This window comes from Aedes albopictus, chromosome 2, assembly GCF_035046485.1.
Source record: "Aedes albopictus strain Foshan chromosome 2, AalbF5, whole genome shotgun sequence".
Classification (NCBI taxonomy): domain Eukaryota; kingdom Metazoa; phylum Arthropoda; class Insecta; order Diptera; family Culicidae; genus Aedes; species Aedes albopictus.
Window position 1 is genome coordinate 74,809,075 of NC_085137.1, and position 65,391 is coordinate 74,874,465.

Below are 65,391 nucleotides of genomic sequence, written 5' to 3' on the forward strand. Positions count from 1 at the left end.
GATTATTTTTTCTTTTTTAAAGATTACTAGCTGATCGCTGAATAGCGCTGAAATTTCTAAACTAGGCCTTGGATAGGATCCATTCCTTCTGAAGCAGTTTAGCAGACGTTCACGGATGATTTAGCATCCAAGAAGATACTGTTGCAAACTGATCCGGAAGGTTACGGTAGAAAGTGGGAAAATTATTTTTTGTAGTACATAATGTCCATGTTATTTGTTAGTAAGTTTAAGTCGTCAGTTATTGATTGTAGATTTCCAAATTTAGAGCAACTATTTTTGTATTATGTTGTTTTGTTCTGTCATATCAGTTTGATTAATTGTAAAGTGTAGTGTATGATTCATGAAATAGTTATGTCCATTATGTTAATATTTTCTGTTTAGTGTATTTATGCGTAAATTATTGCACTAGTCTTTGTGAAAAGTAGTAATTTTCTTCCAAAATGTCGAGACTCATTGGCGTCTACGATGTGTCTTTTTAGTGATCACGCGTTAGCTTCGAAATTTAACTATAAACTTCCCACCAAGAATGTTTTGTATCACCTTGCAAGAGTCTGACTCTTCCGCCCATAACTCATTTCGGAGGCCAAATCCCAAGATGTGACACACGACGAAAAACAGAGTCAGTCTGTCATACTACATCATCAAACTGTACAGTGCAATGTAATATTCTTAAGAATTGCCAAACGATACTCGCAGGTTGGAATAATATGTTCTTTGGCAAAGTTGTAATACAAACAAATACAGGGTGTTAGGTTCCTGAGTGCAAACTTTTTAAAGGGTGATAGAGGACCATAAATGGTGAAAAAAATTGTTCTACGCATATGGTCAAATCTCAACCGTTACGTAGTTATTGAACTTTCCATGTTTTTGACTCTTATTGCCTTAACTGACTATAACTTAAAAATGGTCAAACTTATCGTAGTTTTTTGACCCTTATCAAAAAGATTATTGAATATTCTATCAAATGGCAACTTTGTATTGATTGGTTTAGTTAACTAACTAAGTTTTCTAGAGCAAATAGCTCAAAAGTAGTGTGTTTTATTTAGTTTTTGACAATTATCTTTGAAAAATACGTAATAATTTAAAAAAATTTCTTAGGCATAGTTGTGGCCCTTGTTTCACTCTATAATTCGTTCTTTGACATTAAACTGCTATCTCTTATCGTTTTCTTGCAAGTTTGGTTTAAACATCGCATTTCTTTTTTTTTTTTTTGCTAGGTTTCTAGCTGCACTCTGAATAGAGTTGAAACCTCTACACTAGACCCGAAGATAGAAAAGAGTACGTAATCTTTCAGAAGCAGTTTGCCAGTCGTACGCGGAAAATGATATCCATTAAGACACTGTTGCCTACTGACTCAGAAAGTTACGGTAGAAGTTTGGAAAGTTTTCAATTGGTCAGTCAGTCAGGATTTGCCTATGTAGTGTTATGGTCACACTGTTTGTGTTTGTCGTCTTGTTCGATTTTGTGGTATGGTTCAATATGTTTTTCTTCTCGTTAAGTCAGTGGTCGTATGTTTGTTTTTTCATCGAATCAATCAAACCCTGTATGTTAAAATATAGTCGATCCTGTGTCAAATTGTTTTCTTGATTTCGCTAATCGTTTTCTACTTCTCTGTGTTCATCTCTTGTGTCCTTAAATTGTCATCGGTCCAAAACCCACAGAAACATGCAACTGAACTTCTGATATTTTTCTGTTGGTTCAAAATACCATCTAAGAGATAAACAAAAATACGCCAAGTTGGTCAGTTGATTGCAATAAAATTTTAAAATAATGAAGATTGCTTGTCAACTATTATGTATTCGTCCCCCTACAAATACTATGAAAAATGTTCAAATTCGTTCAATTGTCCTATCGGTCCTACCTAGATAAACCATGTCATTTTCTCAAGCGTAGCCTAGAAATGTCAACCTAGTCATACACAAGTAACGTTGTTCAGTTAATAAAAAGCAGTCAATTTTTGTCCAAAATGTCACGTCGAACGCATTGACGTCAACAATGCGTTTAAGTGTTCGCACGTTAGCTTCGAATCTATCAGCACAATTAAGTGCTGCAAATCTCCTTCCCACAATTAATTCTTCGGTCGATTTTAATTGCTTTATTAAAAAAAAAATATGACCAACTAACATTCTAAAAATTCGAAAATGCGACTATGACATTAATAAATTACTTATCAAAATCAACCGAGAAACGTGGGAAATAGAGCCCAAACAACATTTTGAAGTCAGCTGGCTGTAAAAGGTTCCAAAACCTGTCACAAATCCTACAATATATTTATTAGGATTTGTAACGATCATCAAAACCTTCTTAAATCCAACCGACTTGGAACTATTGCTTGGGAATAGACTCTAATGAGCCCTAGCGGATCCTCCATGTTTATCGAGCATGTCTGATGCATATGATCAGCCATACTCCATCTGCAGCAGCCGGTTCGTGATGAACCGTTGGAGGCGCATTAAAGTGTTAAAAAGGTGATATGTTTCACTAAAGAACACTACATTACAATAATCAAAATGAAACTCCTTCACTTTAATACCGTCAACCCCTGCGAACTTGGCCAGGGCGTTTAAACATCGCATTTCATATCATAAATTTGCAACTGTCAAAAAACGAATTGTAGAGTAAAACAGGGGCCACAACTTTGCCTAAGAAAGAATTTTAGTTTATTACGCATGTTTCAAAGATGATTGACAAAAACCAATTAAAACACACTATTTTGAGCTATTTTTCTTTTGAAAACTTAGTTATTTAACTAAACCAATCGATTCAATGATGCCATTTGAAAGAAAACTCAAAAATCTTTAGAATAAGGGTAAAAAACTGCGATAAGTTAGACCATTTTCAAGTTATAGTCAGTTAAGGCAATAATAATCAAAAACATGGAAAGTTCAATAACTACGTAACGGTTGAGATTTGACCATATGCGTAGAACAATTTTTTTCACCATTTATGGTCCTCTATCACCCTTTAAAAAGTTTGCACTCACGAACCTAACACCCTGTATATCAGCCTGAAACTAAGCCTTCGAAACGATCCATAGGTAAACGAGCCAAAGTCTTGTACAGCGATCCAAAACATTCTTGCATTACTGTTTAGTTATCGCTTATTAGAAACAATTGTTTGCATAATTGAAATGTTTTCAAAATTCGCCGCAGAAGTTATATTATTCAATATTATGACGTATTTTTAGCAAATAGATGTATTTGATATGAATATAAAAAGCTAAGATTGGTCAATAATAAACCGATCAACATGGAAAGCAGAGGAAAAAGTTAAAATCTACTAAGCCCTGGCGGTACCTCATGTTCATAAAGTATATTTGATACTTTGTCCGAAAGCAGCCGATGGATCGTTAGAGGCGTACTAAAACGCTGTAAAGGGGATGTAATCACTGAAGAAAAATTATATTGCTTATTATCATCATTACATATTTGCACTTTAGTTTCGACAATCCCCGTGATAAGGCTAGGGGTATATTCAATGAAGAATAATACATTGGAAATATGGAATGATGCATTTGCATTTTAGATTCAACAATCCACACAACAGGGTAATATTTGTGATCAGTAAAATTCGTATTTTATTCATAAATAAACGTCCCAGACTTGCTAGTACACTTACCTCATGTTTCGTCCAGCGAGTTTTGTTCGATTTGTCCCCTTGCGAGTGCTCGGAGAGATCATCGTCCGAGGTATCCATTTTTTTTTGTTTTATTTAGGAAACTCCCTTCCCCTTCTCACTCTCCACTGTTTTAAAGTTTATTAAACCTTCAGCTGGCGCAGGATCTTCCACAAACTTCTTCGTCCTTTCCACACGGACACCTCCCCGCCTCACTTCCCAGCACTCCGACTGGTTTTCTTCTTGCTTCGTTTTGAATCCTTCTTCGTCACTTCCTAATCATATATTCAACTACGCACTTTATTCCGGTATCCTCACGCAGTCTGAAGCTGCTCTACTCGCCGGCCCGGACCACTCTTCTTCCCGTATGTGTGCTATACACGCACCACCATTCACTCTTCTTCTCTCGTGTATAGGATAGTACTAGCGGCGACTGCTGCTGTTGCTGCTGCTGCTGCGCTACTCTGGGGTTCGCCACCACTTCAGTGCGGCAATCATCATCATCATTCATGACACGGTGCTTCTTCGATTTAACTCATCCCCGCGTGCGCTTCCTGCCCCTCTGTTTGAAGGAAGAAAAAAAAGTAACACATGTACCTTTCCGCTTTAGGGATGATCGATTTTTTTTTTTTTGTAAATACAGTGGTGGTTTGATTTTGTCAGTCCCCGATATCGTATTCAAGCCTAAGACTTCAACAAAAAATACGTTAAAAGTTGTTCGAGACAGTCGTTTTTTTATCCAGAAGTTCAAAATGACTTTCTCCCAAAATTTTTCTGAAGAGTTTTACTAGGAAATTCTTAACAAATAACAAGAGTTTTCAAAAGATTGAAAATAAATATCCAATAAAGTAAATTAATTTACTTAATCAGACACTCGAACCTCCTTCTTCTTGATATAACGACCCCACTGAGACAAAGCTAGCTTTTCAGCTTAGTGTCCAATGAGCACTTCCACAGTTATTAACTGAGTGCTTCATCTGTTCCATTTTGCATGTGTGTATCGTATAGCCGGTACGAAGATACTCAATGATCAAGGAAGTCAAGACAATATTTATTACAAAAAGAAGGAAATCGAACCAGTCACCATCAGCCTGGGTATGCTGTATACCCACGCCTTTACAGCTGTGGCTATATGAGCTTTAGAAACTCGTTAATCAAATCTTCCAAAACTAAATTTAGAGATAATTCAATACGGTCACGCCGCGCATCCCTAGCCCTCAGAGCATCCTGTGTTCGCACCACATACGCACATATGGGACGGTGAATTCAAAATGTTTAATTATTGCCCTTCCACGGCAGGCAGGCAGCCAGCCAGCACCGACCGACGAACACGACGGACGGCAGATGTTTTGTTTTCGTTCTCCTGTGCACCGCTGCCGCGTGTGCGGAGTTTGTCCTCGATCTCCCATAGGTACAACGCCACTTCTACCGCGGGGCGCTTTCAAGCTGATCCTTGCTCTCTTCCACTCACACTCACTCATACGAGCTCGGTGACTGCACTGTCTTTCTCTCACACGGCTGGAGGAAGTACCGCTGCCTCCTCCCGGCCGACCCACATATATAATATTATTACACGACCAGAGCTCTTTCCATATGCGCGAGGGTCACAGGCAACGATCCGTCCCCCTGTTTTTTCGGTGCCTGCACATAACAATAGGTAAATACTAAACTTTTAACACAGTGCTGCTGTGCGACCACCAGGCACAAAAATAGGAATGCGAAAAAAGGGTGTCACTGTTATTTACTTCCTCCAGCGGCCTATCGTGCGCGCTCTGCTGGTGGACTATTTCAGCCCTACAAGTGGATTCTGGATATTCGTCGGATTATTACCAAACTTTCCCAAAGCACTTCAATGTAAACAAAGATGCACGCACTTTTATCACGTTCGTGAAGCTAGCGAAGTTTCCGTTCAGAACACCAACACATCTAAAAATCCACCCGGCAGCACCGCGCACGCAATATTTTCTTCCCACACTAGCAAAAGAACGAAAACGCCTTCCGATTCGTACCTTTCGAAAAATGCCCCGATTTTCCTCCGATTATTCACTTCGTACGTACAGAACCGATATCGAACAGCATCGCACAACGACACTACCGATCACTACGGACAATTTAGGTACGGATTTCGCCGGATAATGTCCAAAATTACTGGAATTTCCGTAGCAGCAAGCAAACAAAACGACTGCTCCCTGCGGTGGTAAACGACGTTGTTCGTTTGTCGACAGCTTGCTTTTCAATTTTGACGTTTCGAGGGGCAAAAGGCCTTTTTTCTCGATGATTGATGATGATGATAATAAAGGCGCGAAGCCCCGGTGTAAATAGTACCGGTAGGTTGGAAAGCACACTCTAATTTCGATTTATATATATTGTCGTCGCGGTTGAAACCCGAAGTTTCCCCACACCCGACAATCAATTTTTTTCAAAATCCATACGTGAAACCTAACGTCGGACGTAATGCGCTGGACAACGGACCTGGCCCTCGGGTTTCCAACAAGTTTATTAGTGACAAGTAATCAATGATTACTTTCGATTTCTCTGAGTAATCATGGTAATCATGGTAATCATGGTAATCATGGTAATCATGGTAATCACAAGTAATCATGGTAATCAGAAGTAATCATGGTAATCAGAAGTAATTATTAGTAATCCGAGGTAATCAATGGTAATCAGATGTAATCAATGATAATCCATGGTAATCAAAAGTAATCAAAATAATCACAAGTAATCATGGTAATCAGAAGTAATCATTAGTAATCCGAGGTAATCAATGGTAATCAGATGTAATCAATGATAATCCATGGTAATCAAAAGTAATCAAGGTAATCACAAGTAATCATGGTAATCAGAAGTAATCATGATAATCAGAAGTAATCATTAGTAATCCGAGATAATCAATGGTAATCAGATGTAATCAATGATAATCCATGGTAATTAAAAGTAATCAAGGTAATCACAAGTAATCATGGTAATCAGATTAATTACAAGTAATCACGAGTAATCACGAGTAATTAATTGTAATCTTACGACAACCGCAGGTAATCATGAGTAATCAAGAGTAATCTTGATAATCAAAAAATAATCATGGTAATCAGAGTAATCACAAGTAATCATGAGCAATCACGAGTAATCACGGGTAATCAATTGCAATCATATGGTAATCACAGGTAATCATGAGTAATCACCAGTAATTTTGGTAATCAAAAAATAATCATGGTAATCAGAGTAATCACAAGTAATCACGAGTAATCACGGGTAATCAATTGTAATCATATGGTAATCACAGGTAATCATGAGTAATCAACAGTAATCTAGGTAATCAAAAAATAATCATGGTAATCAGAGTAATCACAAGTAATCACGAGTAATCATGAGTAATCACGGGTAATCAATTGTAATCATATGGTAATCACAGGTAATCATGAGTAATCAACAGTAATCTAGGTAATCAAAAAATAATCATAGTAATCATGGTAATCAGTGAGTAATCAGAGTAATTTTTTCGGTAGTGACAAGTAATCAATTTTGTTGGAAACCCCTTGTGGCCCTCTATCCAGCGCTAGGGGCAAGACACTGTGCAAACGAGAGCAACTCTGAGAATTTCTGAGTAACTCTTTCTGTCGATGATCGACGAAATTTGTTGAAAGACATCCCCAAAACTGCAATTTTCATTCAGCACACGCAACACTTTGCAGTTTGACATTGGTGCCAGATCACACTTTGGCATAAATGGGAGAAATTCTGAGGAACTGTGAGGAATTCTGAGCAACACCTCGAACACAGATTTGCTCTCGTTAGATCTGTCCTGCCCCTAGATCCAGCGCACTGTGCCCGACGTACGTCCGACACACGGTTGAGGAGAAAAAATGATTTTCGCGTGTCAAAAATTCCGATTTTCAACTGCACAAACAGTACAGTGATAAAAAAAACCACTCACGAGTGAATAGGACGCAATCAGTGAAGTACTAGATTGAAAGTAGTGAGCTGGATTTTTGTATGGTGAGATGATCAGTTCTTCATTTCTGCAATGAAATGGTGCAAACAGAGTGGGTTATATGGTTTCTTGCCTAATTTGATGCTGTTTGAGCAAAACTTTGGGTAACTGTGTTGTTGAAATTGCAAGAAATAAATACAGTGGTTTTTCGATTTTGTCACGGTTCTATTTAATCACGCTCCATTATATCACACTCGATTTTAGCACGCCATTTTTTTCGATTATATCACGCTTTGGTAATCGATATAAATATCGCTAAGCATATATTCCAAACTATATAGGATACATGAATCGTCATAAGTAAGATATTTTGCACATAAGATTATGGTGCCATTGGTGACAGACCGGACACAGGATTCGATTAACTAGAGTCTCATTCCCATGCTTTGCTCTGCATCGAGTCCAGTCTATATGCGTCAATTCCACGCGTTACATTTTCCATCAGGGGTCTCCAGTTAGCCTTTGTGAGTAAGGTTTTGGATCACCAATTCAGAGACGGCGGGTTCGATTACCATTCCGGTCGGGAACTTTTCTAGACTTTCCTATGCATAGTGTATAATTGTACTTACCCCACAATCTAGGGGCAAGACACTGTGCAAACGAGAGCAACTCTGAGAATTTCTGAGTAACTCTTTCTGTCGATGATCGACGAAATTTGTTGAAAGACATCCCCAAAACTGCAATTTTCATTCAGCACACGCAACACTTTGCAGTTTGACATTGGTGCCAGATCACACTTTGGCATAAATGGGAGAAATTCTGAGGAACTGTGAGGAATTCTGAGCAACACCTCGAACACAGATTTGCTCTCGTTAGATCTGTCCTGCCCCTAGCCCACAATGTACATATTAATTTTTTTTGTTTATATTTATGTGTATTTTAACTTATAGCTAATTCTACACTTAAAAGTACATATTCATGCAATGACAGACAAAGAAAGCCCTTCAATTAATAACTGTGGTAGTACTCAAAGAACACTAAGTTGCAGAGAGGCAGCCCTAGTTCCATTGGGAACGTAGTCACAAAGAAAAAGTAGAATAAGAAAAGGCTTTTTCCGTTAGAATCTTACTTTGATTTCATTTTTTTTTTTTGTATTTTAATTATTATTAACGAGCTTTACAACCCCGGGCTCGTTCATGTCGGGACCTACGATTTCACTTCACTTCTGAAGGGATAACTAACATTTTGTAAATTTCTCGGCTTTTAAAAGTTGATATGTTGTTCAATTAATGCCAACCAGCATATCGAACGATCAGAAATTATAGACAGAACCTTTGAACTTCGAGACAATTGTACAACAAAGCGTAACGCGGCACCATCGCAAAAATGTCAAATTTTGATTTTTCAACAAGAAATTTCCAACCTTCTGTAAACACTTTTGAAAATGTTAAGTTCCCAACGATAGATTTAAGCAATTGTCTTTATTTTGCTGTGTAAAGATTGAAAGTCTACAACATATGGAAACATCGTTCCATCAAGTTCAAAACTATGGTGTAGAAGTGCAAATAATACCTCCATTATATGACCTTATTTACGGAGACATTAAAAAATAATTACATACAAGAATATTAGACTTCCATTACCGGGTTTGATATTTTGTTCGTTTTTGTCTGATTTTTTTGTGTGCAAGTGTATTTTGATTAATAAACGCCTTCGAAAAAAAAAATGTTTCAATTATATCACGCTCCAATATATCACGCGAAAATTTTTTTCATTCGTGATATAATCGAAAAACTACTGTAATACAACATCACAGTTACCCAAACTTTTGCTCAAATAGCATCAAATTAGTCAAGAACTCATATAGCCCACGCTGTTTGGACCATTTCATTACAGAAATGAAGAACTGATCATCTCACCATACAAAAATCCAGCTCACTACTTTCAATCTAGTACTTCACTGATTGCGTCCTATTGGGTTGTTCAGTGAATAAAATATTGCTATTTTCTATAGCCTAATCGATAGAGCTCATTTTCTTGCTCATTTTACTAAGTATACGTGATTTTGTTGGATTCTGTAGTGTTCTCACGGTTTTCTTTTAAATGCCCACAAAGATTCAGTTTTTTTTGTTACGTTAACAAACAAGCCACGTTCACAAAAGCATTGATACAATCACTACAAATTGAAAATCTTAATGAACTTACCCTTTCGGCCAGTTTATTTCCCATTCACGCAGCTGCACAAAATCCCACAACTTTCCCTTTTCCCGACACTTGATTTCCTTTACTTTTCCAACAATAAAAACACCACATATTCACAATATTCTTACATCCAAAACAAGTTTATTCGCCGGTGCAAATTGTTCTCACTCTGCTAACAACACACTCTGCCCGTTTCTTCTATCACCGTCCATCCGCTCCAAAATTCGTTCATAAACTCACGTCCGCTATGCCAGTCACTGCTCTTCGCGTCTTCATCGTCATTCGTCTTCTTTTCCGTTCATCGTCATGCATCGAGATCGAGCAGAAAATCCCATCGGCGTCGACGATGGGATTTTCTGAGACATAAAATCCGTGATCACGTCTTCCTTCGGATAGGAAGTAAAGCCGTAGGTCCCGGCCCATGTGTTGATGGGTTCGATATGTAGGGTCCTCAGGTGTGGTGGCTGTCTCCCTGGGGCGTCGGAATTTAAGGCTTAGCTCCTAGACCCAGCCGACGTAAAACACAACTGGCGCCGAACGGTGCTAGTTGGCCAGAAAAAAGAAGAAGAAGAGATCGAGCAGTCATCGCAGCGCGGATGAGCTTTCCGAGTACGCCTAGCTAGTGTGCGTGCACTCCGAGATCCAAAGCTCGTGTTTGGTAGATTGTTAGAGCTGTGCTGCAGGTACGGTACACTCAGACAAATGAGCGTGTGTTGACTACGTATTTTTGAATCAATTATTTTTAACCCGCATTCATACACTACAGATTCCAATAGCTTTGTTTTGATGGTTAAAATCACGAAACAGTTTCAATTTTCGTGAATTTAGAATGACACTCAGCCAAATAACCTTAAGATTTCCATAAGGCCCAACTTATGAAACGGCCTTTAAATAATTCATATTAAATATTAAATTTTAATGATTTAGATGAATTTCATAAGGTCAGTCTATGACGTAAAATCGTCTCACAGCTTGGATTTTATTCATGTTTAGCAACATGGTATTCTCAAGCGTCGGTAGCCGTGTGGATAAAACACGGGCTCGGCGATCCCGACGTTCATGGATCGAATCCAGTCTGCATCATTTTGAGATTTTTTTGTTCTTTTCATAAGTCTATCTTATGAAATTTGTCATTGCAAGCACGATCAATTTTCATAAGGTTTTCTTATGTCATCCATAAGAATTAGTTATAGCAAATTTTCATAAGGTAAATATTTCGATGAATTTCGCTAGTTTTTTTCGCTGAGTGGACAGTTCAATCGATAAAATGACAGTTCGACCCGAACAAAAAAATTTCCCATACAAATCAAAAATACATTTTTAAAATAGTTCCTGCACTCCAAAAATTATGAAATTTTGGATTTCGACTATTTTTTGTGTGGAGAATCCGATTATAAAATATTCCGGATACCCCTAAAGAACCCAACTGGCTTCTTTAGGGAAGATTCAAAAATTACGTCCATCGTTTTTCGGGATTTCTAGACCCCCCCTCCCCCCTCTGTCACGCAGTTTCCCTATACCCAATACACGTACTGTCACACTTTTCTAGACCCCCCCCCCTCCCCCAAATGATGGACGTAATTTTTGAACGTTCCCTTAGTGGTGTTGAGATATTATGTTTCCAGTTCAAAACCGAATTAGCGACATTTTTTCTTTGACTTCCGCTGCTTTTGCCTTGCGTTAAACACAATGTCGGAAGTGGGGCGCTGTATTGTACACCTGGTGCTCTATACAGCGCCCCATTTCCGACATTATGTTTAACGCAAGGCAAAAGCAGCGGAAGTCAAAGAAAAAATGTCGCTAATTCGGTTTTGAACTGGAAACATAATAATTCCATATTCGGAATCTGCATGCCAAATTGAGCCGAAATCCAAGGTGTAAAAGCAAAAACGGACGATTGTTGGGACTGTTCCAGGCACGAACGTTCTGAACCGTCGTGTTTGATTAGGCAACACCCGCTAGCTGTCGAAACGTTTCGGATCAGCTGATCGTTCATTTCATGAATGAAAATTTGAGATTGAAGATTTGAGCTCGGTGTATATAGCTTTCCACAGACAACCAGACGTAACACCAATATTTTTTCATGAAAATCCATCGCCTAGTTCACACTACCCAGCCAAGACACTCATCTGGTAGAAATGTTTCACTAAATTGACGAAACTTGGGGGATCGATGAAGAGAAATCGATCATGTTACTTTCCCCCAAGCTTTCGCCCTTAAGCGCAGTTTCGAGTTCAAAAGGAATCGCTCAAGAAACTTCTTGAGCGATTCCTGGCAGAAACTTTCTACGGTGACGGCCATTTGAATTGTCATTTCTTCGCAACTGCGTACCGCGATGGAAGAAAAACGGTTTCTTGGGCGATTCAGGCAAGGAATTTTCCATGCATCAAGATAGGCCGAGAAATTCCTTCTGAACTGCAAACAGCGCTTTATTTAAGGTGAAACATCAAGAAATGCCATTGCAATTTTGAATACAAACTTTGAAGGCACAAATCTTACAAACGAAAGCATCGAACCAAGCCGCACTTGATTTTCCTGGCTTTGCTCACTTGCAAAAAAGAGGCAGCTTTTCCAAATCAAGCGCATTTGTTTATGAATTTTTAAGGTTGCTCCTCTTGAAAACGTGAGTAGCTAGGGATCCAAGTCGGCCATTGTGGCTGTGCTGGCACCACTGGCGAGGGACCACGAACCGGTAATTAACAAGCGAAACTGGTTGACAATTCACTTTGACGTTTCGATGAGGTACATCTGTCAGGAGGATGAGATAGCGAAAATTGATAGAGATTGTCGCAAATACGAGTTTTTCCAAAATCTTTATTACATATTTCTCTTAATAATAGCATAAAATTAAAGCTTATAGATTGTTTACCAGTGTTGAATTGGAATTGATTTGATTCTCGTAAGTAAATTAATGATAGTGACATGCAGAAAGGATAAAGTTGTTAATAAAAAATCTTATATCATTATCTAGTGTCGCTGGGAAATATAGGCTTAAATCTACTTAAAATTATATAATTCATACTTACCCGGCATAGTGGTTGAATCTAAAACGAATCTTAAAGCTATTGTGAGTATAGTTAACATTGAAACATACATAACATGAAATTAAAACTTGACAAATGAAACTTAGGCTACGAGGTAAACGAGACTACGCACCTATTCCATCATCCGCTGCATGAGGCGATAGAACTAAACTACTTCTTGTAAGTACATTGTAAGTCATTTGCAACATAATTCTAATAAAATGAATATTAGTTTTAGCTTCTACAAAAGCTGCTGGAAAAAATCTAGTGTTTCTGCCACCGGTCCGAACAATTTCTAAAAAAGAAGTAACTGGACCTAACCCCAACGCGATGACGGATGGAAACGTAGATCTCACACTGACTGCTTGCAGTTCCTGTGGGCAAACATCGGATACCAACGAGCAGATGGTTGGCTGTGATTCCTGCAAAGGTTGGTTCCATTGTCGGTGCGTCAATGCCACGGAAGCTGACTTGGCTGAACCGAAGTGGTTTTGCTCCGCGGATGAGTGTCAACGCCAGAAAAAAGGAACCACAAAAAGGAGCAGCAAGACATCCAAAAAGGCTTCTGGACATACGTCGGACTCCGATAAGACGAGTGTTAAATCGGACCGCCAAGTTGGACCGCATCTTTCCCGAATCATGCAAACGTTGCAGAATGAGCAGAAGTCGAAAGATGAAGAGCTGCAAATGGAACGGATCATGAGAGAGAAGCGCATCGAGATGGATCTAGAGTTCAAGAAAAAACGTATGGCAATGGAGAAACAGATGAGGGACAGAGAGATGGAATTGGAGAGGGAGTTGCTTGAACAATCACTCGCACAGGAAAAGGAGCATTTAGACCGGATGAAACTGATGAGACTACAGTATCGATCTCAAATGGATCAAGTCCAGCAGGAGATAAAACAGTTGAACACAACGTCCGAAGCTGATGAAACTCCGAAGGCAGTTGATCGGAATCCAGCCTTTCTGGGAGAGAGTTCTCGAGCGACTTTCGTCAACGCGGATGCTACAAATGTCTCTGTTCGATCGAACTTGTCAAAGTTTAAGCCACTCGCCCCAAGTAAACAAGGTCATGAAACCGACAGCGACGATAGCGATGAGACGTCTGACAGCGAGTCTTCAGAGGAGGAGTCTGCAGAGGATGAATCGGATTCCGAAGCGGAGAAACCAAGGACGGGGCCGTCCAAGGCTCAGCTGGCGGCCAGAAACGGAATTACGAAAAGGTTACCTATTTTCACCGGAAAGCCCGAAGAATGGCCGTTATTCATCGGGGCATTTGAAGCATCGACGGAAGCATGTGGTTTTAGCGAAGTCGAAAATCTTGTCCGCTTGCAAGAGAGCTTAAAAGGGCCGGCACTAGAAAGCGTTCGTTGCCAACTTCTGTTGCCAAAATCCGTTCCTCGCGTCATAAAGAAGTTGCGTCAGTTGTATGGAAGGCCGGAGCAGCTGCTCCAATGCCACCTGGAGCGAATTCGGAAGTTGGACTCACCGAAGGCGGATAAGCTCGCAAGCTACGTTCCGTTTGGCAACACCGTAGAGCAGCTCTGCGATCACCTCAAGATGGCCGGACTAAAGGAACATCTAGTGAACCCTCTTCTTCTACAAGATTTGGTAGACAAGCTACCGTCTGGTGACAAACGCGAATGGGTTCGATATAAGAAGAAGAAGAAGTCTGTGACACTGTGTACGCTTTCGAAATTCCTATCGAAAATCGTAGCTGAGGCGTGCGAAGCCAACGTTTCGTTAGAGATCAAACCAGATCCAAGGGTTTCTGTGTCGACGAAGGCCACCAAAGGGATATCGAAGGGAGCCGTGTTCAACCACAGTTCGTTGGAACCTTCCAATAAAAGCGACGATGCAAGACGGTCACAAAAGCCGTGTATAGTGTGCCAACGCAATGATCATCGTCTGAGATATTGCGAAGACTTTAAAAAACTGCCTGCGGCCGATCGCATCAAGCTAGCGCAGCAAAAAAAGCTTTGCAAGGTGTGCCTCAACGACCACGGGAATGCTGAGTGTAAATTCAAGCTACGTTGTAATGTTGGCGACTGCCAACAACGCCACAATCCGCTTCTGCATCCCCCGCAAACGACGTTAGCGATTAATGCACATGTACGAGTGAACGGTTCAATTCTTTTCCGTATGCTACCCGTTATGCTGCACTGCGGACAAAAGTCTGTGAGCACTCTGGCATTCCTCGATGAAGGTGCGTCGGTAACACTGATTGAGCAGCATTTGGCGGATAAAATTGGCGCAAGCGGCGTGAATCTCCCGTTAACAATCAACTGGACTTCAGATATTTCCAGAACTGAAAGCGACTCGATCTGCACAAATTTATGGATTTCATCCCCTGGAAGCAACGAGAAGAATCTGCTGAAGACGGTGCAGACGGTTCGTGAGTTGCTTCTTCCTGCACAATCGCTTGAATCCCCGGAAATGGCGAAGCGATATGCTTTTCTGCGTGACGTGCCTTTCCTTTCCTATCAAAGTGAGCGCCCAGGACTATTGATCGGGCTAAACAATATCCACGTCATTGCACCTATCGAAACCAAACTAGGTGGACCGGGAGAACCAATCGCGGTGAAATCAAAACTAGGCTGGACCGTGTATGGTCCACAAATGGGAGAAACTATAAGCGAAGCCTTTGTGGGTCATCACGCAGTGAGCAACCGAGCAATTCATGATCTCATAAAAGTGCATTATGCCCTCGAAGAATCGGCGACAGCTGTACTTCAAGAATCGAAGGAAGATCGAAGAGCCCGTGACATCCTGGAACGGACGACGAAACGCATAGGAGACCGTTTTGAGACGGGACTTCTATGGAGAGCTGACGATATAGTGTTCCCGAATAGCTTCCCGATGGCCCTTCGGCGTTTGGAACATCTGGAACGACGTTTAGAAAAAACACCTGAATTGTACGAGATTGTAAGACAACAAGTGATCGAATACCAGAACAAGGGGTACGCGCATAGAGCAACGGCTGAAGAACTGACCAAAATGGATCGTCGCAGGATGTGGTATCTGCCCTTGAACGTGGTTCTAAACCCAAAAAAGCCCGGCAAAGTTCGCCTGGTGTGGGATGCGGCGGCACGCGTCGATGGCGTTTCTCTAAACTCGCAGCTGCTAAAAGGACCCGACTTGCTGACTGCATTACCGGAAATCGTATGCCGCTTTCGAGAGCGACCGGTTGCCTTTGGTGGAGACATCAGAGAGATGTACCACCAACTGAGGATACGCGAGGTGGATAAATCGGCACAGTTATTTCTGTTCAGAGCAAACCGTACAGATGAACCGGCCATCTACATAATGGATGTTGCCACATTTGGCGCCGCAAGTTCTCCGTGTTCGGCTCAGTTCATAAAGAACCTGAATGCTCTTGAATTCTCCAACGATTTTCCAAGTGCAGCAGAAGCAATCATCAAAAGCCACTATGTTGATGATTATTTCGACAGCGTGGACTACGTAGAAGAAGCTGTTCAACGAGCGAAGGACGTAGCATACGTACATGCAAAAGGAGGATTCCAAATCAGAAATTGGGTGTCCAACTCTGAGGAAGTGCTTCACAACCTCGGAGTACAGAAAGTCGTGACCAACGTTCGTTTGACGCAGGACAAAAACATCGAAACCGAACGCATCCTGGGAATCGTATGGAATCCGACTGAGGACACTTTCTTGTTTTCTGCAAATCATCGACCGGATCTTGAGGCGTTTCTCGAAGGCGACGAAAGACCTACAAAGCGTGTCATCCTCAGCTGCGTGATGGGATTTTTTGACTCCCAAGGTATGTTTTCTCATTTCACGGTGCACGGTAAGCTTATTGTGCAAAACCTATGGCGACTGGGTTATGATTGGGACGAAACAGTGAACGACGATACTTGGGCAGATTGGAAGCGATGGACTGCTCTATTACCGTGCGTGGAATCAGTGAGAATTCCACGGGCGTATTTCGGTAGTCTACGATCGGACGAAATCGATTCCCTCGAATTACACGTGTTCACTGACGCTAGTGAACATGCGTATGGAACAGTGGCGTACTTCAGAGCAACGGTAAACGGAACCTACAAGTGTGCGTTAGTCATGTCACGGTCGAAGGTAGCACCACTAAAAAGGCAATCAATTCCCCGGCTGGAGCTTTTGGCTGCTGTACTGGGAGCTCGACTATTGCGCACTGTCGAATCAAGTCATACACTGCCTGTTCATCGACGATTTCTGTGGACGGATTCACAAACTGTGTTAAGCTGGATTCGTTCAGATCAATACAAGTATAAGCAATTCGTTGCCTTTAGAATCGGAGAGATTCATGAATTGACCAACTTAGCGGATTGGCGTTGGGTACCAAGTAAACACAACATCGCAGACGTTCTGACCAAATGGGGCCAGGGACCTCCACTCGAATCAAACGGTCCATGGTTCACAGGTCCACAGTTTTTGTATCAGCCTGAAGAGAACTGGCCAATTCAAAAACTTCCACCGGCCAATATCGGCGAAGAAATGCGAGCTCATTTGCTGTTCCACGACACAGCTAGCCATGTGGAACCACTGATTCACGTTCAAATGATGTCACGGTGGACTCACATCGTCAGAGTGACTTCGTACGTGCTAAGGTTCGCTGCAAATTGTCGTCGCAAGCAAAAGGGCGAACCGATCTGGACTACGAAAGCAGTTGGGAATCATACGAAGTTGTTAAAATCACAATGGTCTCACATCTGCTGGCCGTTACAACAAGAAGAGTTCCAGAAAGCAGAAACAGTGTTGTGGAAGCAGGCTCAACTTGCTGGTTTCCCGGACGAAGTCTGTACGATGAAGCGAGCACAGAGAGCGAATCTAACATCGGCGAAAATTGAAAGAGGCAGTCTTCTGTACAAATTGACTCCCGTTATGGACGACAATGGAGTCATACGTGTAGGAGGCAGACTGGAAAAGGCGGAATTCCTGCCGTTTGATACAAAATTTCCAATCATCCTTCCTAAAGATGACGTCATCACAAGCAGATTGGTTCAACATTATCATGAGCGATTCGGGCACGCAAACCGCGAAACAGTGTTTAACGAGATGAGACAACGTTTCTACGTTCCAAAACTGCGTTCCGTTATTCTGAAAGTGATGAACAACTGCATTTGGTGTCGGGTCTACCGATGCTCCAGTTGGGCGAAGTAAGGAGAAAAGATATGTTGCTTTATTCACTTGTCTGGCAATTAGAGCAGTTCACGTTGAGGTAGTCTACAGCTTAACGACACAGGCATGCCTAATGGCAATTCGGCGTTTTTGTTGTAGAAGAGGCGTTCCAGAAGAGTTTGTATCCGACAACGCCACGAATTTTAAGGGTGCTAGCAAGGAGTTGGCAAAATCCATCAATGACGAATGTGCTGGTCGGGTAATCAGTTCTAGGACTAAATGGACCTTCATTCCTCCCGGAACCCCACACATGGGAGGGGCCTGGGAAAGAATGGTCCGATCGGTCAAAGAAGCGCTAAAAGTTTTTGATGATGGCAGAAAATTGACAGACGAGATTTTCAGTACGACCTTGGCAGAAGCTGAGGACATGATTAACTCTCGCCCGTTAACTTATATCCCTCAAGAATCCGCAGAAATAGAAGCAATCTCACCGAATCATTTTTTGCGAGGCACAGTAAGAGCCGAAGATATGGAGGTTGATCAAGTCGTCGATTTTGCTGAAACACTTCGAGATGTCTACAAAAGATCACAATATCTCGCCGATCAACTGTGGATTCGCTGGTCAAAGGAGTACTTGCCGTCCATTAACCATCGTACAAAATGGTTCGAGGACAAGGGTTCGATTCGCGCAGGAGATCTAGTGTTCGTAGTAGATGGACGCTTTCAGAAGTCATGGACTAGAGGAATCGTCGAAGAGGTGTTTCCGGGATCTGATGGACGAATTCGGCAAGCGAGTGTGAGGACATCTGGCGGCGTGTTCAAGCGGGCAATCACGAACTTGGCAGTATTGGAGATTAGAGACGGTAAATCCGGAACGGCCGGGGGTTCCGCACCGGAGTTACGGCCGGGGGAATGTGCTGGCACCACTGGCGAGGGACCACGAACCGGTAATTAACAAGCGAAACTGGTTGACAATTCACTTTGACGTTTCGATGAGGTACATCTGTCAGGAGGATGAGATAGCGAAAATTGATAGAGATTGTCGCAAATACGAGTTTTTCCAAAATCTTTATTACATATTTCTCTTAATAATAGCATAAAATTAAAGCTTATAGATTGTTTACCAGTGTTGAATTGGAATTGATTTGATTCTCGTAAGTAAATTAATGATAGTGACATGCAGAAAGGATAAAGTTGTTAATAAAAAATCTTATATCATTATCTAGTGTCGCTGGGAAATATAGGCTTAAATCTACTTAAAATTATATAATTCATACTTACCCGGCATAGTGGTTGAATCTAAAACGAATCTTAAAGCTATTGTGAGTATAGTTAACATTGAAACATACATAACATGAAATTAAAACTTGACAAATGAAACTTAGGCTACGAGGTAAACGAGACTACGCACCTATTCCATCATCCGCTGCATGAGGCGATAGAACTAAACTACTTCTTGTAAGTACATTGTAAGTCATTTGCAACATAATTCTAATAAAATGAATATTAGTTTTAGCTTCTACAAAAGCTGCTGGAAAAAATCTAGTGTTTCTGCCACCGGTCCGAACAGTGGCAGTCGGCCAAGTCGGCCATATTTGTATGCTCAGAAGTTTCTCCTTAAACTCAATCTAGGCCAGGGGATGAGCCAAAATAATAGTCCATTTTACGAGCCGATTTTATTAATGAATTTTGACAGGAGGTAGCGTCCAATAACCCGTGAAAATCAATATCATCATCAACATTGTTGTCACTTCGTAAAATGGCTCATTTGGGTAGTTTGGCAATTTCGCGCTCCATCTTATTTACTGCAGAGTGGAGTGATTTGAGCGTGTCCAAAATGATCACCGCCAGTCATTGTTCGATGATGGTTTGTGTGTTGATCTTAAAAAGGCCTTTTCGCGGGAATCACTAAAATTTCGTTCAAAGTGTTGCTTGCGTTGTCCAAAATTACAAGCTTTCTGTTAATTTAATTTAAAATAGTTAAATTTCTCAACAAGATGACCTGCAATAAACACTTCTTCATACTCAAAGGTAAGTACATTTGTGGATGAGTATAGAACCACCAATTGAAATCTTAAATCCCCATTAGATCTCGCCGAAAGCGAGTCCGACGACCAGCTGCAGATTATCACGCTGCGCAACCCGGCCACCGGCAAGCCCACAAAGTACCTGCTCCGCAACGATGATCAGGATCTGTACGAACTCAACTGTTTCTCCGAATCGAACCGGTCTTGGTTCATCAACGAGTCCGTGTGTTCGAATGGAAAAATATTCCTCCCGACGCGGATTGATCCGCTGTTTCTGGCGATCCCCTATCTGGAGAAGAACTGCGACGGCAAAGCGGTTCCGCTCGATCATATTCTCGTCGACGATGAGTTTCCCCACACGAGCCGGCTGGTAAAACCCTGCTCCCGATCCGGACAGCTGGCCTTGATTTCGGACGAGAAACGAGCCGGCGATATTTGCGCCTACAAGTACAACGAAGACAAACTAATGGATTGGCTTCGGCGGAAGTGCATCCGGCTTGAGCAAGCACTGGGAAAGGAGCGGAAATTTTCCCGGTCTCATAATTTCATCAAAGAGGAAAAGGAAAACGAGCGGGAGGTTGGTGAGATGCTACAGTATGCTCATGGTATTGTGTCGGATTATCTGAGCCTGGAACACAGCAAGAAGCTGAGCACTGCCGTGGGGATTCCAGAGGAAAAGGTTCAGAACAAACGGAAATCTACCGCCGAGTTAGAAGTAAGCCAAATTAAAAAGATCAAGAAGGAGGAAATCCACGAGACGACACCGATTAAGCCCGTGGAGAAGAAGGTAAGTGCCAAATCGAAGGCTTTGGCTAAGGCGGCTTCGGGGACGAAAAGTATTGCCAGTTTCTTCAAGAAATAATTGGGGACTGTTGATTTTTATGTTTGCGTAATTGTGGTTCAATCGTTTATTCGCTAATTAACCTAGAGAATAAATTAAGAATAGATTAAGCTACCGGAAATGTTCAATATTGAATTTTAGGGTTTCTCTAGTTGTCCTGAGCCAAAGGCGGAGCTGCAGCCTGCTCCTGCTGTTGGCATATGGCTACCAGGCGCTCCTGCGAAATGAAAGAAAGAAGTCCTTGAATTTACACATATGTGGATTTGTACTCCCAGTGCTTCCGGATTCACTGAATTTTACCTGAGCCCCTTGAAGAATGTTCATTATCACTACCACCTTCTGCTTGATGTGCACCATCCGTTTGAAATGTTCGTGCAGCTGCGGGTCGTTTTCAAAGTTGAGATTCTTCATTTCCACCGACAGCTCGTCCAGCTGTTGGCGCAGTTCCACCTGGCTCAACCGGGCGCCCCGGATGTTGTTCTCCAGATCGTCAATCACAGGCTTGAACAGGCGGAAGAAGCCCTCCGTCAGGATGTCTCTCGTGGGGTTCTCGCACAGGTTTTCCGTGTTGTCCGTGCGTTCCTCGTCGTCGTCTTCAATCGAAGTCACGGAACTGTCCGACCGGTCGTCGTTCATAGTGAGGAATTTCGAACCAGATGCGGAGCTGGGTTGATTTTTGTTTCACCAAAACTGATGCTGCGATAACACAACAAAACATGTGCAACTAAAGTAGTATGACGCATGCGTCATGTCGTTTGTGACAAAAATGTTGTTGCATGAGGGTTGAATGTTGCAAATGTTGCACAACAGGGGTTGTCAAACAGCAGCCGCCGTTATTAACCAATTTTGAATTTCATAAATTACCAAAAATACCGCTTTCTATTATTTCGGGATTCCAGGTGTCATACAGACACCGGCTTCAGCCTCGTTCCACCTTCTGGTACTCCTTTATCGAACCAGCCGTTCCTGGGTCGTATTTGAGCTGTACCTATCACTCACTGTTTTACTAAATGACTGCTCCGTGGGTAGATTTATCACAGATGGTTAAGGTTGTCTACGTTGATTGATTCCTCTTATCTGCTCATTCAACTTCTGGCGTTGTTCATCTGCCACACATTCTGCAAGGAAGCGCTGGATGTTTATTGAAACGCAAACGCCGCTGAATTCTTGAGTTTGCCACGGTTGATATCCGTGCACGAATCCAACGACGAGATATAGCGATCAGAGTCGATGCTTGGTCTTCTGAAGGCTCTCACATTATTGAGCTTTGCAAGGATTTCGCGACGATCGTGCAAATGTTCAATATTTGACAGCACAATGTTCACACATCCAACAACAAAGGAAACAGTGCATAAACAAACCGATTAGTCGAAACACCACCCCACCACCCTCCGGACGGTATCCCGACATTAGCCATCAAGACGGCCATCGAGGCTAAGCCTGACATGTTCAGAATGGCTATGCAGATGTGCCTAGACAGAGGCGAATTTCCGGAGAGGTGGAAAAGGCAAAGATTGGTTCTACTGCCCAAACCCGGGAAGCCACCTGGCGATCCGTCGGCATACAGACCTATCTGCCTGCTGGACACCGCCGGAAAACTGTTGGAACGGATCATTCTGTCGAGGCTGATGGTCTATACCGAGAAACCCGATGACTCTGGTCTCTCGGATAACCAGTTCGGCTTCCGGAAGGGTCGATCGACGGTGGACGCTGTTAGGGCTGTAACCAAAACGGCCGAGATAGCGCTCCAAAAGAAGCGAACAGGAATCCGCTATTGCGCGGTCGTCACGCTGGACGTTAAGAATGCGTTCAACAGCGTCAGCTGGACCGCCATTGAGTGCGCAATACACCACCTAGGAGTCCCGGTTAGCCTATGCCGGATATTGGACAGCTACTTCCAGAATAGAGTGCTAATCTATGACACCGAGGAAGGCGAGAGGAGCTACAAAATCACCGCAGGGGTCCATCTTGGGCCCGGTACTATGGAACGCGGCGTATGATGGCGTATTGAGGCTCACACTTCCACCGGGCGTAAAGCTGGTCGGCTTCGCCGATGATATTACCCTCGTGGTATACGGCGAGTCGATAGAGGAAGTGGAACTGACAGCAACTCACGCAATTGGCATAGTGGAGGATTGGATGAGGTCGAGACATTTGGCACTCGCGCACCACAAAACGGAGGTGGTGGTGGTAAACAACCGCAAGTCTGAACAGCAGGCAGTGGTCACCACAGGTGGATGCACGATCAACTCTAAGCGCTCACTGAAGCAATTGGGGGTCATGATCGACGATAAGCTGAAATTCGGAAGCCACGTAGAATATGCCTGCAAAAGGGCAAGCATGGCGATAATGGCATTGTCAAAGATAATGTCAAACAGCTCGGCAATAGTCTCGAGTAAGCGTAAGCTGCTCGCGACAGTAGCGGTCTCCATACTACGGTATGGCGCCGCTGCATGGTCGAAGGCGCTAGTGGTTAACAGAAACGTGAAGAGACTTGAGAGTACCCACAGGCTGATGTGCCTTAGGGTGGTGAGCGCATACCGCACGGTCTCAAAGGACGCGGTATGTGTGCTAGCGGGCATGATGCCCATAGCTTTAGTGGTGGCAGAGGATGAAGAATGCTTCGAGCGACGCGGCATAAGAGGCGCGAGGCGTATCGCCAGAATCTCGTCTATGCTGAAGTGGCAGAGCGAATGGGATTCCTCCAGCAAGGGTAGATGGACACACAGGCTCATACCGAGCGTGTCCAAGTGGACGAGCAGGCCCCATGGCGAGGTAAATTTTCACTTGACTCAATTTCTGTCAGGCCATGGGTGCTTTAGGTGGTATCTGCACAGATTCGGACATGCAGGCTCCCCCGCATGTCCGGAGTGTGCAGACTGCGACGAGACCGCGGAGCATGTGCTCTTTGAATGTCCACCTTTCGTGGAGCAAAGGTCGAGTATGCAGGAGGTATGCGGTAGAGATATCACGCCTGACAAGATTGTTGAAAGGATGTGTATGGGGGCGGACAAGTGGGACTCCGTTACTTCCACGGTTTCTCGAATCATACTTGAACTACAGAGAAAATGGCGAGCCGAACAACAGCTAGTTGAGTTGGCCCCCCTTCCCCATCCAGGAGCTTGAGTTCAACGGGTAGTCTAAGTACTAGCCAGGACCCGAGCCTCCAGGGGAGAGTGAACAACTTAAGGCGGTAGCTGGTGGAACGCTTACTATTAGAGTGTACTCATGTACGGTCGCCCCCTTCTCGAAGTCATCCCTAACGGGCGTACCGCGAAGGTAAGGAAGAGAGAGAATGAGTTTTTAGTGGGTCGATCCCCACATCACCCGAGGAACCACCTCTTGGGTATCTGTTGCAGATTTTCTCATTCTATAAAAAAAAAAAAAAAACACCACCCCAAAATAACGCTCCGTTACTGGAAAACTGTAGCGGCGACATCAACCAATGTATGGTCCACTGCACGAACTTACGCTGGCCTGCTTTTTCTCACAGAAAATTTGACGTTTGAGAGGTGCAGACACCGCACAAACGTCAAATTTCGTGTGAGAGTAAGCAGACCAGTATAAATTCGTGTAGTAATCCATGCTGAAACCGGTGTGCATATTTTGTGGAGGGACAATTTTGTTTGCCTGTGTGTCGTATTTGGCGCAAGATCGTCAATAACTATATGCATATGCATCACTTTAAATAGAAATGCATGTAAGAAATCAAAGAAAAAAATTATCAGAGCATTTTGGTGATGCATCTCTGAGTAGAAGTTGTTGAGAGTCGACCCCGCTGTGCTGTCAGAAAATTTCAGGCTCAGTGAACTCAATGTTCATCGGCGCACTCGTCTACAGGCCTTTTCATGTGACAGATCCGTGCATGCATTTGTTTACAAAGCTTGAACAACAGCCACTAACAAGAACGTGTCATCTTCATAGAAGAACTGTCAAACGCCCGAACAATCAGCTGATTTAAGACGTCAAATGAAAAGGCCCACTGCGGGCACTGTTTACGAAACATGACATTTTCATGAACATCCAGTGACTAAAAGTTCACTGGATGTTCACCGGATCTCGCCGGATACAAGATGTGAGCAGTGATTTTAGTAAACACGACCCGCAGTTATCGTTTCACAGCATATTGTCAGTTGGCGTGTGACGTCATCGTGGACAAGTTCATATTGTCACCAGCAGGTTCTAGTGTAGAGAAATGCAGGGCAAAAGTTCGCAGTGGGTCTTTCTCTGCGCACGAGTTAAGAACCCAGGCAAACCTGTATGGGTGCACGCTTTATCATGGGATCACACGTTTTATACCCCGGACAGACATGTGATACGAGTGTGGTTCCTGTACAACGGTACGCAGTGTCAAGAAATTTTGAACAAGACTGACTTGAACTGAGAGAGTGACATTAGAGAAAATCGAAATTTGTGTCAGCCTTATTTGAGAAAAGTTACCTTTTCTGTGAAGTAAAAACGTTTCTGAAGATCATGGCTGTCAAATTGTACTTCCTTGTAAACGATCTTGCCATCCATAATAATTTCATGAGATTTTTAACAAGAAAATCAGCCGAATATCTGACCAACTATTCGGCCGAATATACGGCCGAATATTCGTATCGCCGAATAATAAAATTTGAAATATTCGGTATTCGGCCGAAGGCCGAATAGTACTATTCGGTACATCACTATTCGAAATCGCCTATCTAAGAATATAAGTTAATTTTATTGAACATATCTAGCAAAACTTCTTAAAATACAATGTAACCATGACGAATAAAAACTTAGGTAATTTTAAAAGATGATTAAACCACCTAAAAGGGCTAATACAACCGAAAAAATGGTTGAAATTTGATAAAATAACGTTTGTATGTTGTATCGCTATTTTTAGCCACCATCCTCATCTAATGTTTCAACCTCCATGAGAGAAGGGGGGGATTACGACGAGGGATGGGCGCATTGAAAGATCGATTGAAAAAAAAACATGATATTTTTGGTATACTGCATAAGAAATGTTTAACCAAACCCGCTATAAACTCTTATGATGGCCTCTATACTGCCAAAGCATATCACTCCATCTCAAGATAGAGGGTTGTTTAAATATTATGTTACGCAACATTTCACATTATTAGACCCTCTCTCGCAATAACATTAAAGCGGATTTTTTTAAATAAATTTTGTAGTTCTAGTAGACTTATTCTTCTGTCCAAACGCATGGGTTTTTTGTTATAAATGATTTTAGGCACTAAACGTATGAACACTCCCGCTTGCCACTTCTTCGACATATTTTCGAAGTTGGCTTTTATGAAGATACGGTAAACATGGCACCACTCTAACGTCAAATGGGGACTGGATAATAAGTTGAATTTTTAGTTAAGGTTATGTGCACTCGACAACTTGCCTGACCCAATCTCACCCCCATTCTTAATACAGTAAAACCTCCATGAGTCGATATTGAAGGGACCATCGACTCAAGGAAATATCGAGTAGTGGAACAAAAATCCTTTCAGAAGCTTTTTGGGGGGACCATCATAGTAACCCAGAAATTATTTTTCAGTATGAAAAAAATTACCTCCATGAGTCGATTTCGAGTCAAGGAACATCGACTCATGGAGGTTCGACTGTATTTAGACTTCGGGTCGAAAATATTGAATTTTTAAATAAAAAGAGCAATGACAGCCCGCGTTTTTCATTGCATCGACCAGGTAATACCTACAGCTAACCACTTATAAGAAAATTTATGATTAGGTACTTGTGTGAAACATTACGAAGGAGAATTTTTTTCAGAATGATTTATTAGTAGTTGCATCATATAAGTTTAGACACAAATTTAACAAAAAACGATTATTGCTAAACATCTTATTCTGCATCATGACGTGTAAAAACATCTCCTCTTTGAAATAATATAAAGTTTTCAACATCAATTAGCGATAGTTGATGAGCTATTTCAAATTTTATGTTTCTCCGTTTTGACCCAATCTCACCCCCCAGACCCATTGTCACCCCCAACGACGTAGCGTGGTTTGTTATAATGTAATGTAGTACCTAGGGTGCGGGCACCGATTTTGGCCAGTCTAAGGGAAATCTTTTTTATAAAAATAACCAATAATCCTATGAAAACAACCAATGCGTCAAAAGAAAGGTTTCAATCTATATTTTGAAAGAAAAATGCAGAAATCATGCCAATTCTTGATTTTTGTATTAAAAGTGGCACTGGCCAAAATAGAAGCACTGCCGCAGTTTTGGCCATATTCTTAAGTTTGGTTTCTATTTTGGCCAATCACGTGTATTTCTTATGGGAGTGGCCAAATTAGAAGCACCCTGGCCAAAATAGATATATGGGAGCAGATTTTTTAAGGAAATATATTTTTTTCTTCCTGTTTTTAATCAAAATGTGTGGTTTTCACAGCTTTAATCATCATATTGTATTAGGATCTACTAGTAAAAAATAAATTTACGCCGATTTAGATCGCAACAGGCTCAATACCGCACTATGGCCAAAACTCCGGACTAGCCAAAACTGAAGCTTCTACCCTATGCATCCTTAAATCGTACTGACAGAGCGTTTGAACTTAGTTTTGAAAGAAGATCGATTACAAGGCAATCATTGTGTTTGCCTATTTAAAACAAAAAAAAATGAAAATTAATGAAAAAACATTTAGGAACATTATTTTGTTATATTCGTCTCATCCTTTGGAAGTTTTTAAGAGTATTATGTTTTTCTAGTTTTTGGGGTCTTTCATAGCTTAGTTTGTAAATTCATACTTATAATTCAAACTTTACTGACGAAGGTTAGATTAAAATTACGGTCTCGTTCAATAGTTTTGCAGCATATTTGATTTACCTATTTGTCAATTATTTTGTGTAACATTTACCACTTCAATAACCCCACAATGTATTTTGACAACTTCAGTTACGCTGTAAAGGAAAGCTCTTGATTAATAGTTGTGAAAGTGTTCATAAACTACGCTGGATACAAAAGCTGAGAATTAGGTTATGTTTCAGTTGGTATGTAATGCCATGAAGAAACAAATTTTGTGACTAGAGTGATAGGGTGAACATGAATTAACACGAAATAAATGAACTTCACACCAATAAACTTCCTTCACAATGTGCGAACTTTTGCCTCGCACAATGCGAACTTTTGTCCCCAGTATAGGGCAAAAGTTCGCATTTGAGTATTTGTATTAAAAAAAATAATAATTATTAGAATTAAAGGAACTTGAAAAAATCTAGTATGTACTACGTTTCGAAGGTAATATGATAGGGACTCGTTTAACGAGAAAAAACAATATATTCTTTTGTTTTATAGTTATTTGATAAAGACTGTTAGATACGAACTTTTGCCCCGCATTTCTCTAACTGAGCGATATTTTTAAAGGAATTTGTTCTAAGTCTTACGTCTGTTTGTCTGTGATATGGTACTTTCAGTGAACCGTTTATGCTTGATTTCATTTTCATTTATTTAGTTCACATCAAATTCATGATAATACTGAATCAACAATTTGCCGCCATAATACTCGATTTGCAGCTGCAGCTCTCTATCCTCGGTCACGCCCAACACTCGCCAGATCACGCTTATGCTTGATATTCTTGTGATTATTGTTCTTGTGTCTTCAATATTGAAAGCTTGGTTAATAATAATTTCAAAAAATAAAAGGACAAATTGTGTATCAACTTCTGTTACCGCGACAGTAAAACCTGGTCACCCTATGATAATGCAATAGCTGTCGAGCCTAATCTATATATACACGCTCGTTGAAAACTACTCTAAAGTGAGTAGAATTCTACTCACTTTGGAACAAAGTGCATCAGCTCAAAAGAGAGTAATCTGCCTTTACTCACTTTAGAGTAACTTTGGATTTTATCAAAAGTGAGTATAAAGTGAGTAACTTGTAAAATCGCAAATTTATAAAGTGCGTAGATGTCAAAAACAATTTTTTTTTCTTCATTTCTTTTTCAATCATGAAATAAATCGAATACAAAATTCCAGAAAGCAACAAAATGAACATTTATTCAATTATTTATGTCTATATATACAAAGTTGGATGTAAATTATGTATTAAAAACTATCCTTCGCAAGATCCTTCGTGACTCCCGGTGGCTGCGGTGATCCCTCAGGTGATCTTAACCGGAATCTCCGACGCATGCATAGTCTTGTCCTCTTTTTTAACTAGAAGCAATTAAAAAAATATTTTTAGTTTTATGTACATACAGAGAAATTATTTAACTTACTTACATGATTGTTTGCATTTAGAAGAATAGACGAGTGCACCGATGAACTGAATTCATCGCGGTCCGAGAATTTTGACACTACAGCGGGGTCGTTCCCAATCAGAATTGTTCAATTCTGATTGGAAATCTTTCACTTCTGATTGGAAGCGACCCCGCTCTAGTGTCAAAATTCTCGGACCGCGATGAATTCAGTTCATCGGTGCACTCGTCTATAGCGTATGGACTTATCCACCGATGAACCAAATTCATCGCGGTCCGAGAATTTTGACACTAGAGCGGGGCCGTTCCAATCAGAATTGGACGATTCTGATTGGAACAGACCCCGCTCTAGTGTCAAAATTCTCGGACCGCGATGAATTTGGTTCATCGGTGGATAAGTCCATATTTCTACATGTTTGGGATCAGAGAAGGTTGCCTGCCTTGCCATCCGTTTGGATGAATATCTGTAAGAATTTGTTTTAAAGTTATTTCCACAGTCTAATAAAATGGATAATAAGAGCAAACTTACCTGCTGAACAACAGATGGGGTTTTCCCCTAGGTTTTCCATAATTTAAAAGCATTTCACAGAGATTTTTATGTATAATCTAATTTTATTGGCAAGAAGTCAGAACTTTGTACAAATGGCGGTTACCGGCATAAAATTTGAATGATGTTACTCAAAAATAGAATTCTGCCCTATATTTGAGCGGGTGAGTGAAAAACAGCTCACTTTGGAAAAAATGCCAAGTTACTCAAAAATGAGTATTGTCCAAAATTCAAACGTGTGAGTGAAAAATCACTCAGTTTAGAAGAATGCTGTCACTCTCTTTTTTCTATTTTCCATGAAATCTAAAAGTGAGTAGAATTTTACTCTCCTGAGAGTAGTTTTTAACGAGCGTGTAAGGACCGATTTTGGTCGTCTTAGTTTTGTTCTACAGTAGTTTTTCGATTATATCACGAATGAAAAAAATTTTCGCGTGATATATTGGAGCGTGATATAATTGAAACATTTTTTTTTCGAAGGCGTTTATTAATCAAAATACACTTGCACACAAAAAAATCAGACAAAAACGAACAAAATATCAAACCCGGTAATGGAAGTCTAATATTCTTGTATGTAATTATTTTTTAATGTCTCCGTAAATAAGGTCATATAATGGAGGTATTATTTGCACTTCTACACCATAGTTTTGAACTTGATGGAACGATGTTTCCATATGTTGTAGACTTTCAATCTTTACACAGCAAAATAAAGACAATTGCTTAAATCTATCGTTGGGAACTTAACATTTTCAAAAGTGTTTACAGAAGGTTGGAAATTTCTTGTTGAAAAATCAAAATTTGACATTTTTGCGATGGTGCCGCGTTACGCTTTGTTGTACAATTGTCTCGAAGTTCAAAGGTTCTGTCTATAATTTCTGATCGTTCGATATGCTGGTTGGCATTAATTGAACAACATATCAACTTTTAAAAGCCGAGAAATTTACAAAATGTTAGTTATCCCTTCAGAAGTGAAGTGAAATCGTAGGTCCCGACATGAACGAGCCCGGGGTTGTAAAGCTCGTTAATAATAATTAAAATACAAAAAAAAAATGAAATCAAAGTAAGATTCTAACGGAAAAAGCCTTTTCTTATTCTACTTTTTCTTTGTGACTACGTTCCCAATGGAACTAGGGCTGCCTCTCTGCAACTTAGTGTTCTTTGAGTACTACCACAGTTATTAATTGAAGGGCTTTCTTTGTCTGTCATTGCATGAATATGTACTTTTAAGTGTAGAATTAGCTATAAGTTAAAATACACATAAATATAAACAAAAAAAAATTAATATGTACATTGTGGGGTAAGTACAATTATACACTATGCATAGGAAAGTCTAGAAAAGTTCCCGACCGGAATGGTAATCGAACCCGCCGTCTCTGAATTGGTGATCCAAAACCTTACTCACAAAGGCTAACTGGAGACCCCTGATGGAAAATGTAACGCGTGGAATTGACGCATATAGACTGGACTCGATGCAGAGCAAAGCATGGGAATGAGACTCTAGTTAATCGAATCCTGTGTCCGGTCTGTCACCAATGGCACCATAATCTTATGTGCAAAATATCTTACTTATGACGATTCATGTATCCTATATAGTTTGGAATATATGCTTAGCGATATTTATATCGATTACCAAAGCGTGATATAATCGAAAAAAATGGCGTGCTAAAATCGAGTGTGATATAATGGAGCGTGATTAAATAGAACCGTGACAAAATCGAAAAACCACTGTATTAGTTTTCACCCAAGGAAGGTTTATAAGGCAAAAAACATGGAAAAGTAGAGAGTTTTTGAAAATCGATCTTCCCTACATTTTGACCGGGGATTTGGTCTTGACTAGAAACTTGAAACGTCAAAAAACGCAGTAGGCAAGACAAAGTTTGCCGGGTACAGCCTGGTACAGCTAGTACAATATACATACAAAAGAGAAAGTCTGGCTGATAGGTGCTTACAGTCGACGGAAGCAGAGTAAATTATAGAATATTAAAACTAATCAAAGTGAATTAGGAACGGTTTGAAACCAAATTAGAAGCGCACTTATAATTGTGAGTGATTACATGAAATTTATTGTACCATGTCTGTGAAATAAAGTTTATTTTTTCAGTTCAAGCTGATCAACGAAACTACGGTCTTTTGGTCTGCTCTGAAACACAGTGGCTTGAGTGTGGTTGAACCACAACAACTTCCTTCCTGCAAATAGAAATCAAGAATATCAAAAACAACAAAAAAGGACCGTGACGCTTCTTCGTTTAATCACAAAAAGTATCGGTTCTTGTTGGCACCACGAGTGTGCATCTTTCTCTGCAGAGTAAAGATACATTGAAGCCCAGAGACAGTAATGAAGCTGATCACAAGGTTTTGCTTTTACCAAGGGGTATCTTATACCTAGTAGTTGACAACCAAATTAAAGTTATGTCATGTCATCTACAACCAAGAAATGATTAAAAGAAGTGTTCGATTCCAAGTTTGATTTAATATGCCTTTTTTACATCTGTCGAGTACAAAAACATCCATCGTCTTCACTGAAAATTTTCACATTATTTCTCCCTGCAAAGAACAATACATATTGCCTTTCATTAAACATTCTTCAAGTTTGTGTCTTGATTAAAAGAAGCAATCATTAACATACCAGATAAGCTTTCTTTTAGTAATTTTTTTTTTTTTTTTTTTTGCTAGGTTTCTAGCTGCACTCTGAATAGAGTTGAAACCTCTACACTAGACCCGAAGATAGAAAAGAGTACGTAATCTTTCAGAAGCAGTTTGCCAGCCGTACGCGGAAAATGATATCCATTAAGACACTGTTGCAACTGACTCAGAAAGTTACGGTAGAAGATTGGAAAGTTTTCAATTGGTCAGTCAGTCAGGATTCGCCTATGTAGTGTTATGGTCACACGGTTTGTGTTTGTCTTCTTGTTTGCTTTTGTGGTATGATTCAATATGTTTTACTTTTCGTTAAATCAGTTGTCGTATTTTTGTTTTTTTTTTCATCGAATCAATCGAACCCTGTACGTTAAAATATAGTCGATCCTGTGTCAAATTGTTTTCTTGATTTCACTAATCGTTTTCTACTTCTCTGTGTTCATCTCTTGTGTCCTTAAATTGTCATCGGTCCAAAACCCACAGAAACCTGTAACTGAACTTCTGATATTTTTCTGTTGGTGTCATAATACCATCTAGAAGATAAACAAAAATACGCCAAGTTGGTCAGTTGATTGCAATCAAATTTTAAAATAATAAATATTGCTTGTCAACTATTATGTATTCGTCACCCTACAAATACTATGAAAAATGTTCAAATTCGTTCAATTGTCCTATCGGTCCTACCTAGATAAACCATGTCATTTTCTGAAGCGTAGCCTAGAAATGTCGACCTAGTCATACAAAAGTAACGTTGTTCAGTTAATAAAAAGCAGTCAGTTTTTTTTTCCAAAATGTCACGTCGAACGCATTGACGTCAACAATGCGTTTAAGTGTTCGCACGTTAGCTTCGAATCTATCAGCACAATTAAGTGCTGCAAATCTCCTTCCCACTATTAATTCTTCGGTCGATTTTAATTGCTTTATTTAAAGAAAATATGACCAACTAACATTCTAAAAATTCGAAAAAGCGACTATGACATTAATGAATTACTAATCAAAATCAACCAAGAAACGTGGGAAATAGAGCCCAAACAACATTTTGAAGTCAGCTGGCTGTAAAAGGTTCCAAAACCTGTCACAAATCCTACAATACTTTTATTAGGATTTGTAACGATCATCAAAACCTTCTTAAATCCAACCGACTTGGAACTATTGCTTGGGAATAGACTCTAATGAGCCCTGGCGGATCCTCCATGTTTATCGAGCATGTCTGATGCATATGATCAGCCATACTCCATCTGCAACAGCCGGTTCGTGATGAACCGTTGGAGGCGCATTAAAGTGTTAAAAAGGTGATATGTTTCACTAAAGAACACTACATTACAATAATCAAAATGAAACTCCTTCACTTTAATACCGTCAACCCCTGCGAACTTGGCCAGGGATAAGCTTTCTTTTAGTAAATCGACAGATTTGCAAAACATGGAACTATTAAATAGAGTGTTGATAATAGGAATAAAAGCTGTCTGCTAAGAACTAGTGCTTATTTACATTATTTTGAAAATAATCTTAATTTACTTTCGTCGATTGCCGCCACCACCGGCCAAAATCGTCGCAATTCGAATGAAAATGTTCATCGTATCCATGTAGATTGACATAGCCCTAAAAGCAAAAAAGAAAAATTATGTCATAAATGTGTTAAAATGAAACCAAATCGATAACTTACGAATTGACTGGATCGAATGGCCGCGGCGCATACAGAGGGTAAAGTTCCGCCCGCTTGACAATCTTCTGCGTGTCATACAGCAGAAAACCGCTGAAGAGCAACAGGCCTCCGTAGAGCGACAGCGAAGCAATGCCAGCTCCGAGGGCCGTCGTCGGTGGCAAGAACATCGATGCCATCGACGAGGCAAACACCACCCCCAAGCCAATGGCCAGCGGACCTCCCATGTAGAGGAATTTGTCGCTCGGAGCGCACACTGCCACGGTCGAAAGTCCTCCGACAACACCGGCCGTGTACCAGGCGGCTCGCGTCAGCAGAGGACCCCCGATGAAGCAGATGGGAGCGATGACGGCTCCCAGAATAGCCGAGTGGGCAGCCCAAGCCAGCTGCTTGGATCCGAATCCTGGGCTGTAAGGGATCGACTGTGCCAACATTCCGGAACCGATCATCACTGCGAATGTGCCGATAATCGACTGAAAAAAAGTAAAAAAAAAACTGCTTCAAACTCGACGTCTACGTACCGTGAGGTCGCCATTCATCGCTCATTTCATACGATTTGAATAGAGCATGAGCTGCGCATGGCGACCTCACGGTTCTTGATGGGCTACACTTCCAACCCCTCTCTACTTACCATCCAACCATTTCGCGAAACCAAATTCAGTAACGTCGGGTTCCGGAAAACGGCCACTGCACTGGCAGCCGAAATGGCCAAAGATCCTCCAAAGTACAGGTACGTGTCGCGGATGCGCTCCTTCACAAACTCAGGCCACGCGATCGAGTTGTCCAGGGTGCTGGTTCCAGTGCCGAAACCGAGCCCGTAGAAGCACAACGCTCCCAATCCAAGGGCGGCCCCTCCGGCCAAAGCTCCCTTTCCCAGTGAGTAGGCAGCCGGGCCGGGTGGGGCCATAGCCCGTTCGCGCAACGTTTGGCGCTCCGCTCGGCTAGTCCAGCTGGCACCCGAGCCTCCGCCCTTGACTTCGCGGGCATATTGGCGGATAACCGGCTGACGTCTGGGAACCTGCTGCAGCGCGGACTGCAACAGCGGAGTCGACACGAAAGTGCGACCCGAGCAAGCTAGACGCGATAGCATTTTGGACGTTCGATATTAACCTAAAATGAATCAGAAACCATTGCATTAGATTTCATCAGCTGTGTGCCAAAGTGCGAAAAACATTGGCAGGATAAACAAGTTACACAACCATTTTGCCGGAATGGTTTGTTTGCGCCTTGTTTTCCATTGCCAAAACAACTCAATGAGAAAAACGTCATCACGGGTCAGGATTCTAGAGTTTTCTTCCCCGAAAAAAATGCGTAAGCGCATTAATACGAAGTGATGCAACATGCAGACATATTTTAGGGATCTGCATACTTACCTCTGTTACTCACAATAGATTTTCACTTAAATTTTCTCGTTATCGAAAATTTTGATAAAATTTCACAACAAAATGACTGTTTTTCAAGGATTTTCACTGATGGGTCACTTCGATCGGCTGCGTGATGTTAACTTTCTGGTGTTTTGATTGCATATGAGTGACGGCAAAGAGGAAGTTAGAAAAGACGGACGTTTTTGCGCATTTACGAACGAGGTGAAAAAGAACGTCAAAATTGAACACACTGAACGAAAACCCCCGCCGTACAGAGAATGATCCCTCATTCAGTACGATACAAATCCGCAGAATCTGAATTTTGAATGATTTTACAGCAAAATGAGGTAACTGCGTCCTCTTGGATGAAAATCACCCTGCTATAAAAATATAAATGGCACAATTTTCAAATAAATTTCACTTCGGGTTTGTTGTGATTGATTATCATCGCAAAACCATCTGAAATCATTTCCCTCTTGCTTCATACTGAAAATCATTCAATATCAGAACAAAAATCCGCACTGCTCAAAGTATGATTTCTCATTCAATCGGGTGCTCAATTGATCATTCCTGAAAACAACATCGAATGATCTTCCGCACAATTTTGCCAGAATTTCATACACCTTTCGTATTATTTTTTTCTGCATGATGTCTGACGAATTTGAAAAGGCAGAACGTGCATATGAGCATAATTCAGAAACAAGCTGAATATATTTCATCACAGCTCCATTCAGAAAATCATTCTGTTTTAGTTTGGCTTTTGATTTCGTTGTTGGCGCAGCAGTTCAAGACAGAAAAACAAACATGGCGATTGAAGTGGCGGCGAAAAATCCTTCAAGTTAATTCGACAAGAAAGTTATGCCACTGCAGTTTAATACTACATAGTGAATTGTGAGGTGTTAAAAAAAGCAATGGTTGGTCTAGTGGCTATGTAAGGTTATTAAGTATGTTTGTGAATTTTAAATAAAGTGTTTTTCAACGACAAACATGAGTATTATTATTTACAAATATCCTAGGAGAAATAATGTCATTACCTTTCTAACTAGTATGAGAAATCTGCTGCATTGAATGAAAAAGTTGTTCATTATTTTTAGTCATTTCCTCCCAAACTAGTTGCAATGGTAGTGACATTAGTTTTTCTAGGATATTTGAAGAAGAATTGAATCAAAATTGAAGCGAATAACACCTATATGAACAGCATTAGATTCAATAATGACTTTCATTTATATTTGGACCGCAAAACTGGATGGATTGTGAATGATAATCATCCTTGTCTAGCTTTGTTTTGATTCTGAATTGAATGATAATAACAGCAACGTTGAACGATTTCTATACCGTTTGTTTTGATTCTGTCAGATCTGGAATTGAATGACGGCCGTCCTCAAATCATCTGATTTTAGGCATGGGGCTCGGATGAGGCACTTTTCATTCAATTTATGGCGGGGATTTTTGTTCAGTGCACGGTAAAAACGGCGCACCGGCAAGATTTCCGGGGCCGATGTGCTTTCTAAAATAAAAGTAGGGTGGGTGTACCAATTATAGCACTACCTAAGGAAAGCTATTTATACAAAAATAACGAAAAGACCAACGAATGTCATCAATAAGTTAAAAGACAGCTTAGTTTCCATACTTTACAGGAAAAATATAGAAACGGAGCCAAAACTACTTTTAGTATTGATTACAGCGTGTGCCAATGATGGGAACCCTGTACCAGTTATGGATACATTTCTTAACTTCGGTTCCCTTTCGCACTATTTGCATGCATTCCTTATGGGGTTAGCCATAACTGGTACACTATGGCGAAAAAGGGTGCAAGGAAGCCGAAATTTTAAGGAAAATGATTTATTTCTACCATGATTTGAGGAAAATGTGGAGTTTAAATTATTGCGACTATCTTTTGTGAACGTGGTCTGTTGTTCACAATTTTTTTCTTGTTGATTTACATCGTTAAAGGGTGAAAACACAACTATGGCGAATGATTGGTACTATTGCCATAATTGGTACACTTACCCTACTCATTTTTAGTAAACATCCATGCAGGACAGAATAGGCCATGTGAATAAAGCTGATGAGTAAATACTCTTTACTCAGATCTCTGTGAAGATTCACAAAGATTTACTCCACGGCTTCACATAGATTTAGTAAAGAGTATTTCCGTAACAAATTTTGAGAACGACGTACCGTGACCGTACCTAATTGGCTTCTTTAGTAGTGTTGAGATAATTCCATATTCTGAATCTGCATGCCAAACTGAGCCGAAATCCAAATTTTCATCAATTTTGGTGCCCGGGAACCTATTTAAATATAAATTTGAAACTTATATGTGAGCGATTTGTCGATTCACCCCTCGTCGCATTTTGTACTGAACGGAGCTGTCAAGCAGTTGCACAGCTGTCAAATGGTGATTTCAAAAAATCTCTTTGAAATTGATTTTAGGTACCAAAATAAAGTTCTAAAAATCTGAAAAAAATCATAGCGGCTCAGAAAAAGGTGCTCTTTTGTTTAAAAATAAAAAAATCATTGAATTATTCTTAATTTAACAACCCAATTCCGTTCACTTAAGGCGATGCCAAGGGTGATGCACTAAGTGTAACAGCTATAGAAAACACATCTTCTGCATTTAATGGCTGTAATTGTGCAACGCTGTTTCATTATGTCTCTACATTGCTAGAAAAATATAACCAAGGTTGCAAGTACTCCACTTATTTTGAAAATGGCCGCCAATTAAAACAAGTTGTTGTTCGTAATTCCAATCAGTATGCTCCTAACTCCGTTCACTTGTGTTCCTAATTCCGGTCACTCCAAGTAATTAAATATTATGTTGACAAAATAATCATATTATCGAGTCTCGCGGACTGACTCAATATGCTCTCTCAGCGGGAGCCAAACATCGGGAGCAAAACATTGAAGATGGACACTCAGCGAAGTAAACTACCGAAATTCATCAAAATACCTTATGAAATTTAGCCATAACTGTAAAATATGGATGCCATAAGAATACATTATGAAAATTGAACATGCTTATTATGACCTAATTACATAACATAAACTTATGAAAAGAACAGAAAAATCGTAAAAGCGCAATTTCGTGTTCGAAAGGAATCGCTCAAGAAACTTCTTGCGTGATTCCTGGCAGAAACTTTCTACGAAGACTGCCATTTGAATTGTCATTTCTTCGCAACTGCGTATTGCGATCGAAGAAAAAACGGTTTCTTGAGCGATTCAGGCAAGGAATTTTCCATGCATCAAGATAGGCTGAGAAATTCCTTCTGATCTGCAAAAAGCCCTAAAATGATGCAGACTGGAATCGATCCATGAACGTCGAGATCACTGAGCTCGTACCCAACCCACGCGGCTATCGACGCTTGAGAATATCGTGGTGCTAAATGTGTATAAAAGCCAAACTGTAAGTCGACTTTGGGTCATAAACCGACCTTATGAAATTCATTCTAGCCGTTATGAATTGTTTAAAGACCATTTCATAACTTAGACCTTATGATAATCTTAGGTTTATTTGCCTGAGTGGAGGTTATGTTAAACCTTGTTGAACCTGTGTGATTGATTGAACAGTATTGTTATCTAGGCGCTGCGTATAAATATAATCAAAATTGTTGTCACGATATCTCCATTTGCTCCTGTCAAGCCGTTGGAAAGCGAGGAGAAGTATGAACATTGTTTTGAGCCTATTTTAGCTAATTTTGTAACCACTATACATCAAAATTTCCATCGCGAATGGAAAATAATAAACTTTGAACACCGGAACAAAATTGGAATAATGGTGGATTGATCATGTTTACCATTTCCGAACAGCGTCGCGATGGCGTGTTTGACAACCGCGCTGAGAGAGGTGGTTGCAAGAAAATAGAACGCTTGTGCGTGTTCACAAGCTGTGTGCCGGGAGTGTGTAGGTGTGTGTTGGCTAGCTTGAAAAATAAAACCGTTTCTACAGCACTCAGATTATTATTGTTTGTTATGGTTATCGTTTATGCGAGCATTAAACCACCGACGAAACGACATGCCAGCTAGTGCAAAGGTTCATGAAATTCTCGTCCAAAATTTTAAAATAAAAACCGTTGAAAACTAGCGCCATCTCTTGATTTTGGTTCAGAACTATTTTAGCCGAAATATTTCGAACACTCTTAAATAATGCCACCCATAGGTGTGCTGGAATGAACAGATTTTTCAAACATTGGATAATGCTGTTTATTTCATAATAATTACCAAAATTTCTCATGATAAACTAAGAAAAGATAGATTCACGAACTGTGTTCAAAATAAATCGTTTTAGGAGCGTAAAGGACTCAATAATCTTACAGAATTTCATACTTTGATTGGTTTAAACGTAGAGTGTTTGTTTGTATTCCGCGGCGTCGCCGTCGTCGGTAGTCATGCCTTCGTCATACTGCAGCCACTCTGCTGATTTTATCAGAACACAATTTCATATCTTAATTTTCCGAAAGCACTATTTATTATAAGGCCGTTCGCAATGCTGTTTTATTTTGTATGGCGAGTTTTAAAAAATTCAAAACTCGCCATACAAAATAAAACAGCATTGCGAACGGTCGGCCTAATTCATATAAGTATTGACTTCTGGGAGATTTTCTTTTTTCAAATAAAAGTTGAAATAGTAGTCAGCCCAGTCAGCGTCACTAAAACAGCAGCAGGAGCAGCATCATCGTCGCGACGCTTGCATAATCCGATGGGAATGTAGTGTGTAGATGGTAACAGCCACCAAAGTTTGGATTTATTTTCAGGCTGGGACATTTGGGACATTTAATATAACATCCTTAATTGGCTTCCTAAATTTCTTAAGAATCCCGTACTTGCCGTAATGCTCCATTCTGAGGCAACGCGAAGCTACAGATTGACAATACTGGCCATCACGTGTTTTTGTTTACACAGCGTTTGATCAAGACGCCGCAACGCCGGCTGTATTAATGTCATGACGGGCTAAACGTCACTTTCAATTTGACACTAGCGATCACTGCAATTTGAATTTACCGTGTAATGTTTTCGGTCAAGTCTCGGAATCGAGTGGCATGTCGGTTTAGTCGGTGATTAAACTTCTAAAAATGGGTAAAAAGCGTTGCAGGCTACTCGTGTAAATTTTAGTACTTTATTTCATGAGTGCATATTTTTGTAACATCTTCTTTGGTGTGCTGAGGTGTGCTGTTTCGTCACAAACTTCGTGCATCAGCGCGCGATGTCACCGCATCAAAGACTGAGGCAAAATCTTATTGGATTTTTCTGCGAAGCAACAAACCAAAACGAAACTGTCAAAACTTTTTGAGTCATCCATATTGGCATTCATTAGCAATCGAATTCAATCGGTAGTGGGTCAGAAAAACAGCAGAAGTGATAAAATATTAATTGTGCAGCAGTTTTGTGTGTCTATTTTTGCCAATATTAATCTCGGTTTGAGGCAAAAATCTGCCCTCCGTATGTTGCGGGTGCTGTGCGGTACAATCTCGGTTTTGCGATAAGGGCGAAGAAAAGTGAAAACGATAATCCGATGGTGTGAACCGGAGCGGGCGGAATTCTCCATCCATCCATCCATCCGATTGCTGCTGGTGTTGTGTGCTGCTGATTACGTTTCGTCATTGTTCGTGTGTCCCTTGTGTCCCTGTGACTTCTGACTGCGGGTTACTTGTCGTTTTGGGGTAGTTCAACCGAAGAATAGGTGGCCATCAGCAGCAGCACAGGCGGGGATCCGAATCAGAGCTACGTAGGAAAGCGCATCGAAGAAAAACAGACGGGTAAGTTTGTCGTGGAGGGGGACATCGATGACGGGGATTATTGGTCGACGATTGGCCTAGTTGAGTGGTGTTACAAGTTCACAGTCAGTGTCGTCACTTTCGCCTGGAAGCCCCTAATTGGGTGCAAAACTAATTACTATTCATTCATGTGGTAGAAGCAGACTAGCAACTTAGATCTATGCTTGCAAGTAGGTTGGTAGGTGTCGCATATCACTATCAGCTATGCGTTGTTGAACATTACTTATAGGTGTTTATAGCATTATACTAGGCAAGCTATCGATGTATTCTTATTGGCTCTGCTGCTTTTAGTTCGTAACTTCAATTACATCTCTTTAACAAATATTAATTTTATCTGAATTCTTAAAGATTAGAATTGGATTGTGTAACAATTTGAAGAGATTTAGTAAAGTGCAGAAAAACAATGCAAAATAATAAAAAAAAACTAAACTAAACAGAGAAACAATAAAACTACTAAAACCAGTTTGAAACTTATTACTGCATGTATATGAACAGTAAGAACTATGAGATTTAGGTTGTTACACCTTTTGTTACACTACTACCACTGTTGCCTATTTCTGCAGTACAATTTCTGTTTATATTGTATATTGATTACACTGTGAGGCTTATCACCTATCGCCTTTAGAACACCATAATGCTTGAATGCTAAAAAGAATATGGAATGTGCAAAGGCAAAGCAGGGGTTTTAAAATTGGCTCTATGAATCATTATTAGTGTGTGGAACATGCTTATAGTTAACCCTGTTTTTGTCTTTATTTTTGAAATTTTCAGCCTATGGCTGGTCTATTTTATAATGGTCTACGCTTACCATTGGGCTATTTTTTGGGAAGGGAAACTGGTTGAAAAACTTGGGGGAAATGGACTAGCATTTCGATAATATGTATTACAATTCATTATCTTTACGATCTCAGATCATATGAATTAAAAGTACAGATGAGGCTCATTTAAGGTGAAACGCTGTCATTCATATTATTAATATTATTTTCGCCCTGGCCAAGTTCGCAGGAGTTGACGGTATTAAAGTGAAGGAGTTTAATTGATTATTGTAATGTAGTGTTCTTTAGCGAAACATATCACCTTAAGATTCCTTTAGGATGTCTCCATGAATTCAATCTACGATTTCTTCAGGAATTCCTCCCGGGATTCCTCCAGGAGTTCCTCTACGAAGTTCTTCAGGGGTTCCTCCAGAAGTTATTCCAGAGATACCTCTGGGAATTGCTGCAGGGATTCTTCTAAAAAATCCTCCAGGAATTCATACAGAAATGCCTATAAAGATTCCTTTAGAAATTCCTCCAGGAATTCTTCTAGAGATTCCTCCTGGAATTTATCTAGAGATTCCTCCATGCATTCTTTTAGGATTCCTTCAGAAAATCATCCAGAGATTCCTCCAAGAATTTCTCTAGAGATTTACTCGGGAATTCTTTCTATGATTCTTTCTGGAACAGACACATTCTACCGTGACGTTACAACGTTTTGACGCATTCGTAGTCAGATTTTCCACTATAACTTTTGAAAACGATTGTAAACCTCAAAATATTTTTTCATATGCGGATTGCTTGTGAAATTTCTGATATATTTGACCTATTGAACATTTAGTTTGCATTAGAAAAAACGTGTTTAAAATGTGTATTTGTAGCGTGACGTTACAACGCGCTAGAATCCGACCCTCTCTACCTCACTACCAACATCTTAAAAAACCTGCTCGGATTTTTATGATATTCTAATTTTTTTTTCTACCATTGAAATTTATTGATTGATTCTTCAATTTAATGAAATAAAACATATAAATTTCGGATTTGTTTTTGGATAATCGACTTTTACATTTCGTGACGTTACAACGCCCATTCAGTTTCCAACAAGGTTCTGCTCGCGTTGTAACGTCACGAAAATGCACATCATGTTAGAATCAAAATAATCAGCCAAATTTGTCCGAATTTGTGATTATATTATTGCATTATCTTCACTGCTTCAAGGGGAACTTTATTCTATTGAAAATCCGTTTTGTGATAAATGGCTCGGAGGGCCAAGTTATTGCTATCAGTAGTATGAATATTCCTTCATGAAGGTTAATGACACCGGAACCTATCTTCGGTTTAGTACCACCCATGTTCTTCTAGTTTTGTCCCAAAGACTAGCGCGCTGAGATCCATTACTTCACACCGCCAGATATTTAGATTTTTCAGCATATAACTCATCACGCCGTCGAGATAAACATTTCTTCAATAATCTATTCAAGCGAAAATGCTTTAATTTGTTTGCGACAATTTATTGAATCAAAAGTATACCAGAGGATCTTCATACTACTTAGGGCCCAAAGATCAACTTCTGTGATCTCAGAGACAAATAGACCTAATAGTGATAAAAAATCTTAATTACTTAGAGAGTTGGTGTCTTTGGAAAAGTTGTTTGATAAATCAAAGGCTTACAGACTTACCATTTGACGTAAGATTTCGCCACTGGGCGATGCTAATTAAACATTTGTAATAGTTTGCAAATGGTTTTTCAAAAAGATTCCTACAAGTTTTGACTAATTGAGAAACTAGCAGTCAAAATTTGTAATTTTTTGGGCATTTTTTAAAAAGTTTAAACTTTTCTTTTATGAATAAATATAATGTGCATGGTTTTTAAAAATTTCGACTACCACTAGGCAAATAGAACCTTAAACCAAACGACTTTTAAACTGAAGATACTTAAAAAGTTAAATAACTCTCTAAGTAAGCAGGGTCCTGAGATATATGAGTCGGTGATTCTTGTGATATCAAAGACAGACGTAACACTATTAACATAATTTCCATTCCATAGAGGAGAATGGGTGGACTTGATTCCTTTTTCTTGATTCGCCTGTAACAATGACAGGTATTACATCTATTGCAAGTTTATACACAACAGAAAGGCTTAAATTTATTGATGAAGTTTTCAAAACTGGGTTTATATTGGGACATGTTTTATGATGCATTTTACAAAAATGGGTGATTCTTGATCTAAAAGGAGATGGTTAATTTTAAGGAAAAATAACTTCAGAGGCTTCCTATTTATTTTCTTTTCAAGTTTTCTTGTATTTTCTATGAATGAATTTTCTATGAATTCAAATTGAACGATTTTCTTAAATTTTCAAGAATATGCCGTATTTTCAAAATGGGGAGGCTTGATCCCCCTTTTCATGATGTGTATTGAAATAATAATTATCTAGAATTCCAAGTAAATCGAGGGTTCCAGGTAGATTTTTTTGTAATCCTCGAAGGATCAAGTCTCCTCATATCAATATTGTATATACTAAGCTAAATTATCTAAAACATGATTTTAAAAATCTTAGTTGGATAAATAAGTTTGATAGTACTATTTCAACTATGTACTGTGGAATTTTAACACGATTCGGTTCATTTTTCACAAAGTTATTGAGAGTTTTTGGAATCTTTTAAAAGATTTTTGAAGGCCCGAAAACAAACTGTCAGTCGTTAAAAATTAGTGGAATGCACAATTTAAATCACTTGTAGCTAAAACATAATCTTTTGTGTAGACGTAGTTTTGGAAAAAAATATATTAGAAAAAAACTGTTTTTGATTCTAAGAAAACATGGGGGGAACAAGTCTCCCCAGGGATTAAGTCTCCCCAGTCTCCCCTATATTTCAAGACCTTTATTTTTTAGACATTTGGTGTCTAGGTTGGTGTCCTCGACAAAGTTGTTTGGCTGGTCAACAACTTTCAATTGATGGGCCGTATGATTTCAAATCCTTCCACTAGGAGGTGGTAGAGGGTATACACCAAGGATGGTAACACTCATTTGCAAAGAGTTACACTCACTTGCTGTTTTATCAGCTCAGATGCATTCAATCAAGAAACGATGTATGGACGACTTTTGCCTTGCGGTTTTGTCTAAAACTTTGCCAAATGAAGTAGGGATTGCACACGAATTGCAAAGTCGTGACAGAGCTGTGAAAGCGACTCTCCACGAGGTGAGTGTAATTGACATTCACCTCGTGGAGAGTTGTCTTCGCAGCTCCCCCACGATTTCGGTATGCGTGTGCATATGCATATGCGCACCGTGGCGCTAGTTACCAAAAGCATACCAACTTTTTAATTATCTTGAAAACATTCAACAAGCCGTAACTTAAAAAAAATACCAAGAATTTTCCTTATTTTGTTATCTGTAATTGCTACACGAAGATGGAGTGATTCAAGCAAAATACATCTTTTTGACTGTCGTTTTATTAACTCTTGCATCTTGAGACCAGGTGAAATAAATCAAATCAATTTTTGAACATTTATGAGTAATATGTTGGTCTTTAATTATCATTTGATTCATTCGAACACAATATGTCCAAAGTGAAAAAAGTTTCAGCTTGTAGAATACTTTTTGAGAAATTCTAATCATTTGCTAGCTTTTGCAAAATGGAAACTAGCGTCTACCAGTGACGAAATCTCGCATCAAATGCTAAATCCACTGCAAGTCCTTGACTTACCAAATTTTGCCGAAGAAACCATCTTTCCTGAGATACATGAAATTTCAAATTTGTAAGTTCTCCAGCACCGCTTTTTTGTGGAACTTTAAACCATACTATCCATCAACTGTAAGTCTTTGACCTTTTAATTACCGCAACTGAGGGATCTTCTGGATTTCACGTGTGGAGTTGATAAGAAACAACTTATTCGTTCGAGTTCACAAGATAGAATGAATTCACTTTATTTCTCCTGATAGTACTGCCTATGATCGCATATCAGTCCCATATTTGCTGGGTTTCCTATTCATATGGGACAGTTATGCGATCATAGACAGAGTAGCTGACCGATGAAACACCGATCGATCATCCGAACGCATACGATGTCTGACACTTACACAAATGCTAATCTTCGAATGCGCAGGGTGCGTTAGGGGCATGACATGACCAACCTAACAACTTTGCTGAAAACACCAACTCTCGAAGCTATCAATACCCTGAGATATACAGGGGATAGACAAAATGATCGGGACAGGCAAAATTTTCTCTTCCCAAAAAAATTTCAAATAGCTGTAACTTTTCGAAAAGTGCATCAAATATTCTCAAAATTTCACTGTAAGTTGATCAACTAGTTGTGAATCAGTGGACAAAATTTGGAAAAGATCGGACTATACAGCACGAAGTTATAAAGATTCTAGAAAAAGGTACAATTATCCGATAGCCAACTTTGAGCTGTTATATCTCCGGATTCAATGAACCGAATGCATTGAAATTTTGACCATTTATGACTTATATAATAAGCTTTGAAAAACTTTTGACTTAACTTTTAATTCTTAACACAGAAGAAAATTAAAACGGTTAGATCATTTTTCTAATAAAACACCAAATTTTCTTAAATTTCAGCATCGTTTCAAAATTCAAGATGCTAATTATAGTTCATTCAAATTCCCTCTAATTATCTTGAATACAGATCTGTTTTGAAATAAAGTAATAACATAGGCGGCAATTCATTGAAAGAGTAATGAGATGCATATTAAAAATAGACCAATTTACTAAAAAATCATAAAATTAATGAAATCGCTATAACTTTTTCTCTTGTTAATAATTCCAAGTTAAGTCAAACGGTTTTCAGAGTTCATTATGTAAGTCATAAATGGACAAAATTTCATTGCATTCGGTTCATTGAATCCGGAGATATAACAACTCAAAGTTAGCCATCGGATAATTCTAACTTTTTCTAAAATGCTTATAACTTCGTGCAGAATAGTTCGATCTTTTCCAAACTTTGTCCACCGATACACAACTAGTTGATCAATTTACAGTGAAAATTTGGGAATATTTGATGCACTTTTCGAAAAGTAACAGCTAGTTGAACATTTTTTGAAAAGTGAAAATTTTGCCTGTCCCGATCATTTTGTCTATCCCCTGTATGAGATGGTAATTTTGTCAGTGTTTCGTCTGTTTGGCTCTGATATCATATAAATGATCGGTTCGAGTGACATTTTTACAAGATCGCAGTACAATTACAATTTGAATAATTTTTGGAATTTGTATAGAGCGTAGATGTTGGCCAAACAGCAAATCTCCCGGGTTTATGAAAGGGATTTAATGGTACGCAATTTATGAATGATACCCTAAAAAAGGCTCATAGAGAAATTTGGTCTTTTCCACAGAACTTTTTTTCGTGACGTTACAACGCAAACTTCAACCAGGGGAAACTCAGGCGTCAGTGCACAAATTTCTTTTGTTTTTGTCTCATTTGAAAGATATTTTGGAGTACAAAGACCATACAAAATTTCATATTTGAAACTTGTTCCGAATTTGAATAAATTTCATAAAGGTTGATTTTCAGTGACGTTACAACGCTTTAAAAACCTATACTTTGACCAACCATACCTCATTGTTGTAAAGTATTACAACTAAAATTCTTTGTATGCTGACAAATCTACATACATTTATCTGTTATAATGGAAGACTTTTGAAAAATCAGTGCGTTGGTGCTTAAATTACGGCAGCTTTGACGAATAGTGTGTCTAAATGCCTTAAAATCACGATTTTATTGTTAATCTTAATCGTCGTTCAATAAATATTTATTGTTACATTAATATCATGTTGAATACATTTTTGGACGACAAGAGTAGTGTAAAATGTTATAAAAATGTGAAATATGCCAAATTTCAACTTTGAATAATGAGTATTGATGATACGGGGCCCGTAGAATGTGTCAACAACTTATTTTAAAAATTCCTCCCTAGATTCCCCCAGGATCTTCTCTAAGGATTTCTTCAGGAACTCTTCCTTGTATTCTTTAAGGAACTCCTCCAGGAATTTATTAAGTATATCCTCCAGGAACTGTTTAAGGATTCCTTAAACAGTTCCTCTTGAAATTGCTTCCGGGTTCCCTTCTGGAGTTTCTTCAATAATTCCTCTAGGGTCTAGGGATTTCTTCAGGAACTGTTACAGTGATTCCGCCACGAACTCTTTTAAAGATTCATGCAGTATCTATCCATGAATTGCATCTGCGATTTGTTCAGGAATTATTCCTGATATTTGCCTACGAATCCCTTAGGGGTTCCTCCAAAAATTCCTCTGGGAACTTCTGCAGACAATTCTCTAAAAATTCCTCCAGGCTTTTTTTTTAGAAATTCCTCTAGAAATTCCGCCAGCAATTCATCTAGAAATTTTCCAGGAGTTCCTCTGGAAATTGATTCAGGAATTCCTACAGGCATTCCTCTAGGATATCCTTCAGGGATCCATCTAATAATCCCTGCAGGAGTTCTTTCAGACTCAGAGATTCCTCCAAGAATTTCTCCAGGGTTTCCACCAGGAATTGCTACAGGAATTTTCCCAGGAGTTCTTTAAGGGATCTCTACAAATATTAAAAACTTTCTTCCAACGATTTCTCCAGAAATTACTTCGGGGATTCCTCGAAGAATTACACCAGGAGTTCTTCTAGAAATTTATTCAGACATCCTTCCAGAGATTCTTCCTTCGATTCTTGCAGAGATTTCTCCAGAAATTCTTTCAGCGATTCCTCCAGGAATTCCTCCAGGAACTATTAAAAGGACCCCTCCAGGAATTCCTCCAGTAATTCCCCAAAAGTTCTTCCACGAGCTTCTCCTGGTATTGCTTCAGGAATTCTTTCTGGGCTTCCTCCAGGAACTCATGCAGGCATTCCTCCATGATTTCATCCAGGAATCCAGTATCTCCTCGAGGAATTCCTCCAGACATTACCCCAGATTTACCAGGGATTCCTCCAGGAATTAAACTAGGAATTCCCTCATAAATTCTAGGATGTCCTAGGGAAATTCATCCAGGAATTTCTCAAGATATTCCTCCAGGAATTGCTTCAGGGATTCCTCCAGGGATTTCTCCATAAATTTCTGCGAGGATTCCCCCAGAGATTGCTTTCACAATTCTTTCGAGGATTTCTCCAGCAATTTCTCCAAAAACTCCTCTAGAAATTCCTCCAAGAATTTCTCAAAGGATTTTTGCAGAAGTAGAAAAATAATAGAAACATAAATCTTCCAGAATTCCTCTAGAGATTTCTCCAGAAATTCATCCTGCAATTCTTTCAAAAATTTCTGTAGAGATTCCTCCAGTAATTCCCACATGAATAGTTCTAGGAATTTCTCCAGGCATTCCTCTAGGATTTTATCCAAGAATTTCCCTAGGAACTCCTCAGAGAATCTCACCAGGCATACCAGAGATTTCTCCAGGCATTCCTCAAGGAATTCCTCCAGAGATTTCTCCACGAATTTCGTCAGGGATTTTCCAAGAAATTCCTCCAGAAATTCCTACAGAGATTGTTCCAAGAAATCCTCCCGGAACTACTCAAGGGATTTTCTCTGAAATTTCTCTAGGAATTCCTCCCAGAGCTCCTCTGGAGATTTCTACAGGAATTCCTTCAGTAATTCTTCCAGGGATTGCTCCAAGAATTGTTCCAGGAATTCCTCCAGTGATTATACCAGGAATTTGTTCAGAAGCTCCTCCAGCCATTGGGGCTGTCCATAAACCACGTGGTCATGGGGGGGGGGGTTGAAAAGTCCCATAAAAATGACCACGTGGTTTATGGACAGCCCCATTCCTCCAGAATTCTCTCAAGGGCTTTTCCAGAAGTTTCTTCAGGAATTTATCCAAGAATTCCTCCAAGGATTCCTTCACGAATTTCTCTAAGATTTCTTCTAGGAATTCTTCAATAGATTTCTTCAGAAATTGAATAGTATTGGAAGATAATTTAATCCTCCTTTGGCATTAGGGCCATTTTTAACTCAAAACGTACACTACACCAGTGAGCTGTTCGCAACGTGATGCAATAGGAAGGTTAAAAGGATGCATAAAGGGACCAGGAAATTATCAAGGGATTCTGTCAGGAATCCTTTCAGAAGTTTAATCAGAGATTCCATTACAAATTCTTACAATAAGCGAGACAATAAGTCCTCCGGGGATTCTTCCAAGCAACAGACATTCCACAAAAGAGTCACGGCAGCGCAGGTTTTGGTTGCGTTGAAGTAACTGTGACTTATTTTAAACATATAAGTTAGCACGTAAAAGTGCTTTCAGACAGTTTTCCAGGGAATCCTTCAAAAATTCAACCAGGGAAGACTCTTTCAGAATTCTCTCAGGGATTGCTTTCGGAATTTCTATAGAAAATGCACCAGGAATTCTTCTAGAAATTCCTTCTTAAAGTTTTCCGAAAATACCCGCAGGAAATTCTTTAAGAATTTGTCCAGGCATTTCCTTCAGGAATTCTCGCATGAACAACTCGATGGTTTGCTCCAGTGATAGTTTCACTGAAGATTGCTAATAAGCATAGACAAACTGGTTGATTAATTCCTGAAAGAACTCCAGTTATATACTGATTTATCGACCGTATTCTATTAATAACTTGATGATTTTGTGACTATATCGGTCTCTTTCTACTCATAGTATAAGGGAGTAGAGATCAAAGTGGATAATGAAATGATAGATATGATAGAATTCGCTAGGTAGCGAACAAGTGTGAAAATTTTATAGAAGGTGAAATTAGGCAAGTAGGCCATGTATTGAACGAATACATCGAATGCGTGAAACTTCTGCCGTGCGACCTGTGCTTTTAAACAGATCGGCTTGGTTGGTAGTTCATACCACCTTACCAAGACTGGCAGAAGTTTCAGGCACCCGACTGCCTATGTATTGTTCTGTTTTCATCACAAATTCTATCGATCGGTAGCTTTTTCGGAATTCGCACTCCGTTCATAGGGGTATGCCTATATCGCGGCGTGTTCTTCCTATTAGCTTTTTCGATCTTATAGGATAGAACACTTTTCTTTTTGAGCCAAACTTTTCATATGTATTCGTTCAATACATGGCCTACTTGCCTAATTTCACCTTCTATAAAATTTTCACATTTGTTCGCTACCTAGCGAATTCTATCATATCTATCATTTCATTATCCACTTTGATCTCTACTCCCTTATACTATGAGTAGAAAGAGACCGATATAGCCACTAAATCATCAAGAACTGCAGTTAGTTATGGAAGACATTATGTAGACATTTAGAAAAAAAAATCGGACATGTTTCCATTATGTTGTACTGGAAAAAAAAAATGTTGAAGGAAATCATTACGAAAATTCGGAGTTAATAAAAGAGCTTGTTTTTTTTCTAAAAGAGTTAAGCTATAATTTCTTACGAATGTTTTGTAAATATTGACAAAAACAAAATTCACCGCTACCAGCACCACGTTGATTTGCGTAGAACACAAATAACGTATTGTACTTCAACGTGAGTGCTGAAGGGTTAAATAATGCTTTACGAATATATATAATGCAATTACATTCAATATCATCGTGTTGCGTTTAGCTTTAAAAGCTAGTAGGTAAAAATTTTCTAAGGGTGCTTGCTAGATGAATCCTGGATAGCGTTCCTGAAGAAATCCTGGAAGCAGTTTCTGAAAGAATTCCAAAAGAACTTCGCGGAATAAGTTTTAAGAGAAATCCCAGAAAGAGTTCCAAAAAGGAATCCCGGAAGAAGTTGCCGAAGAAATCCACGAGGGATTTCCTGAAGAAATTTCAGAAGCAATTCTTGACGGAAGCCCAGAAAAAAAACCCTGAAGAAATCCCTGATGATGCTCCCGAAGGAATCCCAAGAGGAGTGCCCAAAAGAATCCTGGATGAATCCCGGAAGAGGTTCTTGGAGGAATCCCGGAAAAAGTTCCCGGTGGTATTACCGTAGGAATCCCGGAAGAAAATCTTGAAGTAATCCCAGAAGTAATTACTGAAAGAATCCCGGAAGGAGCTCCTGGAAAAATCTCAATGAAGTTTTTGGAGGAATACTGAAGGAAGTTCTTGTAGGATTCCTGGAAGAATTTCTAAAAGAATTCCTAAAGAAATTCCAGAAGGAACTCCGGGATGAATCTCGCACAAAATTCCTAAAAGTAATCCCTGACAGAATTTTGGAAGGAGTTTCTGAATCTGAGTTCGAATCAGAATCAACACTACTATTGCTCCGTCAGACGCAAACCCTTAAAACCCCTGAGTCGCTATCACTCGACACAACAAGCATTGACTTCATGCGAAAAGTTCGCTTCCCACCTTAGCAGAATGCTTCCCATGTGTGTTATGGTTGGCGCGGTTGGTTCTTATCGCTTTCGGGCCCGTCACGCTTCTTTTAACGCAATTTCACCTGCGCGCCGTGACCGCCGAATAATAGCAAAATTTGAATTACTTTTAGAATTGTTTCACACGTTGCACCTTCCACGTCGTGTCGCGTATATGTGATTTCTTATACATACTGTGATACCCACCACCTACTAGTAAATCTTCCGAAGATGTACGTTCTGGAAGAACTATCCCACCGTGTTATCGATGGGTTCGATTGGACTATGGACAGATGTAGGGTTTTTTCTTCGATTGATACTTGCTTGGATAACGTTAAAATCGTGATCGTTTTGTTTTTTTTTTTGTTTCAGTGTACAACATGTCGGCGGGTCCGTATAACTATTCCTACATTTTTAAATATATCATTATCGGTGATATGGGTGTAGGAAAAAGTTGTCTCCTACATCAGTTCACCGAGAAGAAATGTAAGTATAATTTGAAGATTTTGTACTGCGGTACATGTTATAATACTAGGGTGACCAAAATATTTCACCTACAGTTATGGCAAGCTGTCCGCACACAATCGGAGTCGAGTTCGGAACCCGAATAATCGAAGTCGACAAGCAGAAGATCAAGCTACAGATATGGGACACCGCTGGGCAGGAACGCTTCCGAGCGGTTACACGATCCTACTACCGTGGGGCGGCTGGTGCTTTGATGGTTTACGATATTACCAGAAGGTATGTTTTTCCCCAAATAGTAGCTTCTTGGAGCTCACATCCTCATACTTAGGCATGTTGATTTCTTGCAGGTCTACCTATAATCATCTGTCGAGTTGGCTGACCGACACTCGCAATTTGACTAACCCTAGTACTGTGATATTTCTGATCGGCAACAAATCGGACCTGGAGAGCACCCGCGAGGTGACCTACGAGGAGGCGAAGAAGTTTGCCGACGAGAACGGGCTCATGTTCGCCGAGGCCAGTGCAATGACGTAAGTACCACGCGGAAGAATTACCTAATTGTTTGGAACTCTCTAAGTGAGAGTACGCCTTGGGTCTTTACAATGGCCTGGGGTTTACGACCAGCGTAAGTAAGTACCCGGGAAAACGACTAACGAAGATCACATTTCGCCATTAAAAATAAATAGCTGAATGGCAAAGTTTGTTATTGGTTTGTTAGGAATAAGAACTAAAATAGTTATTATCGAGTTATTGGGAACAAAATATGTACAAAATAAGTTATCTCAAAAAAGATCATCTTAATTGTAAATTTTGCTCTTATGATTGAAAAAAAAAAACTGTATTGTAAGCTCAGAAATATTTTGTCCTTGGTTTGATCTTATAATAACAAAATTAGTTATTATTTACTTTTTTCTGGAACAAAGAGAGTTATTATTTTTTGTCCTTTTAGCTCTTATTCCTAACAAACCAATTACAAAAGTTGCTCTTCGTCAATATTCTATTACAAATATAATAAATACAGTCGAACCTCCATGAGTCGATGTTCCTTGACTCGATATCGACTCATGGAGGTAATTTTTTCCATACTGAAAAATAATTTCTGGGTTACTATGATGGTCCCCCCAAAAAGCTTCCCAAAGGATTTTTGTTCCACTACTCGATATTTCCTTGAGTCGATGGTCCCTTCAATATCGACTCATGGAGGTTTTACTGTAGTAAACAACTCATTAATAACAAAACAAGTTATGATTGCAAAACATGCCATTGGGGTGTTATTTTACTTAGGATGTTCAGAAGAACTTATTTTGCTATGGTTGGGTATTTTGTTATTATTCAGTTATTTATTGTTATTCAATAATAACACAGAAATAACAAATTTTGCAATGGAAATCGCTCAAAGGGGGTTTTCCCTCTTCCAAATTTTTAGTTATAAATAAATAAATAAATAAATAATAACAAATTTTGCAATGATTACATTTTTTTGTTTTTAGCGAGTTATTTAGTGTTATTTATAAATAACATAGGAATGATAAAATGAGATATCTAGATTGAGTTTAAATAAGGACTAAAGTAACATGAGCGAGTTCTCTTCATCGACTCTCTCTGCTTCAAATTAAAGTGAAAAGATGTAAGTATGGTTGCACTTTTTGGTCATAAATCGCTAGGTTGCGATGCAATCTAGCATCTAAGCATCTAAGTGTAAAAAAGTTCGATTGAATTTGCATCTTGTCATTTTAATTTGCAGAAGAGAGAGTCGATGAAGAGAAATCGATCATGTTACTTTCGCCCTTATTTAGCTTTCCTTAGTCCCTAAAAAAAGTTACAAATAAGACCCTGGGGTCATTTTCGACCCCCAACTTTGGACAGCTCGCAAAAATCAGTGGCTTGTCCGATTTTGGGTCTCTTTGGCTCAAATGAAAGGGGCACAAGTCTAGTTTTCAAAACTTTGGCCACGAGGAACCTACATTACATACATTTATTTGTTCAACATTATTAAGACAAGACATAATCAACAATAGTACGCCACAATACTCGGTTTGTGGCTGCCGCTCTCCATCCTCGGTCGCTCCCAATGCTCGCCAGTTCACGCTCCACCTGGTCCGCCCATCGTGCTCTCTGCGCTCCACGCTTTCTTGTGCCAACCGGATCAGTTGCAAACACCGGCATTCTTGCAACGTGCCCTGCCCACCGTATCCTTCCGGCTTTGGCCACCTTCTGGATGCTGGGTTCGCCGTAAAGTGCAGCGAGCTCGTGGTTCATCCTTCTCCGCCACACACCGTTCTCCTGCACACCGCCGAAGATCGTCCTTAGCACGCGTCGCTCGAAAACTCCGAGTGATTGCAGGTCCTCCTCGAGCATGGTCTATGTCTCGTGCCCGAAGAGGACCACCGGTCCTATTAGCGTTTTGTACCAAATGCAGTGCGTCGGTGAATCTTTTTCGACCGCAGTTTCTTCTGGAGCCCGTAGTAGGCCCGTCCGACCTTTGCTGCTTCGCGTTTCTGGCGGATGTACAGCTCTGTCACCGTTCCAAATGTTCTAGCGATAATGTCCATGTCGTCCGCAAAGCACACAAATTGACCGGATTTTGTGAAAATCGTTCCCCGGCTGTTGAGCCTGGCTCGTCGCATCACACCTTCCAGAGCGATGTTGAAGAGTAGGCATGAGAGTCCGTCACCTTGTCGCAGTCCCCGGCGAGATTCGAATGAACTGGATAGTTCACCCGAAATCTTTACGCAGTTTTGCACACCGTCCATCGTCGCTTTAATCAGTCTAGTCAGCTTCCCAGGAAAGCCGTTTTCGTCCATGATTCTCCATAGCTCTGCGCGGTCGGTACTGTCGTATGTCGCTATGAAGTCGATGAACAGGTGATGCGTTGGGACCTGGTATTCACGGCATTTCTGGAGGATTTGCCGTACGGTAAAGATCTGGTCCGTTGTCGACTGGCCGTCGATGAAGCCAGCTTGATAACTTCCCACGAACTCATTAGTTTTAGGTGACAGACGACGGAAGATGATCTGGGATAGCACTTTGTAGGCAGCATTCAAACTAGTTATCGCTCTGAAGTTCTCACATTCCAAATGGTCGCCTTTCTTGTGAATGGGGCAGATTACCCCTTCCTTCCACTCCTCCGGTAGCTGTTCGGTTTCCCAGATCCTGACTATCAGCCGATAAAGACAGGTGGCCAACTTTTCTGGTCCCATCTTGATGAGTTCAGCTGCGATACCATCCTTACCAGCTGCTCTGTTGGTTTTGAGCTGGTGAATGGCATCCTTAACTTCTCTCAGCGTGGGAGTTGGTTCATTTTCGTCCTCCGCTGCACTGGCGTCGTCGTTTATTCCGTTGCCGTGGGCTCCCGTGCCTACGTTCTCCACGCCGTTCAGGTGCTGATCGAAGTGCTGCTTCCACCTTTCGATCACCTCACGTCCGTCCGTCAAGAGGCCTCCGTCTTTATCTCTGCCTCCGTCTTTATCCCTACATATTTCGGCTCGCGGCACGAAGCCGTTGCGGGATGCGTTGAGCTTCTGATAAAACTTCCATGTTTCTTGGAAACGGCACAGCAGTTCCATTTCTAGGTTCACCGGGAACCTACTTCAACTGAAAAATGCCGCTTTAGGGACCCTAACTTTGGCAAGCTATAACTTTGCAACCAAACAAGTAATCAGGACCGTCCAAGAATCGTTGGAAAGGTCCTATTCACGTGGACTTTGATTATAGACATTAATATTGACTAATTATTGAAACCGGTTCCAGAAATCCGGAACATCCGAAATATTAGTTTTCATCATTGCTATGTGCTTGATCCACAAATGTATTTCCTTTATGCATTTTATTGCATAACTTCTCTGCACGCTTCACTGAAATGAGAAACATATTGTTAAAGACCAATTATATAGGGTTCTGGGCAGGTCTGGTTAATGCGGAACGGGTCACAGGGATTCCGGAAGGTGGTCAATTGGGTAACGACAATGAACTTCGTATAGTTTTCGCTTCAAAACCCGGCGCCACATGGTGCAACCTTCGTGGATTTTCTTGTCTGTTGTTCTTGTGATACACACAGAGATTAATAGTCATCTTCTTCTTCTTCTTGGTGTAACATCCCTACTGGAAAAAATCCTGCTTCTCAGCTTGTGTTTTATGAGCACTTCTACTAGAGTTTTTCCTGCCAAACATTATTTTACATAGGGTATTGATTCCCTTATTAAGCATGTGGCTCCCATTTCCATCCTATGAAAAAACAAAGGATTGAAGCGCTGTTTGTTTTGTTTCCCATGAAAACAAAAAGAACGGAATCAATCGGTGTCGCAATCGCTTGTTTTCGAATAGGATGAATATGGGAGCGTGAGATTACTGATGGCACACATACATACCCTATGTATATCGTGTGGCAGGCACGAAGATACTATATACCCAAGGGAGTAAGAGTAATTTCCCTTACGAGAAGTTCCTATGCCGACCGTAAATCGAGCCCGTCACCCTCAGCATGGTCATGCTGAATGCCTTTACAGCTATGTTTATAGGGGCCCCAAATGAATAGTCATATTGGTTGCACGTGGTCACCGGAGTTGCCACCGGAGCAATCCATATTGTATTGCTCTCAGATTTTTACAACAAATGTAGGATTCGACAGCTAAATTTTAATCATTTACATGTATATTTCCATTTCTTATTTGTAATGTTCTGATATAAAAATGAACAAATGATGATCTCAATCTTGTCTTGCGATTTTCGGCTGTGAAGATTACAAATTGAATTCCATGGTCACCAAAGAAACTGTTTTACGTCATAAGTAGACATTTAGCAGCTGACCTCATATTGTGTTTCACGCTTGGGGTGCAGTGTGAGAAACCAATCTGTCATTTTGTTCTTTTTTATCAAAGAATTGATTATTAAATGATTCCGTACATTAGAAATAGAAGTAATTTAGGTTATGATCTAATAAGTATTTCAAACTGAAGGGTAAACGATGTCTACACTCTCAGCGATCATTTGGCTGTTCGCTATAGTATTAACTGCACCTAGAGCAGGCAGCGTCGACCAAGCTCTCGAAGGTGGAAGACATCATTGGTGACGATTTGGGAGCAGTGCTCTCTAGGGCTCCCATCAACACAGCATAGAAAATCAGGACATTAAATGTATTTTCTCGAAAATGAGTAAAACTCATCGAATTTGTTAAGCAATTTTGGCCAAAATTGGTCGAAAACCAGGACATGTCCTGCCAAATAAGGACGGATATTAACCCTAGTGCTCTAGTGTGCAGGCGATACCGCAATGTCTTTTTAAAGCCCATCCAAGGAATGGGAGACCACCGGCGTACTGGTGGACTCAAGCTATTGCGAACCTGTCCCGCGTCTGTCTATAGTCCAGGCGGCGACGGAATTAGCGATCATGTGATGAATGATCGATGTGTTGAGGTTGTAGTTCCCAGTGGGCGTGGCCACCGTTGACCTCGCTGACGATACGCTGGATGTCTACGGTGAATCGATCGAAGAGGACTCGACAGCTACTCGATTGCGGTTGTGGAGTGCATGGATGGGAACTGACTCACCTCCAAGCTCAAGTTGGAGCAGCAGATGGTGTTTAGGGCAGACGATTGTACTATCAGATCGAAGTGCTCCATCAAACACTTAGAGGTGATGATCGACGATAAGCTCACCTTTGACAGCCCTGTTGATTACGCCTGGAAGAGAGCCCCTACAGCTGTTAGCGATACTGTCCCGGATAATGTACAATAGCTCTGCAGTAGGGTGCGGGCACCGGTTTTGGCCAGTCTAAGGGAAATCATTTTTTTTAAATAACCAATAATCCAAGGAAAACTACCAATGTGTTAAATTAAAGGTTTCGATGTATACTTTATTAGAAAAATGCAGAAATCAAGCTAATACTTGATTTTTGTATTAAAAGTGGCACTGGCCAAAATAGAAGCTTTGCCGCAGTTTTGGCCATATTCTCAGCTTTGGTTTCTATTTTGGCCAATCACGTGTATTTCTTATGGGAGTGGCCAAATTAGAAGCACCCTGGCCACTACTAGTAAAAAATTAATTTTTACCGATTTAGATCGTAACAGGCTGAATACCGCACTATGGCCAAAACTCCGGGCTGGCCAAAACTGAAGTTTCTACCCTATTTCTTATGGGAGTGGCCAAATTAGAAGCACCCTGGCCAAAATAGATGTATGGGAGCTGATTTTTTAAGGAAAATTATTTTTTTTGTTCCAGTTTTTAATCAAAATGTATGGTTTTCACAGCTGTAATCATCATATTATATTAGAATCTACTAGTAAAAAATACACTTATATCGATTTAGATCGTAACAGGCTGAATACCGCACTATGGCCAAAACTCCGGGCTGGCCAAAACTGAAGCTTCTACCCTATATGTATGCCAATAAGCGCAAGCTTCTAGCTAGTGTCGTCTCATCCATACTTAGGTATAGGGGCCCGGCTTGGGTCACGTTACTACGTACCGATACATCAACTAGTTGATTAACTAATGGGTAGATCGCGCTGATCGCAAGAAATTTCTTAGCCTATCTCGATGCGTGGAAAATTCAGGCAAGGAATCGCTCAAGAAATAATAAAGCGTCGCTTTATTCCGGATCCTAGTACGGAGCTGAAACGAAACGTCAAATCAAATGGGGCTTGCTGTGTTAAATTTCTTGACCATTCCGGTCACGGAAAAATAATGCACTAAACGAAAATTACTTGAGCGATTCCGTTTGAAGTGCATACTTCGCATAAATGTGAAAATTTGAGAATTTTTGACGAAAACTCACAGCTAGTTAATTTTTTTTTAACTTTGCCTGTACCGATCATTTTGTCTATTCCCTGATGATTAATCCATTTCACGTAGATTTTTGTCCCTTTATTAACGACATCGTCAACCATATCTACTTTGCAGCGGCCAAAACGTGGAAGAAGCATTCCTGGAAACGGCTCGCAAAATCTACCAAAGCATTCAGGACGGCCGTCTGGATCTGAACTCGTCCGAGTCCGGCGTGCAGCATAAACCGGCCCAGCCGGGACGAACCTCGCTCAGTGGAGATGCCCAGAATAACAAGGACAATTGCTCGTGTTAATCCGGTAAGTCCCATAGATGGTCCAGTCCAGTGTTGTTGGGGGAAAAATCGATTCGATTCTCCGCTAGTGTGCTACCCAGTACACAATCTTATTGTCGTTCTGCCAAAGTGAATCCAACGGATTGTGGGAAGGGAAAGTATAAATTGATTGTGCCCGAAGAGGGCGGAGGTTTGTAACTCAAACATAGAAATAACATAACCGAAAGTTTTCTGATCGGAGAAAAGTCCTTGTAGAATAATTCAACTGGGAAAAAGTTATTGAATAATTACGAAATGTTTATTTGTTGTTGATTTAGTTTTGAGTAACTTGAGCAATCTTTGTTATTTGCAACGTTCCAAAGCAAACGAATGATTTTATGATTTCCTGTATCCAATATTTTAGATATTTTATTTTCAATCAGTAGCGCAGCACAGCATGCACTACACTTGAACGTAGTACGTGTATTATACGTGTATGTTAAACATCTAAAACAATATAAAGAACAATGTTTATTGCATAACAAAATAATACAATAGACCTATGATGTAGATGGAGAGTAAACACCTTTTGTATATATGTAACCGAAATTTCGCATGAGAGAAAAGTATCTACAATACTGTATTAACGGATAAAAGACCACTATGATCAATCTATTCGAAAAAATTGGAGATTTTGACTGTGTTTTTGATTGCTTTTGCTAGTGCTGTTGCAGCATTTTCTCGAAGTTTTTTTTTAGTTAAGCGTACCATCGAGGATATTTGGAAATAAGTCACCTCCAACCATATATTGGAAGCGTCCATCATTTTCTAGTACAAAATATATGATTAACACATCTGAATCTACAATTTTACATCACCCGAATTGAATTGTCCGTAATTTTAACGTGCGATTTCCCGCACCTCTATTCCATTTTACCTATTGAAAAATCGATTTCATACTGGAAATTGCTGCAATCTAAAAAGCCTAAGCCGGTCGTAAAAACAGATATGAAATAACTGATCTAAATTAAGATTGAAGCGATAAAAGTTATAAATCTTGATCTTATAAAAATATAAAAATTCATGATAAAGTATTAACCGAGTAAAGTGAATGAAAGCAGGCTTACATAGTTAATGCCTACACGAAGTGATGTTTAAGGTAATCAACCGTTATTACGAAGCCGAAGTGAGCATATAGTTCTAAAGGGGTAAAAGAAAATATTAAACGATAGTCTTGAATAAAACTTCAAAACTGACATTTAGAATCTATCACTAGGAACTGAATGCGTAGTTTCCTGTCACGATAGTGAAGTATCACCACTCCTCGGCCTGCCTATGCCTCTCGATTTCAATAAGGCAGCTGTTAACGCTTCCCAACCCACGACTTGTTTCTATGCCAAAAAATAATTTCCGAAAACAACATGAACAAATGTTCTTTCAAATTGCCAAAGTAAAAAATCAATTAGACACATTCCACGCACTTCTACGCCAAGGGTGTAAAATTTCAAAGTGATTGTTTTGCCCCAAGCTTTCCAGCATATGAAAGAGGATAGATTCAATCTTAGGAAAACCATTTGTTTTACTTAAAATTTCACTGTTAACTTATTTAAATAGTTAGGTGAAGTAATAGCATTTTATGTAAGAAAAATGAAATTTTTCATTGATAAGTTTCAAATATGCCTGCTTGCATATGAAAGTTCAAAAACATTATACCTATTTTTTCTAAATGTAGTATAATAATGTATATTTTATACACCCAAAGGCAAATTTTCATAAAAATGGGTTTAGATATGTTTTAAGCACTTTTTGCAATAGCCGCAATTTAATGGTGTCCCGTTACGAAAATAGCACATTTGTTGTAATAACGAATTTATTACGTACTTTAGAAAAATGATTTTCAGGATTCTCTTAGTACTCGTGGAGACCTTTCTTCCAACACATGGGTTGCCTTGATCGACGCTTTATCTTAGGCGTTACAATGGGTACGTAGACATGGTGTCCCGTTACGAAAATTTTAAAGACATTCATAAGTGGATAAATAAGTTTGGTTTGATCAAATATTTAACCAAAAAACTGTAACCATGATGAAATGATATTGTAGGTGGTATATATTTACATTATCCTTCTTGATGTAACGGCCCTACTGGAACAAAGCCCGCTTCTCGGCTCACGAAAACTACGTAAAGAAATGGCAGGTATTCTGATGGATCAGTATAACAAGTGATATTTTATTAAGTTTTGTTGTGACAGCTTACTCTTTGAATGCTATTACCTTTTCAACATGTCCTATGAATTACCACCATGATGTATAAAAAGGCTTATAGAATCACACAACGTTGAAAACATGAAAATCCCGAAGTGATGGTTGGCATTCCTTTTTTACCCTATAATCACCGTATAATTTACTTTTATGACGACAAACATATTTTGAAGCTTATATTCTTATTGAAAATAAAATAAATGTAAAATGCATCACAAAAATGGCATTGCATTACTTTTTGTGACTACATAAATTAGTAACCATTGATTAAAAGTCTAGCGACCTCCCTTTTGTCGTTTTGGTTGTCAACCTTTTTTTCTTCTCGAAATCCGTTTGTTTGTATTGTTACTGGTTGTCGTTAGCTAAATATCAACAGAAAGCCCCCATAATCCCATCGCTTCCAAAATAAAACATTGTTTTCTCTAACCTCGACCAAGCCGCGAGTTTAACGGTTCTCCAAAACTAACATAGTATACAAGAAAAATCCCCTTTAAAATGTAAAATTCATTTCAAATAAAATTGGTTCCTTTATTCCCAAGCCGCATGAGCCTTCAAATAAAGGATTAAAGCAACATGCGACATATGCTTGAAAAGACTGTGTTGGAAGAAAGTACTATAGATATCATTAAATCTTCTTCGGATCATTATAATGTAGAATGTGGAAAAATCGCGAAGATAGATACGTCGCACAACCATAGTGATTATTTCGTGTGTGTTATTGTGTTTTAGAGGCTCCCGCGGAACCTGCTCCAGGTGTTACGGAGCGGCCATATTAGTTGATACATACTTAAGTCATTTTTTTTCTACCCCATTATTTCGAAATCATGAAGATTGACACTTCGCTCAGCATGTTTTGGTTGCCAACTAGAAATGTCCCCGATGACATCCCTGTGGAACCTGTGCTATATGTTCCGGGTTGGCCAAATTAGTTGATATATACTTCAGTCTATCGTTTCTGACTCAGTCATTCGAAATCATGAAGATTGATATGTCGCACGGCATGTTTAGGTTGAAAACCAGAAGTGTCCCCAATGAGGCCCCGCGGAACCTGTCACGGGGATTCGGATGGGCCAACTTATTCCAATCTGGTTACAGCAGCTGTGTTTCACTGTTCGCAACAAAAATTTCGCTGAAAATCGATGGTTCAAACACAACAACACTCGAAATAATCACTTTTAGCCATTTTGACAACCCCCCTGACCCCTGCAGAATCCGGAATATCGCCGGAATGGTTCCGAATATTTAACGGCCACTTGAGTATAATAAACTCGCACATTTATGATTAATTGAGGGCGACTTCAAAAAAATCGGATGCAAATTGATGAAATGCCAGCATTTTGAAAATGAGTTGTCGGGAATCGGGTACGTGAAGGTTTAATAAACCTCGAAACAGGTTCTCCAAGGCCCATGCCGATGGCCACCATAGGGCAAGAGCGGGTTTGAAGGCCTATTTGTGTCCTGTCGGACAGCTACCATCTGTCTGAAGAACATTGCCGAAGACACCAACATTCTATCTAGCAAAGCATTTGATCTACAACTAGATGTCTTTAGCCGTAACGGGACACCATTAGCAAAACACTGTTTTCACGCGAGCGTAACGCTGCGCTCCCAAAACTAAATCAAGAATATTTCCGAAACTATACGTTTCTCAGTAAAACTCACTTCGGCAATCTTGTTCACATCAATCCAAAGAAGGAATGTCTAGAAGACTTTATTATTCAAAACCTCATAACAGAGCTGATATACGCATTTCAGTTAGAAAATTTTAAAAAGAAGATTTCTGCGATGGTGTCCCGTTACGAAATGTAACGTGTTATATTATGTAAATTGGAACCAAAACCCCATAGAACAAGTATTGCATCAGGAAGTACATCTAATAAGCTTGTTATAAAACCTGTTAAACCATATGATCATGAACATTGCATTCGATTGCAGACGTCATTTGTTCACGAAAGTTAGTTCCTCGCGGTGTCCCGTTACGCTGGAATGTGTCAATAGTATTTTGATAGTTTATCAGTAGTTCCACTATTGAAACAATTACCCAGACAACCAGTAATCGTATAAGATGTTGCATAAGATGATAAAGTGGAGGCCATATGCGTGCATGCCTCCATTTAGGCGCATGTACAATGTACGCATATCGCCTCCACTTTAACATCTTATGCAACATCTTATACGATTACTGGTTGACTGGGTACTTAACATTTGGGTTGACCAGACGAGGCAACAATAATATTCTAAAAAATATTTCTAACTAGTTCCGTTTGTTCCGAGTTTTTCGAAAAACAATGATATATATGAGCAATCGTGAGAAGGAGAGGGTTGAGGACGGTATTGATTATAACGAATATATTCATAGGAAGTTATCATGCCGGCTTCATTGACGGCATGTCGATAACTGACGATAATTTCAAACGCTCACTCATCATTTTTTAAAGAATAGCCGAAGTATTGGAGGAATTGCCGAAGATTTTCTTGGAAGTTTTGTTGAAACTTAGAGTTGAGTTCTCAAGCTGTATCCAGACTCAGATTTACAATTGCGAAAGCCCGGCCCACAGTATAAATAATTAATAAAATTATTAAAAAAAAATAAAAGCACCGATGTCGTGGTAGCATTCATTTATTCATAATAGAGATCCATAGAAACGATGGTTAAAAATATAAAGTGCAGGGTTGTTACAACTACGCGGATGTTGCGATTTTCGCGGATTTGGCGCGGACTTGCATATAGAATTTGGCCCTCGCGCGGATTAGGTGCAGAATTGGTTTTTGCTTATTCAGTGTAGTTGAACCATTTCATTTTTTTGAAAAAACGTTGATTGCCTTTATATCTTCTGCAATATTTTCCAGTAATATAGGTCGTACATGTGTCTGGCGAACGGAGAATTGAATGAAGTTGAATTTTGACATTTTGTAGAACCACCTTGGATTAGTAATCAGTCAAAATTTCAGCTTAGTACAGCATTCCGATCACCAGATGTATTTTTGGGTAGTTTCAGAGCGCGACTCCAGATAGTCGAGTTCAACCTGTTTTTCTGACGAAATCGATTTAGAGCTATACATCGATCCAGATCAATTATGTTCATGAAGTTTTTAAATATTTAATTTATTGTTTAAACATGCTTGCACTTTGTTAATGGCATCGTCTGGCATTACATATAATAGCTACACAAATTTCATAAAAATCCTAGGAATTATAAAAGATCTTCAGTGTGCACCTCCTGAATTTCGCTAAAGGTCTTTTTTATATCTATATCTATCTATCTATATCTATATATATATATATATATATATATATATATAAATGAGTTTGATGTGCCTTTGAGGCAACAAAACTCACGAACGGATGAACTGATCAGGATGACTCATGCAGGGTTTGATTCGTATTCATGGTGGCTGTGTTTATATGCAGAAAAAGTTACGAAAATCACTTTAAAAAGTATGAAAATTGCGAAAATACTGATTTTTGATGAGCCGGGAACAAATTCAGCGTGATCAAAATTAAATCAATCTAGAGTGCATTGCTGCGATGACCTCAATAGTTGTCAAACCACCGCAGCTTGGCAGAACAAAGTTCGCCGGGACAGCTAGTTATTCTATAAAACTTTGTGAATAATTTTCCATCTTTTTCTAGTTTTCATACAGTGTATTTCTAATCTCTGGATTTTTCCTGTAAAATATTAAATG

The 65,391-nt window shown here is 39.8% G+C and overlaps 6 protein-coding genes across 13 annotated transcripts in view; 3 read left to right on the top strand and 3 right to left on the bottom strand.

Annotated features, from left to right (window-relative positions):
• The window catches only part of LOC109432696 (myb protein), a 69,567-nt gene extending 63,715 nt beyond the window's left edge, over window positions 1-5,852 (bottom strand). The window contains exons 1-2 of one of the 5 annotated variants that reach the window (XM_019709096.3): window positions 5,625-5,852; window positions 3,619-4,177 (exon numbers count right to left, since the gene is read on the bottom strand). In XM_019709096.3, coding sequence (XP_019564641.2) covers window positions 3,619-3,696 — 78 coding nt within the window. In that variant the 5' untranslated portion in view covers window positions 3,697-4,177; window positions 5,625-5,852. Of the gene's footprint in view, window positions 1-3,618; window positions 4,178-5,360 lie in introns of all 5 variants that reach the window. The other 4 variants (XM_019709081.3, XM_062849955.1, XM_019709088.3 and 1 more) reach the window with 4 other exon arrangements.
• A 6,622-nt stretch (window positions 5,853-12,474) lies between these two features.
• LOC134286082 (uncharacterized) lies at window positions 12,475-17,928 on the top strand. Its single transcript, XM_062847649.1, has 3 exons — window positions 12,475-12,815; window positions 12,879-12,951; window positions 13,004-17,928. The coding sequence occupies exon 3, from the start codon at window positions 13,102-13,104 to the stop codon at window positions 17,926-17,928; it is 4,827 nt and encodes a 1,608-aa protein (XP_062703633.1). The 5' UTR covers window positions 12,475-12,815; window positions 12,879-12,951; window positions 13,004-13,101.
• Window positions 17,929-19,762: 1,834 nt separating this feature from the next.
• LOC109432680 (ribonuclease H2 subunit B) lies at window positions 19,763-20,889 on the top strand. The gene is made up of 2 exons (XM_019709057.3): window positions 19,763-19,917; window positions 19,976-20,889. Exons 1-2 carry the CDS (start codon window positions 19,884-19,886, stop codon window positions 20,773-20,775), a joined length of 834 nt encoding a protein of 277 aa, XP_019564602.2. The 5' UTR covers window positions 19,763-19,883; the 3' UTR covers window positions 20,776-20,889.
• LOC109427572 (SNAPIN protein homolog) lies at window positions 20,790-21,473 on the bottom strand. Of its 2 annotated transcripts, none has more exons than XM_062854888.1 (2): window positions 21,055-21,473; window positions 20,790-20,994 (listed from the first exon to the last, which is right to left on the bottom strand). In XM_062854888.1, the coding sequence occupies exons 1-2, from the start codon at window positions 21,388-21,390 to the stop codon at window positions 20,959-20,961; spliced, it is 372 nt and encodes a 123-aa protein (XP_062710872.1). In that variant the 5' UTR covers window positions 21,391-21,473; the 3' UTR covers window positions 20,790-20,958. The 2 variants fall into 2 exon arrangements, with proteins under 2 accessions (XP_062710872.1, XP_019558690.2); XM_019703145.3 differs by having other exon boundaries at window positions 20,790-20,971; window positions 21,055-21,472.
• A 12,128-nt stretch (window positions 21,474-33,601) lies between these two features.
• Window positions 33,602-35,330, bottom strand: LOC109432671 (growth hormone-inducible transmembrane protein). Of its 2 annotated transcripts, none has more exons than XM_029871569.2 (4): window positions 35,168-35,330; window positions 34,426-34,904; window positions 33,798-34,267; window positions 33,602-33,733 (listed from the first exon to the last, which is right to left on the bottom strand). In XM_029871569.2, exons 2-4 carry the CDS (start codon window positions 34,882-34,884, stop codon window positions 33,646-33,648), a joined length of 1,017 nt encoding a protein of 338 aa, XP_029727429.1. In that variant the 5' UTR covers window positions 34,885-34,904; window positions 35,168-35,330; the 3' UTR covers window positions 33,602-33,645. The 2 variants fall into 2 exon arrangements, with proteins under 2 accessions (XP_029727429.1, XP_062705919.1); XM_062849935.1 differs by having other exon boundaries at window positions 35,181-35,324.
• Window positions 35,331-40,444: 5,114 nt separating this feature from the next.
• Window positions 40,445-60,723, top strand: LOC109432653 (ras-related protein Rab-14). 2 transcript variants are annotated; one of them, XM_019709023.3, is made up of 5 exons: window positions 40,445-40,914; window positions 52,320-52,433; window positions 52,508-52,688; window positions 52,760-52,942; window positions 59,309-60,723. In XM_019709023.3, exons 2-5 carry the CDS (start codon window positions 52,328-52,330, stop codon window positions 59,484-59,486), a joined length of 648 nt encoding a protein of 215 aa, XP_019564568.1. In that variant the 5' UTR covers window positions 40,445-40,914; window positions 52,320-52,327; the 3' UTR covers window positions 59,487-60,723. The 2 variants fall into 2 exon arrangements, with proteins under 2 accessions (XP_019564568.1, XP_019564563.3); XM_019709018.3 differs by lacking the exon at window positions 40,445-40,914 and adding an exon at window positions 52,107-52,242.
• Window positions 60,724-65,391: the final 4,668 nt, after the last annotated feature.

Excerpts from the sequence above, each read along its gene's own strand:
- LOC134286082 (XM_062847649.1), top strand. The coding sequence starts at position 13,102 with ATGACGGATGGAAACGTAGATCTCACACTGACTGCTTGCAGTTCCTGT.
- LOC109432671 (XM_029871569.2), bottom strand. The coding sequence starts at position 34,884 with ATGCTATCGCGTCTAGCTTGCTCGGGTCGCACTTTCGTGTCGACTCCG. Across the intron at positions 34,268-34,425 it reads TTTCGCGAAATGGTTGGATG|TCGATTATCGGCACATTCGC; the intron begins GTAAGTAGAGAG and ends ACTTTTTTTCAG. Across the intron at positions 33,734-33,797 it reads CCATTCGATCCAGTCAATTC|GGCTATGTCAATCTACATGG; the intron begins GTAAGTTATCGA and ends TTTTGCTTTTAG.
- LOC109432680 (XM_019709057.3), top strand. The coding sequence starts at position 19,884 with ATGACCTGCAATAAACACTTCTTCATACTCAAAG. Across the intron at positions 19,918-19,975 it reads ACACTTCTTCATACTCAAAG|ATCTCGCCGAAAGCGAGTCC; the intron begins GTAAGTACATTT and ends AATCCCCATTAG.
- LOC109427572 (XM_019703145.3), bottom strand. The coding sequence starts at position 21,390 with ATGAACGACGACCGGTCGGACAGTTCCGTGACTTCGATTGAAGACGAC. Across the intron at positions 20,972-21,054 it reads ACATTCTTCAAGGGGCTCAG|GAGCGCCTGGTAGCCATATG; the intron begins GTAAAATTCAGT and ends TTCATTTCGCAG.
- LOC109432653 (XM_019709018.3), top strand. The coding sequence starts at position 52,179 with ATGTACGTTCTGGAAGAACTATCCCACCGTGTTATCGATGGGTTCGAT. Across the intron at positions 52,243-52,319 it reads CGATTGGACTATGGACAGAT|TGTACAACATGTCGGCGGGT; the intron begins GTAGGGTTTTTT and ends TTTTTGTTTCAG. Across the intron at positions 52,689-52,759 it reads GTTTACGATATTACCAGAAG|GTCTACCTATAATCATCTGT; the intron begins GTATGTTTTTCC and ends GATTTCTTGCAG.